Consider the following 72,089-nt stretch of genomic DNA (forward strand, 5'->3'; position numbering starts at 1 on the left):
TTTTTGGGATAGATTTCAAATAGCTCTGATATAGCAGGAACCACTAAATTATGAAATTGCTAAATTGGGAATTGTACTTCAACCCAGAACAAAAAATGTGCTTTGACGGGCACTAAATAACTTTCCCAGCTACAACAGTACAGCGGTAACGAGAGATTTAGAGGGATTTAAATTTGAGGCCTAGTATTTAGGCGCTGGGTGACAGGTATGGGTTTAGTGACAGAATTAGACTTGGAAATACACAGTAGCGGGTGTGTGTGAAGTTATTCTGAATGACCCAATGTGCACCTTCAATATTATATACCCTTTTTGGGATAGATTTCAAATAGCTCTGATATAGCAGGAACCACTAAATTATGAAATTGCTAAATTGGGAATTGTACTTCAACCCAGAACAAAAAATGTGCTTTGACGGACACTAAATATCTTGCCCAGCAACAACAGTACAGCGGTGGGTAACGAGAGATTTAGAGGGATTTAAATTTGAGGCCTAGTATTTAGGCGCTGGGTCACCGGTATGGATTTAGTGACAGAATTAGACTTGGAAATGCACAGAAGCGTGTGTGTGAAGTTATTCTGAATGACCCTATGTGCACCTTCAATATTATATACCCTTTTAGGGATAGATTTCAAATAGCTCTGATATAGCAGAAACCACTAAATTATGAAATTGCTAAATTGGGAATTGTACTTCAACCCAGAACAAAAAATGTGCTTTGACGGACACTAAATATCTTGCCCAGCAACAACAGTACAGCGGTGGGTAACGAGAGATTTAGAGGGATTTAAATTTGAGGCCTAGTATTTAGGCGCTGGGTCACCGGTATGGATTTAGTGACAGAATTAGACTTGGAAATGCACAGAAGCGTGTGTGTGAAGTTATTCTGAATGACCCTATGTGCACCTTCAATATTATATACCCTTTTAGGGATAGATTTCAAATAGCTCTGATATAGCAGAAACCACTAAATTATGAAATTGCTAAATTGGGAATTGTACTTCAACCCAGAACAAAAAATGTGCTTTGACGGACACTAAATATCTTGCCCAGCAACAACAGTACAGTGGTGGGTAACGAGAGATTTAGAGGGATTTAAATTTGAGGCCTAGTATTTAGGCGCTGGGTCACCGGTATGGATTTAGTGACAGAATTAGACTTGGAAATGCACAGAAGCGTGTGTGTGAAGTTATTCTGAATGACCCTATGTGCACCTTCAATATTATATACCCTTTTAGGGATAGATTTCAAATAGCTCTGATATAGCAGAAACCACTAAATTATGAAATTGCTAAATTGGGAATTGTACTTCAACCCAGAACAAAAAATGTGCTTTGACGGACACTAAATATCTTGCCCAGCAACAACAGTACAGCGGTGGGTAACGAGAGATTTAGAGGGATTTAAATTTGAGGCCTAGTATTTAGGCGCTGGGTGACAGGTATGGGTTTAGTGACAGAATTAGACTTGGAAATACACAGTAGCGGGTGTGTGTGAAGTTATTCTGAATGACCCAATGTGCACCTTCAATATTATATACCCTTTTTGGGATAGATTTCAAATAGCTCTGATATAGCAGGAACCACTAAATTATGAAATTGCTAAATTGGGAATTGTATTTCAACCCAGAACAAGAAATGTGCTTGAACGGACACTAAATAACTCGCCCAGCTACAGCACTAGGGACAGATTTAGCTGGATATAAATTTGAGGCCTAGTATTTAGGCGCTGGGTGACCGGTATGGATTTAGTGACAGAATTAGACTGGGATATGGCCAAAAAATGAACAGACTATTGCTGGTTAAATGCACTTGGTGTGACAGCTTCACCCTGATGTAGGCTTTAGCCAAAAAACAACCACACCATTGAGGGTTAAATGCACTTGGTGACAGGCGCAGCTTGCCCCTGATTTTGTATATGGCCAAAAAATGAACAGACTATTGCTGGTTAAATGCACTTGGTGTGACAGCTTCACCCTGATGTAGGCTTTAGCCAAAAAACAACCACACCATTGAGGGTTAAATGCACTTGGTGACAGGCGCAGCTTGCCCCTGATTTTGTATATGGCCAAAAAATGAACAGACTATTGCTGGTTAAATGCACTTGGTGTGACAGCTTCACCCTGATGTAGGCTTTAGCCAAAAAACAACCACACCATTGAGGGTTAAATGCACTTGGTGACAGGCGCAGCTTGCCCCTGATTTTGTATATGGCCAAAAAATGAACAGACTATTGCTGGTTAAATGCACTTGGTGTGACAGCTTCACCCTGATGTAGGCTTTAGCCAAAAAACAACCACACCATTGAGGGTTAAATGCACTTGGTCGCAGCTTGTGCTGGCGCACCACAAGACACAAAATGGCCGCCGATCACCCCAGAAAAATGAGACTGACAAACGGTCTGTGCAGCCTAAAAACAGTGAGCAATTGAGGATCAGCAGCTCAATGATCCACAGCTGCAGATCGATCAGTTAATCAAGTCCTTTGGAGGAGTTAATCTGCCTAATCTCGCCCTACTGTCGCAGCCGCAACCTCTCCCTACGCTAATCAGAGCAGAGTGACGGGCGGCGCTATGTGACTCCAGCTTAAATAGAGGCTGGGTCACATGGTGCTCTGGCCAATCACAGCCATGCCAATAGTAGGCATGGCTGTGATGGCCTCTTGGGGCAAGTAGTATGACGCTTGTTGATTGGCTGCTTTGCAGCCTTTCAAAAAGCGCCAAGAAAGCGTCACAAAAGCGCGAAGAAAGCGACGAACACCGAACCCGAACCCGGACTTTTACGAAAATGTCCGGGTTCGGGTCCGTGTCACGGACACCCCAAAATTCGGTACGAACCCGAACTATACAGTTCGAGTTCGCTCATCCCTAGTGCTGAGCGGTTGATCCCCACTTCTTGATGTTGATGGCCTTTCCAAAATTTCTAGTGACTGCTACAGCTAGAAGACTGTATACAACTCATTTTACTACTTTAGACAACAGTTGTAGCTCAATTATTAAAATCAATAAAAATTTCTCGTTGTAGCCTTAGCCTTGCAGGGTTGTCTGGATTAGAAAACCTGAGTTCCGAGCAATGATCAGCTTACTGCTAAGGAACATTACTAATAAAGAAAAGCAGACAACCTCTTAATGGAAATAGAGAGATTTTGGGACATCATTGTAGCTACTGACTGTTGTGTATGGATGAGCGACTCGATTTTAAATGAATCAGATTCATTATGAATTTCACAAAAATGAATTGCATAAAAATGGCGCTTAGCTCCGTTTTCATGAGAGGAAAAAGACAAGGGACGAAGAAGCTAGAGCATCACATCACACTTGGAATAAGTGGGGAGAGGGAAAGACAGCCTCATCAGCCAATCATGGGGGCAGTAGGCCGGCAGATCCTTATGCTGAACAAGAAGAATCGCCATACTGTGTTCAGCTTCTGACCTGGAAAGATCTGACCGGAAATGTCAAAATGCAATTGCAGACACAAGCTACTAATGTGATGTGCTAGGGACTCTATAGAGAGAGAATAGAGATACTGTATATAATTGTGCAGATTTTAGGGAATTTAATCAAGAAAAGCTTTAAAGCAAACCTTTCACCTCAATTTTACTTAATAAACTAGCAACAGTACCTTATAGATCATCTTCAGTGTGTTCTTATACACTACGTGCAGAATTATTAGGCAAATGAGTATTTTGACCACATCATCCTCTTTATGCATGTTGTCTTACTCCAAGCTGTATAGGCTCGAAAGCCTACTACCAATTAAGCATATTAGGTGATGTGCATCTCTGTAATGAGAAGGGGTGTGGTCTAATGACATCAACACCCTATATCAGGTGTGCATAATTATTAGGCAACTTCCTTTCCTTTGGCAAAATGGGTCAAAAGAAGGACTTGACAGGCTCAGAAAAGTCAAAAATAGTGAGATATCTTGCAGAGGGATGCAGCACTCTTAAAATTGCAAAGCTTCTGAAGCGTGATCATCGAACAATCAAGCGTTTCATTCAAAATAGTTAACAGGGTCGCAAGAAGCGTGTGGAAAACCCAAGGCGCAAAATAACTGCCCATGAACTGAGAAAAGTCAAGCGTGCAGCTGCCAAGATGCCACTTGCCACCAGTTTGGCCATATTTCAGAGCTGCAACATCACTGGAGTGCCCAAAAGCACAAGGTGTGCAATACTCAGAGACATGGCCAAGGTAAGAAAGGCTGAAAGACGACCACCACTGAACAAGACACACAAGCTGAAACGTCAAGACTGGGCCAAGAAATATCTCAAGACTGATTTTTCTAAGGTTTTATGGACTGATGAAATGAGAGTGAGTCTTGATGGGCCAGATGGCTGGATTGGTAAAGGGCAGAGAGCTCCAGTCCGACTCAGACGCCAGCAAGGTGGAGGTGGAGTACTGGTTTGGGCTGGTATCATCAAAGATGAGCTTGTGGGGCCTTTTTGGGTTGAGGATGGAGTCAAGCTCAACTCCCAGTCCTACTGCCAGTTTCTGGAAGACACCTTCTTCAAGCAGTGGTACAGGAAGAAGTCTGCAAGGTAAGAAAAACATGATTTTCATGCAGGACAATGCTCCATCACACGTGTCCAAGTACTCCACAACGTGGCTGGCAAGAAAGGGTATAAAAGAAGAAAATCTAATGACATGGCCTCCTTGTTCACCTGATCTGAACCCCATTGAGAACCTGTGGTCCATCATCAAATGTGAGATTTACAAGGAGGGAAAACAGTACACCTCTCTGAACAGTGTCTGGGAGGCTGTGGTTGCTGCTGCACGCAATGTTGATGGTGAACAGATCAAAACACTGACAGAATCAATGGATGGCAGGCTTTTGAGTGTCCTTGCAAAGAAAGGTGGCTATATTGGTCACTGATTTGTTTTTGTTTTGTTTTTGAATGTCAGAAATGTATATTTGTGAATGTTGAGATGTTATATTGGTTTCACTGGTAAAAATAAATAATTGAAATGGGTATATATTTGTTTTTTGTTAAGTTGCCTAATAATTATGTACAGTAATAGTCACCTGCACACACAGATATACCCCTAAAATAGCTAAAACTAAAAACAAACTAAAAACTACTTCCAAAAATATTCAGCTTTGATATTAATGAGTTTTTTGGGTTCATTGAGAACATGGTTGTTGTTCAATAATAAAATTAATCCTCAAAAATACAACTTGCCTAATAATTCTGCACTCCCTGTACATCCTTGTGCCGCTTTCATGCGCTGTATATGCCTGAAAAAAAAACGTCTTATAAAGTAATCATTTCCTGCTCCAACAGTCACGCTAGAAGTCAAGGGGGTAGCCCTTCCCTCACTTCAGGCTGTATCTCCCCTGCCCTAACCCCACCTCTATGCACTGTAATTGACACCCGGCTCAGTCGCCAGGACCGCGCTTGTACAGGCTGCGCATGCGCCGTCCTCCTCATTTGCCGCGCGATCCCGTCTATCGCGTGGACTCAAGCGCGATCCTGTAATTCAGTTACAGGAGATACAGCCTGAAGTGAGAAGGGCTACCCCCTTGACTTCTAGCGTGACTGTTGGAGCAGGAAATGATTACTTTATAAGACTTTTTTTCAGGCATATACAGCGCATGAAAGCGGCACAAGGATGTACAGTATAAGAACACACTGAAGATGATCTATAAGCAGTGGCGACTCTAGGATCAATATATAGGGGGGGCACAGAAGATACACAGTCAAAAATGGGGGGGCACTAATAATTTTCGCCAGCTAATCATACTACTGAAAAATACTAAAGCAGCCGCTTCCCCTGCAGCTACGCCCCTGATGCCGGGGTAATATAATTAAGGGGTATCAGGGTACATTGGGTATAATATAACTGAGGAGGGCTATCAGACATTATAAAGAGGTAATACAGCTTACATTACCCCTGTATTACGTCCCTGATAGGATAGCACTCCTCAGTTAGGTTACCCCTGTATAATGCACCCTGCTACCCCTTAGTTATATTATATAACTAAGGGATATCAGGGTACATTACACAGGGGTAATATAACTGAGGAGGGCTATCATGGGACATTATACAGAGGTAATGTAAGCTATATTTCCACCGTATAATGCCCGATAGGCCTCCTGAGTTATATTACCCATGTATAATAACGTACCCTGATACCCCTTAGTTATATAACCCCGCTGAGATCATATAACTAAGGCCTCATGCACACGACCGTTGTGTGCATCCGTGGCCGTTGTGCCGTTTTCCGTTTTTTTTCACGGACCCATTGACTTTCAATGGGTCCGTTGAAAAATCTGAAAATGCACCGTTTGGCATCCGCATCCGTGTTTCCTGGCCGTGAAAAAAATATGACCTGTCCTATTTTTTTCACGGCCAACGGTTCACGGACCCATTCAAGTCAATGGGTCCGTGAAAAATCACGGATGCACACAAGATTGCCATCCGTGTCCGTAAACCGTGTCCGTTTTTTCCTATCATTTCTATGGCAAACTTGACTTAGATTTTTTTTTTTTTCATTTTTTCATGTCTGTGGATCCTCCAAAAAACAAGGAAGACCCACGGACGAAAAAATGGTCACGGATCACGGACCTACGGACCCCGTTTTTGCGGACCCTAAAAAAAAAACGGTCGTGTGCATGAGGCCTAAGAGGTATCCTGGTACATAATTTTACAAGGGTAATATAAGTTACTCAGGAGCCCTGTCAGGCATTATACGGTGGTAATATAAGTTATATTACCCCCCTGTATAATGTACCCTGATTACCCTCAGTTATATAACTGAGGGGTATCAGTCAGGGGACATTATGGGTTATATTATAACTAAGGGGTATCAGGGTACATTATACAGGGGTAATATAACTAAGTTATAGGGGTAACCATATCATCAAGGACAGGTTGAGGAGGGGCTGGGCACAAACCAAGCAGGAGGGAGGGCAGGCCATGAGGCGAGGTAGTGGGGGTATAGGGGTACATTTTTTTTTTAAACTTTTTAGCAGGAGCAGAGAGAACTCAGAGTCAGAACATGAAGGCAAGGCAAGGCACTCACTGGCAGCCTGGCAGGCGGCATATTACCCTTGTATAATGTACTACCAATTATACCCTAAGTTATAGGGGTAACCATATCATCAGGGATAGGTTGAGGAGGGTCTGGGCGCAAACCAAGTAGATGGGAGGGCAGGCCATGAGGCGAGGTAGTGGGGGTATAGGGGTACATTTTTTAAAAACTTTTTAGCAGGAGCAGAGAGAACGCAGAACATGAAGGGAAGGCAAGGTACTCACTGGCAGGCGGCAGCAATTTACAAAGTCCGTTTGCGCGGGTGGGCAGGCACGCAGCAGCGCAGCTTTACGTGTTGACGACCGTGACGTCAAGTCGTCAACTCGTCTCTGCGGCTGTCACACTCCCAGCCTGCGCCTTGCACGCTCTGCCTCCGCGAGTCCGCTGGGTCCAAACGCCGCCCCCACCACGGCACCACCCCATCTGTCATGTGACTCCACTCCATAGCCGACGGACTGGCACTGACTGTATGTTACGTATCTGTGTGTGTTCTCTTCTCTGTCAGTGCGGGCGGCCGGCGCAGCAAGCAGCGATTAGCGCTAGAGTCAGCGATATTCAGCGAATCAGCGGGGGGGCACCCGGGGGGGCAAGGAATGACCTGGGGGGGGCAATTGCCCCCCCTCGCCCCCCTGTAGCGACGCCACTGTCTATAAGGTACTGTTGCTAGTTTATTAAGTAAAATTGAGGTGAAAGGTTCGCTTTAAGGAAAGTGAGTGAGGGGGCAGTCACAGTGCATTTAATACAGCAGTTTCGAGCAGCTCAACTGGCAGCTAGTTCTGCATTACAAAACCCCTTGCGAGAAAGGTTATTATAATTTTTTTCTGCATACGAACAGAGATTATTGCCACTAAAGCATCCCAATGGCATTCTGTTTCAAATGCTAAGCAATCACCTTTTTTTTTTTCTAAAAAACATTAAAATTAATTATTAAAAGAAGCATTTTTTTTTGCGCTGCTTCTTTCCTCTCGCTCTGCCACCCCTTCGCCCCCCCCCCTCCCCTGTTTCACAATTTATAATAGGAAATGGATAGTGACCACTTGAATTAGACCCTATGGAAATAATTTCATGGAATATTAGAGGGTTGAGTAAGGGAATAGAGAGTGGCAGTTCTTGACGCAATACATAGGCTCCTCCCTGCTATAGTCTGCCTGCAAGAAACGCATCTGACAAGTGAGACGATAAATGGGGTGACTAGGCCTTGGATGCAGTGTGCTTTTCATTTAGTTTTTTCATCGTATACTAGAGGGGTGAGTATATTAATTCATAGAAACATAGACATTAAAGAGGACCTTTCACCTGTAAAAACAATGTGAACGAAGTATGCTGACATGGAGAGCGGCGCCCGGGGATCTCACTGCACTTACTATTATCCCTGGGCACCGCTCCGTTCTCCTGCTATGCCCTCCAGGTATCTTCCCTCTGTAAGTTATAGTAGGCGGTGTCTGCACTTGTCCTGTGGGCGTCTCCTTCACCTAGGCTGTAGTGCTGGCCAATCGCAGCGCACAGCTCACAGCCTGGGAGAAAAAAAACCTCCAAGGCTGTGAGCTGTGCGCTGCAATTGGCCAGCGCATGCAGCCTAGGAGACGGAGACGCCCACAGGACAAGGGCAGTGTCCTCCTACTATATAGAGGGAAGATACCGGAGGGCATAATGGGAGAACGGAGCGGCGCCCAGAAATAATAATAAGTGCAGTGAGATCCCCGGGCGCCGCTCTCTATGTTAGCATACTTAGTTCACATTGTTTTTACAGGTGAAAGATCCTCTTTAAAATAATAAAAACAGTAATAGACAAGGAAGGTCGATATGTCCTTATGGACTGTATATTGGAAGGTAGAGCCTGGATTATCACAAATGTATATATGCCTCCTCCCTTTAGAGTAGATGTATTATTAAAAATAAACGAGTTTGCAGGCCACAAGTCACTTTTAGTAATGGGAGACTTTAATAATGTAATGGATGGTCAAATGGACAGATGTAGATTAAATAATCTTCAACCAAATAATTTGGGGTCTAAATTAAAATATATTATAACAGAATTGGGCTGGATCGATATCTGGAGGGAAATGTACCCAAAATGAAAAAGATACTTATGTTTTTCCAAAAGTTATAGGTGTTTGTCACAAATTGATTTAGTTTTTACGGATAATAAAGGGGCACAAGACATTGAACAGGTAAAGTATGGACGACGGGGGATTTCAGACCATAATTTACTTATTATAAACACAAAAATACAGAAAATAAAATAAAGGGATGAATATAACTATAGGATGGATTAATATAATGAGTACTCACGATAAGATAATGAAAGAGGAAATGTGGGGAAAGAGGGAATGAAAATTTGGGAATAACTTTTTGGGGCAAGATAACCAAAATAATGGCTGTTTTGGCACAGTTTTATTATTATTTTTTAGCACATTCACCTGGTAAATCATAATATTTTTATAGATCTGATTGTTATGGATGCAGCAATACCTAATACCGTATGTCTAGGTTTGATTTATTTCAGTTTTAACACAATAAAAAGCATTTTTTGTGTTTCCATTTTCTGAAGGCAATTTTTTACAATTTTTTCTCCCAATTGTCTTGTGTATGGACAATTTTTTTGTAGGACGAGTTGAAATTTTTATTGGTACCATTTTTGGGTACATAAGATTTTTTGATCGTTCAGCATTACTCTTTTTGGGACAAGATGACCAAAAAAATGCTGTTTTGGCACAGTTTTTTATTTAAATTTTTTATAGGATTCTACTGAGGTGGTAGATTGTGTAATATTTTTATAGGTCTGGTCGTTATGGATGCAGAGATACCTAATATGTCTATTTTTATAAAATTTTAGCTATTTTTTTTAACCGCCTCCGGACTGCCAAACACAGGATCGCGGTCCGGAGGCGGCTGTCTCAGGCAGAGTCACGCATCTACGCGTCATATTGCGAGACGCGAGACTTGCTGTGAACACGCGCACACAGGCGCACGCGTTCACAGGATTGGCAGGTAAGCGAGTGGATCTTCAGCCTGCCAGCAGCGATCGTTCGCTGGCAGGCTGTAGATGCGATTGTTTTAAACCCTAACAGGTATATTAGACGCTGTTTTGATAACAGCGTCTAATATACCTGCTACCTGGTCCTCTGGTGGTCCCTTTTGCTTGGATCGACAACCAGAGGACACAGGCAGCTCTGTAATAAGTAGCACCAAGCACCACACTACACTACACCCCCCGTCACTTATTAACCCCTGATCACCCCATATAGACTCCCTTATCACCCCCCTGTCATTGATCACCCCCCTGTAAGGCTCCATTTAGACGTACGTATGTGTTTTACGGATCCACGGATCCATGGATCGGATCCGCAAAACACATACGGACGTCTGAATGGAGCCTTACAGGGGGGTGATTAGGGAGTCTACATGGGATGATCACCCCCCTGTAAAGCTTCATTCAGACGTCCGTTTGTGTTTTACGGATCCACGGACCCATGGATCGGATCCGCAAAACAATACGGACGTCTGAATGGAGCCTTACAGGGGGGTGATCAATGACAGGGGGGTGATCACCCATTATAGACTTCCTGATCACTCCCTGTCATTGATCACCCGCCTGTAAGGCTCCATTCAGACGTCCGTATGTGTTTTGCGGATCCTCGGATCCACGGATTGGATCCGCAAAACACATACGGATGTCTGAATGGTGCCTTACAGGGGGGTGATAAGGGTGTCTATATGGGATGATCACCCCCCTGTAAGGCTTCATTCAGACGTCCGTATGTGTTTTACGGATCCACGGATCGGATCCGCAAAACACATACGGACGTCTGAATGGAGCCTTACAGGGGGTGATCAATGACAGGGGGGTGATCACCCCATATACACTCCCTGATCACACCCCTGTCATTGATCACTCTCCTGTAAGGCTTCATTCAGACGTCCGTATTTGTTTTACGGATCCACGCATCCATGGATCGGATCCGCAAAACACATACAGACGTCTGAATGGAGCCTTACAGGGGGTGATCAATGACAGGGGGGTGATCACCCCATATACACTCCCTGATCACCCCCCTGTCATTGATCACCCGCTGTAAGGCTCCATTCAGACGTCCGTATGTGTTTTTTGTGGATCCAATCCGTGGATCAGCAAAACACATACGGACCTCTGAATGGAGCCTTACAGTGAGGTGATCAATGACAGGGGGGTGATCAGGGAGTCTATATGGGGTGATCACCCCCCTGTCTTTGATCACCCCCTTGTAAGGCTCCATTCAGATGTCCGTATGTGTTTTGCGGCTCCACGGATCCGCAAAACACGGACACCGCGGATCCGCGTTTTTTTCTTACAAAGTCTCATATTTCACTAACTTGTGTCAAAAATAAAAATCTCACATGAACTCACCATACCCCTCACGGAATCCAAATGCGTCAAATTTTGTAGACATTTATATTCCAGACTTCTTCTCACGCTTTAGGGCCGCTAAAATGCCAGGGCAGTATAAATACCCCACATGTGACCCCATTTCGGAAAGAAGACACCCCAAGGTATTCGCTGAGGGGCATATTGAGTCCATGAAAGATTGAACTTTTTGTCCCAAGTTAGCGGAAAGGGAGACTTTGAGAAAAAAATTTAAAAAATCATTTTCCGCTAACTTGTGACAAAAGATAAAAAGTTCTATGAACTCACTATGCCCATCAGCGAATACCTTAGGGTGTCTACATTCCGAAATGGGGTCATTTGTTGGGTTTTTCTACTGTCTGGGCATTGTAGAACCTCAGGAAAGATGACAGGTGCTCAGAAAGTTAGAGCTTCTTCAAAAAGCGGAAATTTACATTTTTGTACCCTAGTTTGTAAACGCTATAACTTTTACCCAAACCATTTTTTGTCGAAGACATGTAGAACAATACATTTAGAGAACATTTTATATATAGATGTCGTTTTTTTTTTTTTTAAATGTTACAACTGAAAGTGAAAAATGTAATTTTTTTGCAAAAATTTCTGTAAATTAAGATTAATAACAAAAAAAGTAAAAATGTCAGCAGCAATGAAATATCACCAAATTAAAGCTCTATTAGTGAGAAGAAAAGGAGTTAATTAAAAATCACTTGATAAAGGAAAAGTGGCATTTTTTTAGGCCTCATGCACACGACCGTTGTGTGCATCCGCATCCGTTCCGTCATTTTTGACAGTTTAGAGGAGGTCCCATTCATTTCTATAGAGCTGTGAAAAAAAACTGATAGTCCTCCGTTTTTTCTCCGCGTCAGTGATCCGTGATTCCAGTCCGTCAAAAAAATATAACCTGTCCTATTCTTGTCAGTGTTAAACGGAGGACGGACCCATTCAAGTCAATGGGTCCGTCAAAAAAAAATGATGCACAACTGGTATGTCATCCGTGTCCGCATCCGTGTCTGTTTTTTTCTACAAGACCTTGGTGCAATAAAATTACACTTTTCATTAACCTTCCATTTTTTTCCCCTGTCAGACAAATAAAAAAGGAAGACACAAGGAAACACTACTGAAGCAAAATCGGGAGAGCAACAGCAGTAAAAGCACGGGTGCAGCGTCACAGATATGTGTGTAAAAGGGACGCTTCAAAGCAAACATCTGTAATGATATTGTATGGAATTTCCTATTTTCTGGCTGGCAATGTCATTTACATGCATTCGCCCCTAGGTGGTGCTGGCACCACATATTATATATATATATATACATATATAGTGGGGTGTATCTAGCTAAGAGTAGTGTAGAGAATGTAGTTGGTGAGAGGAGGAAGAAGCAAGCTCATGGAGGAGAGACACAGGCTAAAGTCACCATGTAACTGCTGTACTTTCCTCTGGGCCCTGATGAAGCCTAGAGAAGATATCTACAGAAGACCAGCACCAGACAGTGTGTTTTTTTACACCGAGATGCAAGGAGACTAGTGAGGGTAACAGCTAACTAAGGCTTATGGACCTAATTAGCACCAGTGATCAGGAGTAGCTTTCAGAGTGCCTGAACACAACCAGACAATTTAGGCCAAATTGTCCTTATCACTAACTTAACCTTCCGGGTGGTAGTGAGAAAACATAAAATCCGTTTCTAGATGAGTTTCCTTCCAAATAATGAAGCAGATGTGTTTGCCTGCCGTGAGGGGGACGTCCTTAAAGGAAAAATCCTAGATTAATAATTATTAGCATCTTTAGTGCCAGTGTGCTGTGAAGTAAACATAGGATTTCTACCAAGATCCTTTCCTGCCAAGAGTCTACTCCAAAAAGGACCATTCCTCATAGACATTTGCCACTACCAGACAATAGGAGTATCAGTAAACTTATTACTTATGTCATATAAAAAGATGTACATCGATGCACCTTACCAACTGTCCAGAGACTATTGATCTTCAGTAAATATTCAACTGGTTTATAATTACTGACTCCTCATTCTTGCTACCACTTACTCTCAATATTTGCACCTAACGGTGCTGGCGTCATGGACACAGGGGCCCAGCCGCCATGAGCGCCCTAAACATCACCACCATCAAGGGCATCTCAACTTCCATCTGGCTGGTGTTCCCTGCAACAGAGAGTGCCCCGGAGGATTTCGTGCTGTCTTCCCATCCACTGTACTGCTGACCCAGAGAGGCATCTGCTAACCGTGAGTACATGTACTATTGCACCCATCTGCCCGCCGTGAGCCTCACGTGTTTCCCCTGCGGTCTGGCTTGCTGCACAAGACGGTAGCAGATCACAATAGGGGCAGATTTTAGTAGAGGCAGTAGGTGTGTGGCATCAGGTGGTTGACAGCAGAATAGCGGCAGCAGGACATGGGCAGAAGTTATGTGCCATTTGTCACAGTGTTCTGCTGTGGCAACACACTACAGTCATTACTGCAAGAATGATCTAGTTTGTTGTATCAGCCACCGGTTTCTGGAAATTCAAGTTTGTCTACCCAGTAGTCCTAGGGGGATCTTGGATCTGGAGAGACAGGGAGCAGTATGCCAGCACCTGCTGGTTCAGGTTCTGCTACAGCGGTCTTGTTTCTTCAGTAGGAGGGTAAGGAAAACTACTGATCAGAGACTCAAAACTTAAAGGGGTTGTCCGGGATCACAGTCTTTTTAACTAACATTAGTATTCACCGTTAAATGTATCTGTAAGGTCCCCCTGAAGGTTTGCAGTTTTATTTTTTTTCACTCCTCCGTGTCCTCGAAGCTGCGCTCGGTATTGTTTACATTGCAGCGCGCCCTCTATGTCATTTCCTGCCACACTGTCTTATGGGTCCCGCAAGGCATTGCGACTCTGTAGATTGAAGTCTTAATCCCAACCATGGGAGGCGTGCCTACAGGACATGGGAGGCGTGCCTACAGCACTTGAATATGCAGAATCCATGCGACCCCATTGAGTGTACATGCAGATGAGAGACGTGCACTATGCTAAACAGCATAACCTCTGGGGCGTTACACAACCGTTACTAACGGATCCAGTTGTATTATCTCTAAAATAGCCACGACAAATCCATCTTCAAAACCATTGTAAGTCAATGGGGGACAAATCTGTTTTCTTTTGTGTCAGAGAAAACTAATCTGTCTCCATTGACTTATATTGTGAGTCATGATAGATACGTCTTGCTCCGCATCCCAGGACGCACTCGAAAACGCTGCTTGCATTGCTTTTGTGTACGTCATGGGAATGCAATCAAACGGAACGGAATGCATTCTGGTGCACTGCGTTCCCTTCAGTTCAGTTTTGTCCCCATTGACAATGAATGGAGACAAAGCTGAAGCGTTTTCCCCCGCTATAGAGATCCTATGACTGATCTCAAAAGCGGAAAGGGAAAGTTCAAATGTGAAAGTAGCCTTAGTGTTGAGGGAATCGAACTCCATGAAGTGGGATTCGATCAGAATTTCAGGGAAAATTTGATTTGCTGCAAAGCCAAATTTCCTTGCACTTTGTGGTAGCGAATCGATTTTCCTTGAATGGCGGTGAAAAACAAAAAAATCATACTTACCTCATCCATTTGAGCATGAAGAGCCAGCCGGCACCATCTTGATTGAGGATCTTGCACGAAATCCCATGCGTGGTGACGTGAGACATCACCACTCCGGCCATTATGGCAGTAGCAGTCACAATACTGGGGTGGTGAGTATAGCACTGGGGCAGTATATAATAAGCAGTAGCAGGCAGCAGTAGCAGGCACAGGTCCTGGGAGGGGATTATTGCAGTGGTGCACTATATGAAAGGCTGAGCAGGCACATTTCACGGGGGTATGGCACTATATTATATAATAATATAAGTGACAGCAGTAGTAGACACAGTTCCATGGTGGTATGCCAGTGGCACACTTTATAATACAGCAGACACAGTATGGTGGTGGCGCACTATATAATAAGCAGCAAGCAGTAGTGGGCACAGTTCATTGGGTAAGACTAGGTACACACTTGCGATAAGATTCAGGCATTCTGTTCCAGCATAGGAGCAGAATTACCAGAATCGCCATCAGATCCGGCACATGCTGAACACCGCTGGCAGATAGTCGGAGGGGCCATGCGTGGTAGTGGAAGGGGCTAAAAATAGGGCATGGGGGCCTGATTCAAATTCTTGCTATGGGGCCCAATGATTTCTATGTATGCCCGTGCCTGAGCCACTATGATAAATTTGGTGCAGCTATAGGATAAGTAAATCTGCTACAAATAAATGTGTAGCCTTCATGCAGTATGCACATATTCTACACAGACCTCAAAACATCCTGCCCCTCATAATTCTATCTTAAAACTAATGCACCATATTTTCAGTCCCTCTGCATTATCAGTTAAAGACAATTATCAGTCAGGAGCACATGCATAATTCAGTTCATATAAGATCAGTTCATGTAAGATCTGCATAATATTTGCATTTGTTACTCTTGGAATGTAAAGGTGACCCTTATATGATAAATGCATATAAAATTACAATGATTTGGTCCTATTAGTATGAATATTTTTAGTAAATTCTGGTAGCTCAAATAATGAAAGGAATCATCTTCTGTATTTTTTCAGGCATACTGTATCAGCAATTGAAATAGATTTCCAGGATGTAGGTGTTCAGGTCATGAGTACATGGCGGGTGGCCCTCTTGTGGTTTGACTTTGAGAGTAGTGAAGGTATATAAATTCCATATTTAAATGGGCCTGATTTTCATCCATAGGCAACATTTAGGTGCACCTGTGAGGCCTGGGCCTTATCAGCCAGTCTTGGGTGGGACTCACAGCCTCATCTCTCCTCCCATTGCAAGCATAGCTGTATGCTGGAGGTAACTGGGAGTTTGCTGTGAGTCAGACCTTACGCTTCTGTAATTCTCCCACTGGCTCCTGTTATTGCCCATACGGCTCAGGTAGGTTAGCGTTAGGTCCTTAACTACTTAAGATACCTTGGCATGGTGCTCGGGCTCAGATATGGCCTTCATATAAGGATATATTGTCTAAATTCTCAATTTTAACACCAGTTTGATGGTTTAGTCAGACTTGTTTGTTTGACATCCACAGTAGTGCATCTTCCTTATTAATGTTTATTTCATATAGCTATTTACATCTACACTTATTTTTTATCTTGTGTAGGATGTCTTTTGGGTACTTGTGGTCCGCTGCGGGCATCCTCCACTGTATGGATTTTGCTGGGGATCGTCATTAGCAATGGGCCACAAATGCAGGATCTGCTCCCCTGGGTATAGATGCACAACTGCATAGGGGGTTGAGCACTTCCTGCCTTTTGACACCACACCATTTTTTTGTAGTTTTCCCATCATTGTACCCCTTAGATGCCACGGTCGTAGCTGATCCCCTGACATTGATATTACAGTGTAAAATAAAATAAAAATTAATAAAATCATAGTCACCCTCATCCTTTTAATCGCGAACAGCCAGCTGCTGCTATCTTGATTGTAGATCCATCGTGTCGGCTGACGTCATCACATCGGCTGGCGCTGTGACATCATACATCACTGCGCACGGGATTTCATGCAGGATCTTCAATCAAGATGACGGCGGACGGCTCTTTGCTCTCAAACAGATGTGGTAAGTATGATATTTTTTTCGTTCAAGGAAAATCTATTTGTTACCATTAATTAAGAGGACATTTTCCCTAAAATTCGGATCAAATTCCACTTCATGGAGTTTGATTTGCTCAACACTATTTGGGAGCTCCAACAATCAAATGTTCTTGAGTTTTCTTATTTTCTAGCTTGCTTGAACTCCTAAATTGACTAATAATCAAGGGAAAGATAATTTAATTGGGCATCAATCCTCTTAGAGAAAAGACTGAAGAACCATTGATTTCAGAGAACCACACAATGTCATGCTGGATATCAAGACCCCTTCATTCGATCATTCAGGCAATATTGAGGTGTTTCAGCTCCCCAATTATTCGATGAACACTTTTTCTTATGACTTGAAACATGTACATGAATAAGGTAGCTTTCATCTTGCTGATATCTGTCTACCTGATTCCCCCATTTATATTATTTTAGCATGGTTGAATGCACCTGTTATTTCAGTGGATGAAGGGAGAGACCACTTATCCAATTATCTAGAAGAAACAAAGGGATCAATCAAATACAAATACGACCAGTCAAATCCCTTTTTCTCCTTAGCCTTGCTGTCTTCATAGAACTTTATTGGCAATGCCATTGAAATCAAGAGGAAATCAAGAGGATAAAAAAAAAAAAAAACATTAATGGCCAGCTTGAAATGAAAGATTAGCAAACTTCTTAAAATTCATTTTGTGTCTGATTAGTTGAATAAAAAAAAAATTGATTAGCGTTTGAATTGATTCTACATGAATCAAAGTTGCTATGATTTGCCTGAAAACTGGTATGACACTGAGTGCTCCTAGGATTTTTTAAAATGTATATATATTTTTTTTTGGGGTTGCTTCCATCCAACACGTTTGCATTTCTTGCGCCTGTCATGTCATTGTCAAGGCAAATTATGGGTCACAAGGCATCATTTTTCACTTTCATTAGCTGAGCTAAAGAGCGCTACACTGCAATCTTTAACTGTTCACCATGTGTTACAGACAAAGAAGCCATTTAGACTTAAAGGGGTTGTCTCACTTCAGTAAGTGGCATTCATCATGTAGAGAAAGTTAATACAAGCCACTTACTAATGTATGGTTATTATCTATATTGCCTCCTTTGCTGTCTGGATTCATTTTTCCATCATGGTGGTCATGCTTGCACAGTATAGGAAAAAGCACCAGCCTATGTGAGCTCCCATAATCCTGGCCACCAGAGAGGCTGACACTTTTTCCTATAGTGAGCAAGCAAGACCACAGCTGATGGATTGCAGGGTGATCGTAACCATGGATACAAGCAGTGTATAATGTGATGGAAAAATGAATCCAGGCAGCAAAGGAAGCAATATAGATAATAACAATACATTAGTAAGGGGCTTGTATTAACTCTGTCTACATAATAAAGCTCCTTTGGAAAATGAAAGGTGGTGTAAGATCCTCACCTGCTTTGCACTCCAGGGGAACCAAGAGGGGTCCTCGTGGAGTTGCGGGACAGGTTATGCGTGTCTCTGATGCGCCAGAGCTGACCCCTTTGCGAGCCAGTGCGGAGATGCGTTCGCGTGGACATCGGAGGGGAGGACCGTCGGAGTCCCGGGGACAGAGTGGCCAGGGTTGTCTCCGGTGTCTCCTGCGACTTCCGTTTCCGCATCTGGGTCCACGCGCTCGCATACTCGCGCTGAGTCAATCATGCGTCCGTGCGTACGCACGAGGGCAGGTTTGCAAAGGGATACACGGTCGCGAGTACGCGCTTCTTATGCACTTCGTCGACCAGTGGCGCATATTATACTGACTCACAAGAGCAAAGTGGATTAGGGAGCCAGCCATGGGTTAATCAACTTGTGATTGCCTTAGGCCTTGTACTCAGGTGCAGGGCAATTTGTTCACCTATGGTAGTGGACACTTGGCACCCTGGGATTGGTCAGCAGGCATTTAAAAGGAGGTCTCTCAGGGTGATCAGTGCCCACTGTTATTTTCCCTCAACCAGGTATAGGTCACAACTCCTAGTGACTGAAGACTGCCAGGAACTTTGTCCTTACAGCGGACCCAAGATCTGGAGTGACTCGACTGCCAAGTGCACAGCATCATTCAGCACTGGTTGGGACTATTCCTGGAATCTCCTTGCCTGGTTTTTTGTTATTATTCCTTGTTACCAGCAAGTGTCCTGGACGTTTATGTTTCTGGTGAATAAACACCTTTTTGCTTTCATCACTGGTCTGTTTGTTGGTGCCTTGCATTACAGAACAGTGGGCCCAACTAACAGTTGCCATGGACAAGATCCAGCAGCAGCTGAATGAATTAACGGGAGCCGTTAACCTGCTGTTCCAACGACGCCCAAATATACCAGCAGCCGCTGCAGCGCAAATCCAAGAGCAACTGACAACTGTGATGGAGGAGGTTCAGCAGCTTATCCAGGGAGCCTCAGCACTACCCGTCACTATCGCAAGGCATCAAACAGAACCTAAGATCCCTCTGCCTGACCCCTTCACAGGAGAGCGACAGGAGTTCTTAAACTTCAGGGACTCCTGTCTCCTTCATTTCCAGTTACGACCGATGGCTTCTGGCACACTCAGGCAGAGAATTGGGATTGTAATGTCACTGCTACGTGGAGACCCCCAACGTTGGGCATTTAACTTGCCTCAAGACCATACAGCTTTTTCGTCAGTGGATGCCTTCTTCGAGGCTATGGCTGTGATTTACGATGACCCGGATCGTACTCGCACCGCAGAGACCAATCTTGAGCATATTCAACAAGGCCGCCGCCCAGCTGAAGAATACACAGCAGAATTCAGGCGATGGGCAGCTTTCACCACCTGGGGCAACGCAGCCCTACGCCATCGCTTCCGTTTGGGACTTTCGGATGCGGTCCGGGATCTTCTTTTGGCCTTGCCTACCCCCTTCTCGTTGGAAATGGCTATCTCTCAGGCAATCGATGCCGACAGGCGAATCCGTGAGAGGCGAGTTGAACGGTCGTCTCGGTTTTCATCCTCTCGACCACATCCAGGGCCTCTAAAATCGGCCGAAGAGCCAATGGAGGTTGGATCCTCCCATCTCACACAGGCAGAACGAGCTCGTCGCCAACAGAAAGGCCTGTGCCTATTTTGCGGGAAGTCTGGACACCTCGTTAAAACCTGTCCCCTCCTGCCGGCGAGAAACGAATGAACCTAGGGGGCATAGAGGAGAACCCCCTAGGTGCTATTATCCCTCCTCCAAGCCGGGTGATGGTATCCATATCCTTACGGTGGCAAGACAAGGTCCATGAGTTGTCAGCACTAATCGATTCTGGGGCCGCTGGGAATTTTGTGGACTCAACCTTGGTTTGTCGACTTGGCATCCCGTTGATCCAGCCGAAAACCACCATGTCAGTGACCGCGATTGATGGTTCCCCTCTTCAAGATGGTCGTGCAGTGTGGATGACTCCGGGAATACAGGTAACGGTGGGGGCTGATCATCGGGAGACCTTAAGCCTTTTTGTCCTTGACATGCCATCCACTCCCGTGATTTTGGGTCTCCCTTGGTTAAGGCTCCATAATCTAGTAGTGGACTGGCGCTCGGGTCTTATCTGTCAGTGGAGTACGGAATGCCTTACTAAGTGCATTCGTCCCGACCTGTCACTAGCCTCCATGGAAGTATTAAGTACTTTACCACAGCAGTATCATAATTTCCGAGATGTGTTCAGTCCTCAGGGGGCTGATGTATTACCTCCCCACAGGTCATATGATTGTCCTATAGACCTGTTGCCAGGCACCATGCCACCACGAGGGCATCTTTATAATCTCACTGGGCCTGAGGTTCAGGCTCAGCGGGAGTATATTAAAGAGAACCTTGAGAAGAATTTCATTCGTCCATCCACTTCCCCTGCTGGAGCTGGATTCTTCTTTGTGGAGAAGAAGGATGGAGGCTTGAGACCTTGCATCGATTATCGTGCCCTTAATCGGATTACGGTGAAGAATCGGTATCCACTGCCTCTGATTGATGATCTGTTTTCTCAGGTGGCAGGGGCCCGAGTCTTCACCAAACTCGATTTAAGGGGTGCTTATAATTTAGTTTGCATTAGAGAGGGTGACGAATGGAAGACTGCATTTAATACCAGAGACGGGCATTACGAGTATCTCGTGATGCCTTTTGGTCTCTGTATTGCTCCCGCGGTCTTCCAGGAGTTCATCAACGATGTTCTCAGAGATTTCTTGGATAGATGTGTTGTTGTCTATCTAGATGACATACTAATCTACTCCTCGGATCTGGTCTCTCATCGGAGACACGTGTGTCAGGTTTTCCAGAAGCTGAGGGAGAACCGCCTCTATGCCAAACTTGAGAAGTGTCTGTTTGAGGTGAAGGAGTTGCCTTTCCTGGGGTACATTATCTCAGAAAAGGGATTGGCTATGGACCCATCCAAACTTTCTGCTGTCTTGGATTGGCCTCAACCTAAGGATCTTAAGGGGTTGCAGCGTTTCTTAGACTTTGCCAACTTCTACCGCAAGTTTATTAAGAATTTTTCTGCGATAGTAGTACCTCTCACCAACCTCACTAAGAAGGGAGCTAATCCTTCTAAGTGGACGAGAGAGGCAGTCAGAGCCTTTGAGACGCTGAAACAGGCCTTTTGCACGGCACCAATTCTTACTCATCCAGACACCTCCAGACCTTTTGTTCTCGAGGTCGATGCCTCAGAGGTCGGTGTAGGGGCAGTTCTCTCACAGTATTCTGGGGACCCCGAGAGGTTACATCCCTGTGCCTTCTTCTCTCGGAAGCTCTCTCCAGCCGAGTGTAATTATGATATCGGCAATAGAGAGCTTCTGGGAGTAAGATTGGCTTTTCAAGAGTGGAGACATTGGCTAGAGGGTGCAGAACATCCCATCACGGTTTACACGGACCACAAAAATTTGGAGTATCTAGAGAGTGCCAAAAGACTCAACTCCCGACAAGCCATGTTTTTCACCCGCTTCAATTTCCGCCTCACTTATAAACCAGGTTCCAAAAACGTGAAGGCAGATGCCCTGTCCCGCTGCTTCCCTGAGGCTGCTTCCGTCCTGGACTCTGAGCTAGAAACCATTCTCCCAACTAAATGTTTTCTTGCTGCCCTGGGGGCCGCAGAAGTAATGGAGGACTTGTCCTCTCTTCTTGAGCCCTCACAGGCAGAGAGTCCACCTGACAAACCCGAGGGTCGATGGTTCGTACCCATTAACCTTCGATTGGAGGTCATCCGACAGCTTCATGACTCAAAGTCTGCCGGGCATTTTGGTGTTAAAAAAACACTTGCCCTTGTTAAACGTCACGTGTGGTGGCCCAACATGTCCGTAGATGTTAAGGCCTATATCCAGGCATGTACTGTTTGCGCCAGATGTAAACCGTCCCGGTCTGTCCCTTCTGGGACTTTACTCCCACTGCCTATTCCCCAGGCTCCATGGACTCACATTTCCATGGATTTCATCACAGATTTGCCAAGGTCCACTGGAAGTACGGTAATCTGGGTAGTGGTGGACCGTTTTAGTAAAATGGCCCATTTTATCCCACTCCCTGGATTGCCCTCGGCCAGAGAATTGGCAGATCTGTTCTTGAATCATGTCTTTCGATTACACGGAGCGCCGGATGACATTGTTTCAGACAGAGGAGTGCAATTCATCTCCCGCTTCTGGCGTTCTTTCTGCTCCCGATTGGGTATTAATTTGTCTTTTTCTTCTGTTTTTCACCCAGAGACCAACGGTCAGACGGAAAGGACTAACCAGACCCTGGAGCAATATCTCCGGTGCTTCGTGTCAGACTGCCAGGAGGAATGGGCAGCGTATCTACCCTTTGCGGAGGTGGCTTATAATAACTCTGAGCATGCTTCCACTAAGATGTCTCCGTTCAGGTGCGTGGGGGGCAGGGATCCAAGACTCTCTTCTTTGGCCGGACCCTCCACTGACTCACCGGTGGTGGATCAGTGGTTCAAGGATAGGCGTCCCATTTGGTCGTCGGCCCAGCGGAATCTCCGCAGTGCGGTGGCGCAACAGAAGAAATTTGCTGATCGTCATCGCACCGTAGAGCAAAAGTTTAAGGTGGGAGATCAGGTGTGGGTCTCCACCCAGAACATTCCGCTGCGTCAGCCATCTTCCAAGTTGGGTCCTCGATTCATTGGCCCATACCCAGTGACACAAAAGATCAACCGAGTTACGTACAAGGTTGCTCTTCCACCGTCGATCCGAGGAGTGAACACCTTTCATGTTTCACTTCTCAAATCGGCAGCCGACTCCGTTCCCTTCATTCAGACCCCATCCCCGCTGGAGGTCCAAGGGGTACCGGAGTTCGAAGTGAACAGAATTTTGGACTCTCGTTTTGTCCAAAGGTCTCTTCAATACTTGGTGGACTGGAAGGGTTTTGGTCCAGAGGAGAGATGTTGGATACCTGCTCGCCAGGTGCATGCGGATGAGTTGGTGGCAGCCTTTCACCGGGATAATCCGGGGAAAGCTTGCTTGGAGTCTTCAGAGCCGCCTCCTCGAGGGGGGGGGGGGTAATGTAAGATCCTCACCTGCTTTGCACTCCAGGGGAACCAAGAGGGGTCCTCGTGGAGTTGCGGGACAGGTTATGCGTGTCTCTGATGCGCCAGCGCTGACCCCTTTGCGAGCCAGTGCGGAGATGCGTTTGTGTGGACATCGGAGGGGAGGACCGTCGGAGTCCCGGGGACAGAGTGGCCAGGCGAGTGACAAGACGCCGCGGCCAGGGTTGTCTCCGGTGTCTCCTGCGACTTCCGTTTCCGCATCTGGGTCCACGCGCTCGCATACTCGCGCTGAGTCAATCATGCGTCCGTGCGTACGCACGAGGGCAGGTTCGCAAAGGGATACACGGTCGCGAGTACGCGCTTCTTATGCACTTCGTCGACCAGTGGCGCATATTATACTGACTCACAAGAGCAAAGTGGATTAGGGAGCCACCTATGGTAGTGGACACTTGGCACCCTGGGATTGGTCAGCAGGCATTTAAAAGGAGGTCTCTCAGGGTGATCAGTGCCCACTGTTATTTTCCCTCAACCAGGTATAGGTCACAACTCCTAGTGACTGAAGACTGCCAGGAACTTTGTCCTTACAGCGGACCCAAGATCTGGAGTGACTCGACTGCCAAGTGCACAGCATCATTCAGCACTGGTTGGGACTATTCCTGGAATCTCCTTGCCTGTTTTTTTGTTATTATTCCTTGTTACCAGCAAGTGTCCTGGACGTTTATGTTTCTGGTGAATAAACACCTCTTTGCTTTCATCACTGGTCTGTTTGTTGGTGCCTTGCATTACAGGTGGAATCTAATTTGGTTGCTATGGGCAATTGGGCCAGTCCTACTTTACACCAGTTTGATAAGTCTCCCCTTATGTACCCACTCACAACTGTCTTTTTAGTTGTTTCAATACATCCAATATTTCAAAAAATATGAAGCTTCTTTGAAACAGTCTACATAAAAAACATTCTAAAGGTCTTATTCAGATCTACAGTGTTGCTTGAAAGTTTGTGAATCCTATTCTATATTGCTGCATAAATGTGACCTATAACATATTTTCACCCAAGCCATAATCTCCAGATGCGCAATCTAGTGCATGCACAGTTCCTTCTCTGAAGGCTGATGCTAGCACAGGGAAGGAACACTATGAGGACACTAAACAGTATGAGGACACTGCGCATGCACTAGCTCGCGTATCGCAAGATTACAGCACTCTAGCTTTCTGATGTCGGGGAGCAAAAAGGAGATTCTGAGGATGCGGGGCAGTGCTGGGCTCCTTCACGCTGAACTCATCTCAGGGACAGGACTCATCTCAGTTTAATTTGCATATGTATCAAATCAGTTTTTTTACACAATAAAAGCACACAGAGCTATGAGGACTGGGTATTGCGGATGTGCTAGTGGCCATCTAGCAACCCATGTCCTCAGCTCTATGCACAAAATCCCGGTGACAGGTTCCCTTTAATGTTTTTTGTGGACAGCCACACAGAATCACCCACTCTCAGGTCCGGACCATTCATATGTCTCCTATCAGCCACATGCTTATACCTGTTGCCCATCTTTTTCAGGTTATTTTGAATTTTCCGCCAAATCGAAGACAAAGAAGAGGATAATTGTTCCTCCTCAGGAATACCGGAAGTTTGAGAACCAAAAAATGTGCCAAACTGTGGATTAAATGCATATGCCCCCAAAAACGGCGACTTATCAGTGCGCTCCATCTGTCCGTTCGACTGAGGATGAAAAGCCGAAGACAAGGACAATTGTATCCCCAGTCGAGTACAGAACGCTTTCCAGAATCTGGAAATAAACTAAGTCCCCTGATCATACACCACATCAGAGGGAATGCCATGTCGTTTCACAATGTTATCAACAAACACCTGTGCAAGAGTCTTGGCATTAGGTAGAGCAGGCAATGCTATAAAATGTGCAATTTTGCTAAACCGTTCAACTACCACCAAGATCATGTTTTTTCCCGAAGAATTTGGTAAATCCGTGATAAAGTCCATGGAAAAATATATCCAAGGTCTGGAGAGGATGGGTAACGGAAGAAGAGATCCATAAAGCCGAGTATGTGTCACCTTAGCACGAGCACAGGTACAACAGGCTGACACATAGTCCTCAACACACTTACGCAGCCCAGGCCACCAAAATCTGCACGAGACGAGATCGACAGTGGATCTACTCCCAGGGTGTCCAGCCAAGACAGTACAGTGATGTTCCTCAAATACCTTATGGCATAGGCCTGAAGGAACAAACAATTTCCCTGGAGGACAGGAATCTGGAGCATCCTCTTGGGCCTCCAACACCTTAGCCTCAAGATCGGGCTATAGGGCAGATATGACTACCCCTTCGGACAAAATTGGACTAGGATCTTTAGAATCACCCTCCCCCCAGGAAATCTGTGCGACAAAGCATCCGCCTTGACGTTCTTAACCCAAGGGCTATATATCACAATGAAGTAAAATCTGGTGAAAAACAGCGATCATCTGGCCTGCCTTTGATTCAGTCGTTTAGCCGACTCAAGGTAAGCCAGATTTTTGTGATCAGTAATTACCGTAATAGGATGAATTTCTCCCAATGGCACCATTCTTCAAAAGCCAACTTAATGGCCAGCAATTCCCTATTACCCACGTCATAATTTCTTTCAGCAGTCGAAAGTTTTTTAGAGAAAAAAAATCACATGGGCACCATTTACTAGGTGAAAGACCTTGCAACAAAACTGCTCCCACCCCTACCTCTGATGCATCAACCTCTACAATGAATTTTCATTTTTGGTTGGACTGTGCTGCTTCAGGAGATCACGGAAGAGCGTTACTGTGCCAGAACCATTCAGAAAAATTGGACATGGTAAAGCATTCAAGCCCCAAGAAGCCTCCCTCTCTGTTTCATCCAAGCTTCTGTGAAAAACCAAAGGTTGTGACAATAGTGAAGCACCTTCACATGAGTTGAGTTAAAGAGGACCTTTCACCAGAATTAAACTTCTAAAGTAACTATACAGGCATGTAGAGCGGCGCCCAGGGACCCCCCTGCGCTCACTGTTATACCTGGGCACCGCTCCGTTCTCCCGTAATTGCCTACGGTATCTTTACAGTTAGGCTCCACCCAGGGGAACCTGCCGGCGCCTCCTTCTCCCATGCTGCAGCGCTGGCCAATCACAGCGCTCAGCTCATAGCCTGAGAGGCTTTTTTCTCTCTCAGGCTATGAGCTGAGCGCTGTGATTGGCCAGCGCTACAGCATGGGAGAATGAGCCGACGGCAGGTTCCCCTGGGTGGAGCCTAACTGTAAAGATACCGGAGGCAATTACGGGAGAACGGAGCGGCGCCCAGGTATAACAGTAAGTGCAGGGGGGGGTCCCTGGGCGCCGCTCTACATGCCTGTATAGTTACTTTAGAAGTTTAATTCTGGTGAAAGGTCCTCTTTAAAAGCATTTATTATACTCACAAACTCAGTTCGATAACAAGCAGTGTACAGAAAGATAAAATACTCGACCTGGGTTTCACTCCAAAAAGCTTTGTCAGGGGCATCTAATCCACCCATTCAGGGGAGGTCTATTAAACTCATAAGTAAGTAAAGTATACACCCACCTAAGTACATCATCATTTTACAATATAACTCATTATTCCGTACACAAATACATATACATTCCTTATTTCATATCTAAATACATATATCTAAAACCATAAATAATACCAATTTGCTATTATAAACCTCATTTGTTGCACTTATCTAAAACACACCATATTATCCATTATGATTCCCGTGGTGAAAATTCATTGATAAAATCCTCCTCTCACATCATTTCCCACATGGATGGCACATCTCACATGTTCAGTCTGGGCCAATCCTGAACTTCCTTCCTTTACTATCCAAAGTCCTATCCAAAACTATCATTATGAGGGAGAAAACTATCATAGTAATAATGAAAAGGGGATTTTATATAAATCACCACAGCCATATAATAAACAGAATAGAGAAGAGGGGAGGGAAACATCTGAGATACAGAGAGACCTGGTCCCAGATCAGCAACAACATTTTTTTTCCCCATCAAGGAATGAAGGGGGTGCAAAGTACCGAAAGAGTCAAATAAATAGTAAAATAAATGGGAAAACGTGACCCTGCAAAAAAGAAGTCATATAGGGGAAAAAGAGGAGGAAGCAGGGGGATCTAATGGGAATTTTTAATATAAGTTCATATGTCCTCTCAGAGTCTGAAAAGAATGTTTTGGGGAAAGGCCTGAAATTTGCACCCGCCCATGGGATTAAGTGTTGTTTAACCCAAAGGGCATGACCAGGCTTTTTAAAATGACCCTCAGGGGTATTAAATGCGGTCTTCCACTCATCCCTCTCCCTGATCCTTATCAGATTATATGCCCCGCTCAGATCCAAATTAGAGAACACCTTGGCACCAACAGTCTGACTAAGCAAATCTGGAATCAAAAGAAGGGGGTAAGGATCACGGACGGAAATACGGTTGAGCTCACGGAAGTTCAGACATGGTGCAAGGGTACCATCTTTTTTTTTTTTTTACAAAGAACAACCCAGCAGCCACTGGGGATTTGGATGGTCTGATATGACCCTTAGCCAAGCTCTCGTGATATACTCTCGCATAGCCTTTCTTTCGGGCTCCAAAAGATTAAACAACCGAGATTTGGGCAGTTTAGCTCCCGGAATAACATTGATGGGACAATCATACTCCCGATGCGGGGGTAACTCCTGGTTACCACTCTCGGAAAAAACATCTAAAAATTCAGAATTGAACGAGGGTACAGTTTTAGTGGTGATCACAGAGAAAGACGCTTTAAGAAAGTTGTCCATGCAAAAATCACTCCAATCGAGAATCTGTCTCGCTTGCCAGTCGATGGTAGGGTTATGTTTGCTTAACCATGGTAATCCCATAACCATTGGAGCAGGCAGACCCTCCAACACATAACACGAGACATATTCCTGATGGAAATCACCCCCTCTTAAATAGATGTCAACACTTAACTTCTGTAGAGATGGAAGAACAGGAACACCAGAAAAGATCTCACACCAGCTCAGCCAAACCCAAATGAAGCTATCAACCGCATAGTCAGAAGGGTGGGGTGAGACTATAAAGAGTAGAAGTGATGATCATCTAGCCCTCATCAGATTTGGCCACATCTATACATTTTTTCTTGATCCCAATAAATCGACTTCAAGAACTGACTCTTCACCTGCTGCCATCCCTGGGCAGGTGCCATGGTTATGGGATAATGTCTAGGTGTGACTGTAGGTCTATTGGATAAATCAAATTGACACTATGGTTTCAATAACATATAGTTTGTGTCAAGAAGTACAGAGGGACACATTAGAAACCACACTGTTCAGTTCAATATGTGCATCACTAACAGAACTGTCCAGCAGCCAGGCTCCTGTCTCAAATAAGGTCACAACACTCATCAGAAATAGTCTGTCCTGCCATTCCAGTGAATGAAGGTCAAGGGTTAATTGAAACTGAGAGAAGACTATAGAGGTGTGATTTTCAGTGCAGAAGCAAGGAGTCTTCGCTAAATCCACATTTAATACTGTAAAATTTAGCGACATACTGTAATTATTTAGAAACGCTCGCCTAGAAGCAGATCAGCGTCTAAATTCGTGTATTATATCTTCCTCAGTTTGCTATAGTAAATCACCACCAGGATATCCACAGCAGCACAGAGTATTTAAATGCATGCATTTGATAAAATGTCATCTGTCTCATGCTATTATCACGTAAACTGGGACAGGTTTGATCATTATTAGTGTGAATAGGATCTGTACTTCAGCTCTTTGTAGCCTACTGTAGACAGTAGAAAAGCAATGAGGTATGTCAAATTGCTTTTATTCATATTATTACAATGCCGCTAAAGAGAAAAGATTTAGATTTTTTCAGTCCCTTTATACAATTGCCCTTTATTTATTTAAATAACATCACAGATCCCCAACAAGCAGCTGCTCATTTCCCCTGTAGCCACCAATATAGAGCAAATGTAATATTACTCATAGCCATTCAAAATAATAAATGCATGGCCCAGGAACCCGACCAACAGCCACTGCTTAATAGCTCTTCTCATAGAAAGCTGGGCAGTTCCAACTTGTAGACCCCCTCCATAGATCCATATGCTCTAATAAACATATTGAGATGGGTGGTAAAGGTCAGATGGCACATTTTATTTGGAGTTATAATTTTATTTGGAGTTACAAATTCAACCCTTTCACACGAGCGAGAATTCCGCGGTCGTGCAAGGCGTGATGTGAACGCATTGCGCCCGCACGGAATCCGGACCCATTCATTTAAATTGGTCTGTGTACATGAGCGATGGTTTTCACGTATCAATTTTGCGTTGCGTGAAAATCGCAGCATGTTCTATATTCAGCGATTTTATAGATATTGTGATATTCTGCGCAACTCTGGCCCCATAGAAGTGAATGGGTGTGCGTGAAAATCGCATTGCATCCATTTGCAAGTGCGGATTCAATGCAATTTTTACGGATGGTTGCTTAGAGATGTTGTTTGTAAACATTAAATTTTTTATCACGCGCATGCAAAACGCAGTAAATCGCATTGCACCCACACAATGAAAACTGAACAACTGAACACGATCGCAAACAAAACTGAATGACTGTTTGCAAAATCGCGCAGTTTTCACTGAACGCATCTGGACATAATCCAAACATGCTCGTCTGCAAGGGGCCTTAGAGGACTGAACGGCTTTTTGCTTTTGCATTTTCATTTTTCACTCCCTGTCTTCCCAGAGTCATAACTTTTTTATTTTTCGGTTCACAAAACCTTATGAGCCTTAAGGTACTTTCTAATGGCACCATTTACGGTTTCATACAATGTAATGGGAAGGGGGGAAACATTCTAAATGGGGTGCAATTGGAAGAAAAATGCAATTCTGACACCACTTTTTTTGGAGGGGGGAGCCTACACTATGCGGTAAAATTGACTTATTACCTTTATTCTCCAGGTCAGTATGAATGCATCAGTACCACACTTGTATAGTTTTTCCTGCGTTTTAATACTGAAAAAATAAAATAAAAACCTTATTCTGACCCCAACTTTTTTTGTAGTTATGTGTATAGAGCTGTGTGAGGGCAATTTGAGGACATAACACCACCGATATGGTTCTGTAACAGCATGGGGAGGATGTATGGATGCATCTTGGACTTGCTGGGAACTATGTTGTCCGAATAGTATGCCACTTTTACATAATGACAATAATATGCAAAAAACCAAGGGGAAAATATTTAGAGGAAATTTTTGAGGAAAAATTGATAGAAAACATTCTTTCCTGCATATTTACTTGTATATAAAGTGCAAGTGCTGCCAAAAATTACAAGGAAGAGGTACTCCAATACACCCTTAGTTACACATAAAGGAGGGCATCATACACACCCTTTAAAAATTATGATTGCTGACCCTCAAAAAGATTAGGAGCAAGGGCCTGCTGACCTGACCATCTAAAACAGTATGGGCGGTGGCCTGCTGCAGCTTTGGTGACTCTAGTTAACCTGGGGCGCATGTCCCAGTGACGGCAACGATCCATTCGGATGTCTGGCCTATCAATTTTCGATGTAATTGTCAGCTCAAAGCCATTGTAAACTACGGGTAACGGGGAATCAGTGTTCGATTCTGTAGAGGGAGTCTGAGAAATGACTACCACATCCAAGGAAGGCAAGCTGGTGGCGCGCAAATCACACACTCCCGACTCGTGGAGGTAGGGACGATAAATACAGGACTCTTAAGATGCCCTGTTATTGGAATGAGTAATAAAAAATTGCAGGGTATGTCACTGCAGTATTTTGGATGAGGAAACATTATACAGGAGAGGCCCTGCTGCCGCTTTGATGACTCTAGATAACTTCTGCCTGATCGCATTTCCTTATGACATCCAGAATCCATTTGGATATCTTCCCTATTAACTTTCAATGTTCTTTTATGCGCCTAACATGGTGACCACCGGTAAAGGGGAATCATTGTTCGATTTCGGAGAAGGAGCCTGATAATCGGCTTTGGCTACTACTTCAAAGCAAAGCAGCATGATTTGCGGGCCTGCAGGTGAGCTGGCCCTGTAGAAAATTAGAGTTGCGGGCCTGCAGGTGAGATGACCCTGTAAAAGATTTTAGGTGCGGGACTGCTGGTAAGATGACCATGTAAAACATTATATGTGATTGTCTGCGGGTGAACTGACCCTGTAAAACATTATATGTGAGGGCCTGCAGCTGAGCTGACTCTCTAAAAAATTATATGCAAGGGCCTGCATGTGTGCTGACCCTATAAAAGATTTGAGTTATAGGCCTGCATGTGAGCTGACCCAGTAAAAGATTTGAGTTGCGGGCCTGCAGGTGAGCTCACCCAGTAAAAGATTTTAGTTGTGGGCCTGCTGGTGAGCTGAGGTGGAACCGACAAACCCAACTTGATTTTGATGACTGCATTTATCTGCAGGTGACCATCATACAGCTCTACAGATTTGTTTCCACCTGCATATTTCTCAACAATCTGTGGCCTTAGTCTTTTATCCAGAGTCTGTCATTGTGCCACTATGTGGCATCCTCATGCTGCCATCTCCACACCATGCCACCTTGCAACAAATTTTTATCACCATGCTGCTGCTGATGCAGCTTAAAAGGCCTTAAACTGATCACCAGGCCCACAATTTAATTAAGGTTTTGGAATCGATAAACCCAATTTTCTTTTGTGGGCTGCACAGCAAATATTTGAATGGGGCTCCATCCCACAGTAATTTTTAGTGACCCTTTCCTTTCATGCCGCCCCCATTCCTGTGGCTAGTAAAGATCGCTCTCTCAGACCAGGACCGGCTGCTGTTCCATCCGTTTTATACACTTTATTTACTGTCACTGTATATAATTTAATTGTGTAATACTGTTGAGGGGACCCTGACCAAATCCTTTAGTCCTCCTCCTCCTGAAAGGCCCCTTCTTAGTCAGGGCCCCAAAGCTGCAGCTTCCCCTGTTTCCCCTATAGCAACGCCCCTGGTCTGCATTAATCTGCCGGTGACAGTGATACAGCTCCACAGATTGTTTGTATCTGCATCTTTCTAAGCAATCTGTGGCCTCAGTCTTTTATCCAGACTCAGTCATTGTGCCACTATGTGGCCTCCTCATGCTGCCATCTCCACAGTATGTCACCTTGCCACTCATTTTTATCATCATGCTGATGCTGCTTAAAAAGCCTTAAAGTGAACACCAGGCCTACAATCTAATTAAGGTTTTACGCATAAAACCAATGTAAAAAATCAATTTTATAGGAGAAATTGATTAAAAACATTCTTTCCTGTATATTAATTGTATGTAAAGTGCAAGTGCTGCCAAACATTACAAGGAAGAGGCACTCCGATACAATCTGTATATCACATAAAGGAGGGCCTCGGCCTCATTCACATTGTGGTACAATTGTTCAGGTAGTGGGACTCCTACACTCATAAAGCCTATGCAATAAGTGAAAGGGTTGCCAAAAATTACGAGGAACCGGCACTCCAATACACCCTTTGTTACACATAAAGGAGGGCATCATACAAACCCTTCAAAAACTAGGATTGATGGCCTGCTGGTGACCCATAAAAACATTTGGAGCAAGGGCCTGCTGATCTGACCATCTAAAACATTAGGGGCAAGGGCCTGATGCTGATCTGACCATCTAAAACATTAGGGGTGAGGGCCTACTGCTGAGTTGACCCTCTAAAACAATAAAAAGTACACTAGTTGTCACAGATACATTTTTTCAGTGCACATATTACACTGCATATGTGGCCCTGGTCAGTGGCGTCTCTAGCTTTCAAATTTTTGGGGGGCACTCTGTGGGCCAGGACAAAAGTAGGGGGGGGGGGCAACTATAACAATGATACATTTACACAAGTTTGCTTAGAAATGCTGCAATACTTTACCCAATACCTAAAACCGCAACAGGGAAGAAAAGTCCTGCTGTCTGTGGTTTAAAAAAATAATAATATATCACTCAGATTTCAACATGTCCTAGTTGCCTGTTGATGACACTGTTATAGGGAGGGGGATCTGTGGATGACACTGTTATGGAGGGGGATCTGTGGATGACACTGTTATGGAGGGGGATCTGTGGATGACACATACTGTATATAGCATCTTATGCAATATGTGTCATCCACAGATCCCCTCCATAACAGTGTCATCCACAGATCCCCCTCCCTATAACAGTGTCATCCACAGATCCCCCATGATAGTGTCATCCAAAGATCCCCTCCATAACAGTGTCATCCACAGATCCCCTTCCCTATAACAGTGTCATCCACAGATCCCCCTCCCTATAACAGTGTCATCCACAGATCCCCCCCATGACAGTGTCATCCAAAGATCCCCTCCATAACAGTGTCATCCAAAGATCCCCTCCATAACAGTGTCATCCACAGATCCCCTTCCCCATGACAGTGTCATCCACAGATCCCATCCATAACAGTGTCATCCACAGATCCCCCTCCCAATAACAGTGTCATCCACATATCCCCCTCCCTATAACAGTGTCATCCACAGATCACTCTCCCTATAACAGTGTCATCCACAGATCCCCCTCCCTATAGCAGTGTCATCCACAGATCCCCCTCCCTATAACAGTGTCATCCACAGACCCCCCTCCCTATAACAGTGTCATCCACAGATGTCCCTCCCCGCCTCTCACAGGAGTATACATTTGACATTTCTAAACTGTAATCCATATCCTGCAGTAACTTTAACTTTAAATCAGGATTCAGCGGCCGCTCATCTCTACTAGCACCTTAACCTTACACAACTCAGCTAGCTTCGGTAACAGGGCCAGGCTACAGCCTACAGGCACTGCCTGTTAGTTGTTACCGAGCGAGCGCTGATTTATGCAGGTCAGAGGATACGGATTACAGTTTAGAAGAAATGTTCACTCCTGTGAGCAGTCCAGAACAGTGTCAGATCCAAAGCCTGGTCTCGGAAGGGGCACTTCTAGATTATTTTGTGTCTGCCGCCACAAAACAATGGTGCTTATAGAACAGACTACACAGTGTAGAGGTATACTGTATATTGTGTGGCACAGTGTAGCGGTATACTGTACATTGTGTGGCACAGTGTAGCGGTATACTGTACATTGTGTGGCACAGTGTAGCGATATACTGTACATTGTGTAGCACAGTGTAGGCTATATTTGTATAACATAAACATATTTCACATGAAAACTTACAGTTACTTGGCTTGGCTCTTGGAGATCTCGGACGCCACTTCAACACTTTGGCTGGGGGGCTCGGTGGAGCTGATGTTGTGTTTTACCCTAATGAGAAAGATTTCATAATAAGGATTTGGAGAAGGGGCAGAGGGATAGCAGAGCAGGGAGAGGCTGGTGCTGCTACTAGGCGGTCATACCATGGGGGAGTAATAAAGCCCATCATAATGCCCCCCCAGTAGACATAATTCTCCTTATACACCCATACATGTAATGCCCACAGTTCAGCTAATGCCCCCATAGTGCCCCCATAATGTGCCAGTATAAAATACCCCTATATAGTGCCCCAGTAAATGCCCCCATAGTGCTCCTCTCCCCCCTTCCCCATAGTACCCACCATAATGTGTCCCAGTATAAAATGCTACTGTACAGAGCCCCCCATATAAAATACCCCTTCTTTGTGGCCTCAGTAGATGCCCCTATAGTGCCCACCAATAATGTGCCAGTAATAAGTGCCCCCAATAATGTGCCAGTAATAAGTGCCCCCAATAATTTGCCAGTAAAAAGAGCCCTCCCATCATGTGCCAGTAACAAGAGCCCCCCCCCCCCATCATGTGTGAGTAATAAGAGCCCCCCCTCAAATGCCAGCACAGAGAGCCAGTACATTTAAGGCACAGATGGGCGAAATACAGACGCCGTACATCCGAGCCCTGATGAACCAATCTCCACACCAGAACAGGTAAATATCTAAATGTCCTTTTTAGGTGATGAAAGATCCTGGCATCCGCCATATAGACTCCTGATATTTAGCGAACCTCGGCCTGGGAATTATAATACAATGTGACATCATGTCTGTGGTAATACCGAATGGAGCACTGTCTTTATGTTGATACACCTGGCATATATATATTTTTCAAGTCTGTCTTATATATAGTTAAAAATAGTAGGGCACACCACCATCTGATGTCACATGGATATTTATTATATACTGTTTAGAACATATACTATAAAATACAATGAAATACAATAAAAATATAAATACTAAAATATAGTCATCAATAAGGTTATTAAATTCGGTTAAACTGTAATCTTATAAGTTAAGGGCTTCAATATAATGTCCTGTAGAATACAGTTTGATCCAATTTTGGTATTTGTATAAAAGTCACTTGTAGCTATATAATTTAACGCTGAGGTAGTGCCACAGGTAAAACGCTGCCCAATTTCAAGACTGATACCGGAGTGGTTTTACTCACTGTTTTAAATATTGCCGGTTTCCATATCACTCGTGGCGTCCCACGTGCAGTGACAGTCTTTTATGGGCTGCGGTGATGAGTAGATAAATGAAGTATGAACTTGCGGGATCCTCGGTGATTGTAAGTTAGCTGAGCCGTCTCAGAGGCCACCTGGAAGTATATGCCTTCTGCCTCGTTTACTCGCAGTGTGCAGGGTTAGCTTTCACCAGGAAACTGAAGACTCAGCATGAAGACGGATATTCAGTTTTTCTTCACAGCAAAGTACAATATATATTCACATCAGCAAACTTTGGTTTTGGCACCATTATGCAATGTGGCTTTGAGCCTGTTATACCCAATGTCCTTTTGCTGATATACCCGGCGTGTATATATATATATATATATAATTTTCAGATATCTTCAGAGCATGTACCTGGCAAATATTGTACATTACATTCAGATGCATCTAGAAAGTGCACAGCTATTAACTTACCTTAACCTTGTTGTATGTTGCCGTCCTTGGAGGCAATATATACCATTCCGGTACAGCCATTTGCATATAAGCTATATTTAAAGTGAATCTCTTGAATGTACGCAGAGTGGGATACTTTGTGATGCACATATGTCTACACAGCCATCTATTGATATAATGCGACAATATTCTCCTATGTGTCCAGCAGATCCCGTCCAGATGCTATTACCTACCCATACATGACAAACTTTATATAGGATACACGGATAGATGTGGTCAGTAACCCACTATGTACACAATTGCGCAAAGTGTATACACTTATGACCAAGATGGATGTCACTAACACACCCTATTGAGATACACCATGTGGGATTTTCTGACCACATTTATCTGGCCGTATTCTGTATAGAAATGCCTCCGTGAACTTTCTGTTCTATATATCCTGACTCTCATCAACTCTGCATGAACTCCTCTCCATGACATCTGTGGTTATTCTATTATGTGTCAATTTACCTATGTATCCAGCAATTAATTGGATTATCACATATATGTATTTAAAAAAAAAAATCTGTTTTTTCATCCCAACTTATTTTGTACTATATATTGTTTATCACCTAAAATGCTCAAAAACCCCAAGCGGAAGCGTGAAGCGAAACAATCGTCGGGCGGTTGCTTCAGACCAGGGTCAGTAAGAAAGTTGATTTGTTGCACTTGTTTTTTCATCCCAACTTATTTTGTACTATATATTGTTTATCACCTAAAATGCTCAAAAACCCCAAGAGGAAGCGTGAAGCGAAACAATCGTCGGGCGGTTGCTTCAGACCAGGGTCAGTAAGGAAGTTGATTTGTTGCACTTTAATAATATTTTTTTACCCCTGCAGTCTCTGCTTTGTGGGGCTGCACGCAGGCTCACACTTCCTTAATTGGTTGTAGTGTTTGCCATGTATGCTCTGGGTGCATTTTGCTATATGTGCCCCACTAAGTTGACACTGCCCCAAGTGTGTATGGGGGGATACTAGTCCCTTTTTGGTCTGGAGCTCTCTCTGTTTTTATACATTTGTTTGTAACACCGTTGTGTTCCCATGATTGCTGTTTTTGCGTATGTTTTTAATGATATACCGTTGATGGATGTCTAATAAAGGAATTTATTATAATAATTCTTTGTGTGGATGCTTTTTTGAGCATTTTAGGTGATATACGATTAACTCCATGCAAGATATTCATGGTAATAACTTTTTGGGTGTTTTACTATATATTGCTACAGATAAAAAAATTTGACCACTGATGAAGGTCTGAAATGACTAAAACGTCTGGTCAAGATACTCTGTACACTGAGGAAAAATATTGGGCAATTTGATGAAACTACTGCAAAACTTAAAAAAATAAAAAGTTTGATTGCAACACTTAAAATCTGTGCGGCTCAATTTTCGCTATATGTACATTGGCTGTTCTCAGCCCTTGATTGGCACCAGAATCTATTGAATTGAGTGCGGTTCTCCATTCTACTACTTCATGCCAGTAATAAGAGCCCCCCCATCACGTGCCAGTAATAACAACCCCATCATGTGCCAGTAACAAGAGCCCGAATCATGTGCCAGTAATAAGAGCCCCCCAATGTGCCAGTAACAAGCGCCCCCCATGTGCCAGTAATAAGAGCCCCCCATCATGTGCCAGTAACAAGAGCCCCCCCCATCATGTGCCAGTAATAAGAGCCCCCCCAATGTGCCAGTAACAAGAGCCCCATCACGTGCCAGTAACAAGAGCCTCCATTGCGTGCCAGTAATAAGAGCCCCCCTCAATGTGCCAGTAACAAGAGACCCCCATGTGCCAGTAAGAAGATCCCCATCATGTGGCAGTAATAAGAGCCCCCATCACGTGCCAGTAATAAGAGCCCCCCATCATGTGCCAGTAACAAGAGCCCCCCATCATGTGCCAGTTACAAGAGACCCCCATGTGCCAGTAGGAGCTCCCCATCATGTGCTAGTAATAAGAGCCCAAAAATGTGCCAGTAATAAGAGCCTCCCATCATGTGCCAGTAATAAGAGCCCCCATCATGTGCCAGTAATAAGCCCCCATCATGTGCCAGTAATAAGAGCCCCCCCATCATGTGCCAGTAACAAGAGACCCCATCATGCGCCAGTAACAAGAGTCCCCCATCATGTGCCAGTAACAAGAGCACCCCCATCATGTGCCAGTAATAAGCCCCCCATCATGTGCCAGTAAGAGACCCCCATCATATGCCAGCCCAGTAACAAGAGCTTATAGCCCCCCCAATGTGCCAGTAACAAGAGCCTACCTAATGTGCCTGTAAAACTATTGTACATATAACAAAAACAAAAACACTTATACTTACCTCCATGTCAGCGATGCGATGCAGGCCTCTTCTGGCCTGTGTCCCGCCCTGTACGGCACAAGCGGCCTAGTGCCTGCAGCCTATCAGAGGAAGGGGAAGGGACACGCTTCTCCCCTTCCCCGCCATACTAGCACAGGCATCTGTATCGCTGTCCTGAGGACGGCGATACAGATGACTATGGAGATGAGCGCAATGGAAGCGCTCATCTCGAGCTGCTCAGTTGGGGGGGCATTTCAGTTGGGGGGCACAGTGTGATGAAGGGGGGGCTGTGGCCCCCTCTGGCCCCCCCCTTGGCGACGCCACTGGCCACTTCTCGTCATACAGACAGATGATAATATCACTGCACCAACAAAGCATGTATACCACAGCTGCTGTTATAGGTAATGGTGCCTTGAGGGTTCCTTGGCTATGGGACCTGGTTGCGGTTACAGTACTCCAAGGGCTATGCTAAACGATTTAATATTTGGCATCTAACAAATTGGCAGAGGGTCTTACAGGCTCTGTAAACATGTGGTCTGTTAAGAATTGCAACCTTTTTGTGACCCATTTAGTTGTGGTAATTCACAATTTTAAACCATATAAAAAAGATCTGTCCTGTTTGAAATAAGCATATTAGCTGAAGTCAAGGCTGTCTCTGTGGCCACCAGAGAGTTAAGTCTCTGTTCATCATGACACCGCCCGTAGGAGTCTCACGCTCCGCTCTCCCTTTTGTTTAAATCCCCACAGGAGAACATGATCTTAAAAATCAGATCAATCAGAATTACAGATCACCGCAGTACTGACAGTGAACTCCCTTATTCTGGGATGGCATTTAACAACTAATTAGGGAATACTTTGTTACTGTCTGACTATTACCAATCAATACGTCTCATGTCAGTCTCCTCTCTCTCTGCCTGTTTTTTTTTTCGTTCTGCTTTTCCTTTCATCTGCTTTGGTCTAGATGAGCTTTTTCCTTTCGCTTACTGCCGAGCGTCTTTTCTCATTCTTCTCACACAGTCAGATGTCAAGTCTCACTCATTTAGAGTAATACTCATCCCTCTTATCCCTGACGCTCTTACTTTGGATCACAATAATCTCAAAATCCACTGCCAGATAGACTTCTGTGGCTTTTCAGGGTAAGAGACCCTCACTCTATATCCACGAGAACTGACGGCGGCATTGTTGCATGCAGCCAGAAAGCAATTAGTACCTACTGTATTATTCAACAATACATCAGAAATGCTGATACATAATATATAAAGACATTAGAGGACAACCGGTGACATCAAACCATGTCTAATCTGTAGCAAATATTTGCCCTCTACTTCTCTGCACGCTATTGTCAATTATACAGTAGTTATTGCATGGGTTTAAACCATCATTATTATAAATGATGTGTGAAGATTATTCTGTAACAAATACATATGATAGTATATAATATATACTATATACTACCGGTAGGTTAAACATCTTATAATATATAATGTATGGTATGAGAAGATTTGCCCTAACAGATGGGTCCCCACCAAGCCAAACACCAAAATGGTTTCGGCTTCCATAAGCTGGTTAGAAATGCGTCCACCTTGACAAGTCCATATTGGTGTTCTGAACTGCCGAAAATGGACCTGGTGGCCAGGGCCCTAAATCAGTTGTTATACCACTGTTTATATTTACACAATGCATAGGGGTTTTGGTGTAGAACTGAGATACATAAGAGCTTAGTTTACTGATGGGCTGTACAGGTCACAACAGCTATTCAAAGTGTAAGAAGTTCTTACTTTTCTTACTCTACCCAGCAGTAACAGAAACAGAGCTTGACTATAAGGTCCAACCCGACTGGATTTCCTAGTAGTTCTGAGGACCACCCTCTGTCTATATGCAGTGTCTTGAAACACACTGCTTAATGTTGGGATTGTGTTTCATGTAAACTTTCCTTGTGAACAGGTTCTCATAAAGTTGCATAGGTGTGAGATGTTCTAACAAGCCTCCCAGGGCTAAATCCGCCCTACACTAACTGTGTGTTCAGAGAGCAGGAAAGAAGAAGATCTGTGTGTGATGCCTGAAGGAGAACCTGCACCTCAGCAGCCATTCTTGTGAGTTATTCAAACTCCAGTAAGGCCAGAAGAAGCGCAGGTGCGCAAAACGGCCGTCACCAGCTGATCACTCAGTGTTTTTGACGCTCCATGTCTGCCCCAGCACGTGTTACCAGTTTGTCAAGTTTAATAAAGAAGTGATTTTACTGCAATGGTGAATGCCGCTATTACTTCTTATCTCCGGATCGTATCTTGATTTATTCAAACTCCAGACTTAGTTCTATGTACCAGCCCATAGAAAGGAAAAGAACACAGTATCTCCAGACAACCCAGCGAGGTAATGAAGATATTGACAAAGGAAGGTAACTGTCGTGTATGTGACTCCAGCCTCCTTTGTATTAGGTGGAGAGATCTCAAGCTATCAGCTACCCACCATACTTAAAGACAAAATACCAGGAGTTTACTTGAAACTCTCTAGTCTCTTTATTCCATATTATTCTTACAACTACTACTCTCAACCTTTGCACCTAACGATGCTGGTGTCACGGACACAGGGGCCCAGCCACAAGCACCCTAAACATCACCACCATCAAGTGAACCTCTACCAACATCTGGCTGGCGTTCCCTGCAACGGAGAGTGCCCCTGAAGATCTCGTGCTGTCTTCCCATTCACTGCACTGCAGACCCAGGGAGGCATCTGCTACCCCCATCGGCCCACCGTGAGCCTCACGTGTTGTCCCCTGCGGTCTGGCACGCTACATATAAAAAGCATGTTCATGTCACTTGTGATCCTCAGTGTTATCATGCACACCTATGGTAGATCATCAATAAGATCAAATATATTATTTGTGAATTAAGCTATAAAAATAGATCCTAGTGGTAAAAGATGGTCTTTAAAAACAGCTCCAAATGGGGTTGTCTCCTGCTGAACCTTTGTGGCTCATTGTGACAAATCCTTTTGGTTAGTCCTGGAGAGATACCCCAATGACTAAAATTCATCAATAATGGAAGTTAAATAATTTAAAAATCTTTAAAAAAATTCTTCCCATTCCCTCATGATATGAATATGTGGACCCTCATCCAAGCGCCGGCTGAGGCAGGTCACTGTGTGTTAAGAGAGATCAGGGAGTAGAGAACAAGTGATTATCTCTTCTTTTGTTATTAAGAGGGTTATCCGATAATTAATATTGATGAACTATGCTCAGGATAGGTTCTCAATATCAGATCAGCATAGGTCCGACATCACAGACCCCCGCCGATCAGCTGTTATAGGAGGCCGGCACTCTGTGATCGCTGTGCCCTCTTACTAGGCCATGTGACGTGACCATACATCAGTCACTTGGCCTAGTTGCAGCTAAGCCCTTTTGAAGTGAATGTGGCTCTGCTAAGAAAGCTGCTGAGAGCTTGCAGCACTCACCGGAGCTACGGAGCGCGGTGACTCCCTGAAACAGCTAAATGTTTTTTTCTCAGCTGGACAACCCCTTTAATTATTATTGGAAAAACACCAAAGAAAATGTAGCGATAGGGACTCAGCCATTGGTTGGAGTAAAGGAAGAGAGATGTGATGGATGCATCCTAGGTCTTATTAAATAATAAAGTACAGTATCATTTACGGTGCACACCGTTTTATTAGTTTGTTAAAAAAAATAAAGATATGAAAAAAGTGGTGAATTTAATATGTTTTAAACCTTATTCACACGTCAGTGTTTTGGTCAGTAATTTCCATCAGTGATTGTGAGCCAAAACCAGGAGTGTAGACTACACAGACATAAGGTATAAGGAAAAGATCTGCATGTGTTTTGTGTTTAGAGCCGCATCTGGTTTTGGCTCAAAGTCACTGATAGAAATCACTGACCAAAACACTAATGCGTGAATGAGGCCTTAAAATGAGAATTTTCACCCTTTGGGAAGGGGCAGGTTACTGTATATGCTGGATTTTAATTAAAGAATGAACAATTTGAAATGAAATTTAATGTGGATTTTCAGGATCACTGGTTTGAGGGTAAGACCCCAATTGCATCAGGTCATCAGGTTTCAGTTTTTATACAGAGGATATTTCTTGAATAGATATTTCAGATGACTCATGAGGGAAAAAGATGGATTGCTTGGTAATTACTGCAAATTCTGATAGCTAAGATACTGTATATAATAATTTTAGGGATGGGGTAAACATTTCCTATAGATTTTGAATGAGATGTTACACTGTAACATAACTAATTCAATTTCCAATGGTTAGGACTAGTGTTGAGCGAATCGAAGCATACGAATACCACGAATCAGAATTTTCTGGCAATTCGTTACATTGAATCATTTGTTTTCTAAAATGGCCGCTGCACATGTTACAAAGTGAAAGTAAGAAGCCTGATAATCAGCCAATCAGCAGATAGCCAGCCCCTGTGATGTCATAGCCCAATAAAAAGTCTTCTCCTGACCGGTCGCTGCCATTTTACTGTGAACTTAGGGCAGTGAGAGATGTTACAGGCACTAGGTACAGTGGTTAGGAAAGACTTTATTCACAAAAAAAATACTTTTGAGCAGTTCAGGGACAGCATAGATATAGTATAGGGATATAATAGGGATACTGTATCCACACTACTTGGAGAGAGCAGCGGCCGATAGAATAGAAAACCTATTCTATTGCACCTTGCTGCATTAATTGGGGTTAAAATCGTAGATCTGTTAATTCTACATTCTGTAATTGAGGTGAAATAGCGGCCTGATTCTACAGATTTTTCGGGCTGCACGTTCTTTTATACATAAGTAAATCCGTTAATGCTAGACTCATTAATTGGGGTAAAATAGCAACCTGATAATATAGATTTTTGGGGGTTCATGTTCTTTTATACATCAGTAAATCTGTTAATCGTTGATTCTGTAGTTGGGGTGAAATAGCGGCCTAATACTATAGATTTTGTAAGGTTCACACTCATATATACATTAGTAAATCCGTTTATCCTAGACTCATTATTTGGGATGAAATAGCGTCCTGATACTACAGATTTTTGGAAGTTTGTGTTCTTTTATATATCAGTAAATCTGTTAATCATTGATTCTGTACAGAATTGGGGTGAAATAGCGGCCTGATACTACAGATTTTGTAAGGTTCACACTCTTATATACATTAGTAAATCCGTTTATCCTAGACTCATTATTTGGGATGAAATAGCGGCCTGATACTACAGATTTTTGGGAGTTCATGTTATTTTATACATCAGGAAATCTGTTAATCATTGATTCTGTAGTTGGGGTGAAATAGCGGCCTGATACTACTGATTTTGTGTGGGGTTCACACTCTTTTATACATGTCTGTGAAGGTTCTCATTTATCCAGGTCATGGTATATATCTGTAAAGAATAAATCAAGGCAACTGGACGTACTGTAGATTTCTTCAAAACGTTTCACTCGTTCTTCCAACGAGCTTTCTCAGTTCTAAGTGATTGTACAAAAATTATGGTAATAAATATGTAACTGAATCCACATCTGGTAATTATACCTAGCATTGGGTCAAAGGTGTTGATTCCATTATCCTAATTGGAGTCAGTAGGTGATAAAGACTTCCCAGAAAAAGGTGTCAAGACAGCATTGTATGTGGCAGACAATAGATGTCTAACACCCCCACCCAACAAAACAACAACTACATCAGCGTATGGCTCAGCATAGAAGAGCCAAAACCTCTGGTCAAGATTCAGCCGTGTACTTACATCTAAAAGGAAAAGGTCACACCTTTGAAGACAGTCAAGTACGTGTTTTGGATAAGGAGGCCGATTGGTACAAACGAGGCGTGAAGGAGGCCATCTACGTAAAAATGGAGAAGCCAAGCTTGAATAGAGGTGGGGGGGGGTTAGACATCTATTGTCTGCCACATACAATGCTGTCTTGACACCTTTTTCTGGGAAGTCTTTATCACCTACTGACTCCAATTAGGATAATGGAATCAACACCTTTGACCCAATGCTAGGTATAATTACCAGATGTGGATTCAGTTACATATTTATTACCATAATTTTTGTACAATCACTCAGAACTGAGAAAGCTCGTTGGAAGAACGAGTGAAACGTTTTGAAGAAATCTACAGTACGTCCAGTTGCCTTGATTTATTCTTTACAGATATACTCTTTTATACAGTACATAAGTAAATCTGTTAATGCTTCATTCTGTAATTGGGAAGAAATTATGTTCTACCAATGTAACATGGTTAGCATTCCTTTTTTCAGAGATTTCTGAGTTTGGTTATCTAATCTAAGCAAACACCTTCAACTGCTTTTCAATGGCTTTTATCTCAAGATAATGAAATGAGTTAAGAAATTTGAGTTAACAGCGGGAGTGCTAACCATGGTACATCTGTAGTACACTCAGTTATGCTATTTTACACTCAGTTACTGTTACAGTCCAGTATGCCTCGTAGACGGGTGCCTGGTAGAGTTGAGCGAACACCTGGATGTTCGGGTTCGAGAAGTTCGGCCGAACATCCCGGAAATGTTCGGGTTCGGGATCCGAACCCGATCCGAACTTCGTCCCGAACCCGAACCCCATTGAAGTCAATGGGGACCCGAACTTTTCGGCACTAAAACGGCTGTAAAACAGCCCAGGAAAGGGCTAGAGGGCTGCAAAAGGCAGCAACATGTAGGTAAATCCCCTGCAAACAAATGTGGATAGGGAAATTAATTAAAATAAAAATTAAATAAATAAAAATTAACCAAAATCAATTGGAGAGAGGTTCCATAGCAGAGAATCTGGCTTCCCGTCACCCACCACTGGAACAGTCCATTCTCAGATATTTAGGCCCCGGCACCCAGGCAGAGGAGAGAGGTCCCGTAACAGAGAATCTGTCTTCATGTCAGCAGAGAATTAGTCTGCATGTCATAGCAGAGAATGAGGCTTCACGTCAGCCACCACTGCAACAGTCCATTGGCATATATTTAGGCCTAGCACACAGGCAGAGGAGAGAGGTCCCGTAACAGAGAATCTGGCTTCATGTCAGCAGAGAATCAGTCTGCATGTCATAGCAGAGAATGAGGCTTCACGTCAGCCACCACTGCAACAGTCCATTGGCATATATTTAGGCCCAGCACACACACAGGCAGAGGAGAGAGGTCCCGTAACAGAGAATCTGTCTTCATGTCAGCAGAGAATTAGTCTGCATGTCATAGCAGAGAATGAGGCTTCACGTCACCCACCACTGCAACAGTCCATTGGCATATATTTAGGCCTAGCACACAGGCAGAGCAGAGAGGTCCCGTAACAGACAATCTGGCTTCATGACAGCAGAGAATCAGTCTGCATGTCATAGCAGAGAATGAGGCTTCACGTCACCCACCACTGCAACAGTCCATTGGCATATATTTAGGCCTAGCACACAGGCAGAGCAGAGAGGTCCCGTAACAGACAATCTGGCTTCATGTCAGCAGAGAATCAGTCTGCATGTCATAGCAGAGAATGAGGCTTCACGTCACCCACCACTGCAACAGTCCATTGGCATATATTTAGGCCTAGCACACAGGCAGAGCAGAGAGGTCCCGTAACAGACAATCTGGCTTCATGACAGCAGAGAATCAGTCTGCATGTCATAGCAGAGAATGAGGCTTCACGTCACCCACCACTGCAACAGTCCATTGGCATATATTTAGGCCTAGCACACAGGCAGAGCAGAGAGGTCCCGTAACAGACAATCTGGCTTCATGTCAGCAGAGAATCAGTCTGCATGTCATAGCAGAGAATGAGGCTTCACGTCACCCACCACTGCAACAGTCCATTGGCATATATTTAGGCCTAGCACACAGGCAGAGCAGAGAGGTCCCGTAACAGACGATCTGGCTTCATGTCAGCAGAGAATCAGTCTGCATGTCATAGCAGAGAATCAGGCTTCACGTCAGCCACCACTGCAACAGTCCATTGTCATAAATTTAGGCCCAGCACCCAGGCAGAGGAGAGAGGTCCCGTAACAGACAATCTGGCTTCATGTCAGCAGAGAATTAGTCTGCATGTCATAGCAGAGAATCAGGCTTCATGTCAGCCACCACTGCAACAGTCCATTGGCATATATTTAGGCCTAGCACACAGGCAGAGGAGAGGTTCATTCAACTTTGGGTAGCATCGCAATATAATGGTAAAATGAAAATAAAAATAGGATTGAATGAGGAAGTGCCCTGGAGTCCAATAATATATGGTTATGGGGAGGTAGTTAATGTCTAATCTGGACAAGGGACGGACAGGTCCTGTGGGATCCATGCCTGGTTCATTTTTATGAACGTCAGCTTGTCCACATTGGCTGTAGACAGGCGGCTGCGTTTGTCTGTAATGACGCCCCCTGCCGTGCTGAATACACGTTCAGACAAAACGCTGGCTGCCGGGCAGGCCAGCACCTCCAAGGCATAAAAGGCTAGCTCTGGCCACGTGGACAATTTAGAGACCCAGAAGTTGAATGGGGCCGAACCATCAGTCAGTACGTGGAGGGGTGTGCACACGTACTGTTCCACCATGTTAGTGAAATGTTGCCTCCTGCTAACACGTTGCGTATCAGGTGGTGGTGCAGTTAGCTGTGGCGTGTTGACAAAAGTTTTCCACATCTCTGCCATGCTAACCCTGCCCTCAGAGGAGCTGGCCGTGACACAGCTGCCTTGGCGACCTCTTGCTCCTCCTCTGCCTTGGCCTTGGGCTTCCACTTGTTCCCCTGTGACATTTGGGAATGCTCTCAGTAGCGCGTCTACCAACGTGCGCTTGTACTCGCGCATCTTCCTATCACGCTCCAGTGCAGGAAGTAAGGTGGGCACATTGTCTTTGTAGCGTGGATCCAGCAGGGTGGCAACCCAGTAGTCCGCACAGGTTAAAATGTGGGCAACTCTGCTGTCGTTGCGCAGGCACTGCAGCATGTAGTCGCTCATGTGTGCCAGGCTGCCCAGGGGTAAGGACAAGCTGTCCTCTGTGGGAGGCGTATCGTCATCGTCCTGCCTTTCCCCCCAGCCACGCACCAGTGATGGACCCGAGCTGCGTTGGGTGCCACCCCGCTGTGACCATGCTTCATCCTCATCCTCCTCCACCTCCTCCTCATCCTCGTCCTCCTCGTCCTCCAGTAGTGGGCCCTGGCTGGCCACATTTGTACCTGGCCTCTGCTGTTGCAAAAAACCTCCCTCTGAGTCACTTCGAAGAGACTGGCCTGAAAGTGCTAAAAATGACCCCTCTTCCTCCTCCTCCTCCTCCTCCTGGGCCACCTCCTGTTCCATCATCGCCCTAAGTGTTTTCTCAAGGAGACATAGAAGTGGTATTGTAACGCTGATAACGGTGTCATCGCCACTGGCCATGTTGGTGGAGTACTCGAAACAGCGCAACAGGGCACACAGGTCTCGCATGGAGGCCCAGTCATTGGTGGTGAAGTGGTGCTGTTCTGTAGTGCGACTGACCCGTGCGTGCTGCAGCTGAAACTCCACTATGGCCTGCTGCTGCTCGCACAGTCTGTCCAGCATGTGCAAGGTGGAGTTCCACCTGGTGGGCACGTCGCATATGAGGCGGTGAGCGGGAAGGCCGAAGTTACGCTGTAGCGCAGACAGGCGAGCAGCGGCAGGATGTGAACGCCGGAAGCGCGAACAGACGGCCCGCACTTTATGCAGCAGCTCTGACATGTCGGGGTAGTTGTGAATGAACTTCTGCACCACCAAATTCAGCACATGCGCCAAGCAAGGGATGTGCGTCAAATTGGCTAGTCCCAGAGCTGCAACGAGATTTCGCCCATTATCACACACCACCAGGCCGGGCTTGAGGCTCACCGGCAGCAACCACTCGTCGGTCTGTTGTTCAATACCCCGCCACAACTCCTGTGCGGTGTGGGGCCTGTCCCCCAAACATATGAGTTTCAGAATGGCCTGCTGACGTTTACCCCGGGCTGTGCTGAAGTTGGTGGTGAAGGTGTGTGGCTGACTGGATGAGCAGGTGGAAGAAGAGGAGGAGGAAGCCGAGAAGGAGGAGGTGGCAACAGGAGGCAAAGAATGTTGCCCTGCGATCCTTGGCGGCGGCAGGACGTGCGCCAAACAGCTCTCCGCCTGGGGCCCAGCTGCCACTACATTTACCCAGTGTGCAGTTAGGGAGATATAGCGTCCCTGGCCGTGCTTACTGGTCCACGTATCTGTGGTTAGGTGGACCTTGCTACAGATGGCGTTGCGCAGTGCACACTTGATTTTATCGGATACTTGGTTGTGCAGGGAAGGCACGGCTCTCTTGGAGAAGTAGTGCCGGCTGGGAACAACATACTGTGGGACAGCAAGCGACATGAGCTGTTTGAAGCTGTCTGTGTCCACCAGCCTAAATGACAGCATTTCATAGGCCAGTAGTTTAGAAATGCTGGCATTCAGGGCCAGGGATCGAGGGTGGCTAGGTGGGAATTTACGCTTTCTATCAAATGTTTGTGAGATGGAGAGCTGAACGCTGGCGTGTGACATGGTTGAGACGCTTGGTGACGGAGGTGGTGGTGGTGGTGTTGGTGGTACATCCCCTGTTTGCTGGGCGGCAGGTGCCAACGTTCCTCCAGAGGCGGAGGAAGAGGCCGAGGCGGCAGCAGCAGAATAGGCCGAGGCGGCAGCAGCAGAAGAGGTAGCAGGGGGAGCCTGAGTGACTTCCTTGGTTTTAAGGTGTTTACTCCACTGCAGTTCATGCTTTGCATGCAGGTGCCTGGTCATGCAGGTTGTGCTCAGGTTCAGAACGTTAATGCCTCGCTTCAGGCTCTGATGGCACAGCGTGCAAACCACTCGGGTCTTGTCGTCAGCACATTGTTTGAAGAAGTGCCATGCCAGGGAACTCCTTGAAGCTGCCTTTGGGGTGCTCGGTCCCAGATGGCGGCGGTCAGTAGCAGGCGGAGTCTCTTGGCGGCGGGTGTTCTGCTTTTGCCCACTGCTCCCTCTTTTGCTACGCTGTTGGCTCGGTCTCACCACTGCCTCTTCCTCCGAACTGTGAAAGTCAGTGGCACGACCTTCATTCCATGTGGGGTCTAGGACCTCATCGTCCCCTGCATCGTCTTCCACCCAGTCTTGATCCCTGACCTCCTGTTCAGTCTGCACACTGCAGAAAGACGCAGCAGTTGGCACCTGTGTTTCGTCATCATCAGAGACATGCTGAGGTGGTATTCCCATGTCCTCATCATCAGGAAACATAAGTGGTTGTGCGTCAGTGCATTCTATGTCTTTCACCGCTGGGGAAGGGCTAGGTGGATGCCCTTGGGAAACCCTGCCAGCGGAGTCTTCAAACAGCATAAGAGACTGCTGCATAACTTGAGGCTGAGACAGTTTCCCTGGTATGCATGGGGGTGATGTGACAGACTGATGGGGTTGGTTTTCAGGCGCCATCTGTGCGCTTTCTGCAGAAGACTGGGTGGGAGATAATGTGAACGTGCTGGATCCACTGTCGGCCACCCAATTGACTAATGCCTGTACCTGCTCAGGCCTTACCATCCTTAGAACGGCATTGGGCCCCACCATATATCGCTGTAAATTCTGGCGGCTACTGGGACCTGAGGTAGTTGGTACACTAGGACGTGTGGATGTGGCAGAACGGCCACGTCCTCTCCCAGCACCAGAGGGTCCACTAACACCACCACGACCATGTCCACGTCCGCGTCCCTTACTAGATGTTTTTCTCATTGTTATGGTTCACCACAACAACAAATATATTATTTGGCCCAATGTATTGTATTCAAATTCAGCGGGATATAAATTTGAGGCCTAGTATTTAGGCGCTGGGTGACCGGTATGGATTTAGTGACAGAATTAGACTTGGAAATGCACAGAAGCGTGTGTGTGAAGTTATTCTGAATGACCCTATGTGCACCTTCAATATTATATACCCTTTTAGGGATAGATTTCAAATAGCTCTGATATAGCAGAAACCACTAAATTATGAAATTGCTAAATTGGGAATTGTACTTCAACCCAGAACAAAAAATGTGCTTTGACGGACACTAAATATCTTGCCCAGCAACAACAGTACAGCGGTGGGTAACGAGAGATTTAGAGGGATTTAAATTTGAGGCCTAGTATTTAGGCGCTGGGTGACAGGTATGGGTTTAGTGACAGAATTAGACTTGGAAATACACAGTAGCGGGTGTGTGTGAAGTTATTCTGAATGACCCAATGTGCACCTTCAATATTATATACCCTTTTTGGGATAGATTTCAAATAGCTCTGATATAGCAGGAACCACTAAATTATGAAATTGCTAAATTGGGAATTGTACTTCAACCCAGAACAAAAAATGTGCTTTGACGGACACTAAATATCTTGCCCAGCAACAACAGTACAGCGGTGGGTAACGAGAGATTTAGAGGGATTTAAATTTGAGGCCTAGTATTTAGGCGCTGGGTCACCGGTATGGATTTAGTGACAGAATTAGACTTGGAAATGCACAGAAGCGTGTGTGTGAAGTTATTCTGAATGACCCTATGTGCACCTTCAATATTATATACCCTTTTAGGGATAGATTTCAAATAGCTCTGATATAGCAGAAACCACTAAATTATGAAATTGCTAAATTGGGAATTGTACTTCAACCCAGAACAAAAAATGTGCTTTGACGGACACTAAATATCTTGCCCAGCAACAACAGTACAGCGGTGGGTAACGAGAGATTTAGAGGGATTTAAATTTGAGGCCTAGTATTTAGGCGCTGGGTGACAGGTATGGGTTTAGTGACAGAATTAGACTTGGAAATACACAGTAGCGGGTGTGTGTGAAGTTATTCTGAATGACCCAATGTGCACCTTCAATATTATATACCCTTTTTGGGATAGATTTCAAATAGCTCTGATATAGCAGGAACCACTAAATTATGAAATTGCTAAATTGGGAATTGTACTTCAACCCAGAACAAAAAATGTGCTTTGACGGACACTAAATATCTTGCCCAGCAACAACAGTACAGCGGTGGGTAACGAGAGATTTAGAGGGATTTAAATTTGAGGCCTAGTATTTAGGCGCTGGGTCACCGGTATGGATTTAGTGACAGAATTAGACTTGGAAATGCACAGAAGCGTGTGTGTGAAGTTATTCTGAATGACCCTATGTGCACCTTCAATATTATATACCCTTTTAGGGATAGATTTCAAATAGCTCTGATATAGCAGAAACCACTAAATTATGAAATTGCTAAATTGGGAATTGTACTTCAACCCAGAACAAAAAATGTGCTTTGACGGACACTAAATATCTTGCCCAGCAACAACAGTACAGTGGTGGGTAACGAGAGATTTAGAGGGATTTAAATTTGAGGCCTAGTATTTAGGCGCTGGGTCACCGGTATGGATTTAGTGACAGAATTAGACTTGGAAATGCACAGAAGCGTGTGTGTGAAGTTATTCTGAATGACCCTATGTGCACCTTCAATATTATATACCCTTTTAGGGATAGATTTCAAATAGCTCTGATATAGCAGAAACCACTAAATTATGAAATTGCTAAATTGGGAATTGTACTTCAACCCAGAACAAAAAATGTGCTTTGACGGACACTAAATATCTTGCCCAGCAACAACAGTACAGCGGTGGGTAACGAGAGATTTAGAGGGATTTAAATTTGAGGCCTAGTATTTAGGCGCTGGGTGACAGGTATGGGTTTAGTGACAGAATTAGACTTGGAAATACACAGTAGCGGGTGTGTGTGAAGTTATTCTGAATGACCCAATGTGCACCTTCAATATTATATACCCTTTTTGGGATAGATTTCAAATAGCTCTGATATAGCAGGAACCACTAAATTATGAAATTGCTAAATTGGGAATTGTATTTCAACCCAGAACAAGAAATGTGCTTGAACGGACACTAAATAACTCGCCCAGCTACAGCACTAGGGACAGATTTAGCTGGATATAAATTTGAGGCCTAGTATTTAGGCGCTGGGTGACCGGTATGGATTTAGTGACAGAATTAGACTGGGATATGGCCAAAAAATGAACAGACTATTGCTGGTTAAATGCACTTGGTGTGACAGCTTCACCCTGATGTAGGCTTTAGCCAAAAAACAACCACACCATTGAGGGTTAAATGCACTTGGTGACAGGCGCAGCTTGCCCCTGATTTTGTATATGGCCAAAAAATGAACAGACTATTGCTGGTTAAATGCACTTGGTGTGACAGCTTCACCCTGATGTAGGCTTTAGCCAAAAAACAACCACACCATTGAGGGTTAAATGCACTTGGTGACAGGCGCAGCTTGCCCCTGATTTTGTATATGGCCAAAAAATGAACAGACTATTGCTGGTTAAATGCACTTGGTGTGACAGCTTCACCCTGATGTAGGCTTTAGCCAAAAAACAACCACACCATTGAGGGTTAAATGCACTTGGTGACAGGCGCAGCTTGCCCCTGATTTTGTATATGGCCAAAAAATGAACAGACTATTGCTGGTTAAATGCACTTGGTGTGACAGCTTCACCCTGATGTAGGCTTTAGCCAAAAAACAACCACACCATTGAGGGTTAAATGCACTTGGTCGCAGCTTGTGCTGGCGCACCACAAGACACAAAATGGCCGCCGATCACCCCAGAAAAATGAGACTGACAAACGGTCTGTGCAGCCTAAAAACAGTGAGCAATTGAGGATCAGCAGCTCAATGATCCACAGCTGCAGATCGATCAGTTAATCAAGTCCTTTGGAGGAGTTAATCTGCCTAATCTCGCCCTACTGTCGCAGCCGCAACCTCTCCCTACGCTAATCAGAGCAGAGTGACGGGCGGCGCTATGTGACTCCAGCTTAAATAGAGGCTGGGTCACATGGTGCTCTGGCCAATCACAGCCATGCCAATAGTAGGCATGGCTGTGATGGCCTCTTGGGGCAAGTAGTATGACGCTTGTTGATTGGCTGCTTTGCAGCCTTTCAAAAAGCGCCAAGAAAGCGTCACAAAAGCGCGAAGAAAGCGACGAACACCGAACCCGAACCCGGACTTTTACGAAAATGTCCGGGTTCGGGTCCGTGTCACGGACACCCCAAAATTCGGTACGAACCCGAACTATACAGTTCGAGTTCGCTCATCCCTAGTGCCTGGGCCTTTCAATGGAATGGGCAGTGGCAATAATGTAGCAGCAGAAGAAGGGTGGGGGGTAGTAGCAGTCACAGTGCCTGCCAGAGCTGCCAGCGTTTATCCAGAAGTCAATTTTTGACCAGCAACCCAGCTGTCCTTGAATGGCTGACTCGGTCTTCAACATCATCTCAACTGACATCAGACGAGGAGTCGGTGGGTTTCTCTGACACCACGCTTAGTTGGTATGGCCCGAGAACAAGCTCTGTGCCCTTACTTGTGCTAAACCTGTTCCTTTCATTTTTTGTTCCTTCTGCTCGAGAAGTATTGTATGCTGTCGGCTCTGCTCAGCTTTTCAGTGAGGATGAGCTTATTGAGGATAGTGAGCAGCTACTGCCCAGCCAAGATCTGGAGGAGAGATAATGTAGTAATGATAAGAGTTGTGTGGGAGCTAGTGTTGTTAATGGTCAGGCATGTGGCCCTGAGACTGGTGAGGGTGACATCAGTGACGTGCAGACAGTAGTGAGCGATGATGTGGCTGATCGCATGTGGGAGCCGAGTGAAGAGGGGGCAACATCATCATCAGGAGAAGAGGGTGGCAGCTTGCATGTGAGGCAGTGTCCGAGCCAGCAGGGTGGTAGCGTGGCCGTGAGTCAGCAGGGTGACAGCAGTGGGAGGTCGGGAGCCAAACGTGCCTGAGGTAGACCGCCCACTAAGCAGGAGCCTACCTGTTAAGAAAGAAGTAGTGGTGCAGGGGTTCAAAGAGGCAGTGGTAACAGACAGTCATCACGTAGTGGTAGGGGGAAAATGCCATACTTTGCAGTGTGGCAATATTTCATCAAGCCGCCGGAGGACCTCAGCATGGCCATGTGTAGAATCTGTGGGCAGAAGGTGAATCATGGCCAGCGTGCCAATGTTGGCACCATGACCCTGCGTCGACACATGCAGAGTCATCATAAAGTGACCTGGGAAAACCATGGCGCTAATGTGTTGGTACAACCTGGGGCATCTCCTAGCAGCTAACAAGTCTTTCCCAGCAGTCAAGGCTCCATCACCTGAGCAGAAGGTAGCTGTGCTTCCTTCCCATCATCAATGGTCCTGATGCTCCTCCTCCTAATCTTCATCACTCATTCCGCCAGCAAATCACCGTGGCGATTGCCAAAAGACAACAGTATGCGTGCACTCAAGTGCGCAGATATTAAATGTGCTCCTGGCCAAATTGCTGGTACTACAGTCCCTCCCTTTCCATGTGGTTGACTCTGCACCTTTCAGAAAACTGATGGCTTGTGCCAAGGTGGAGAGTCCCAAGCCATCATTACTTCTCCAAAATGGCAGTACCAGCCCTGCACATGTATGTTGAGCAGAAGGGGAGCCTAATGGTGTCTGCTAAAGTTCATGGCAGTGCAGCTGTAACTACGGTCAAGGACACTATATGTGCCACGATTCCTCCCGTGACAGAGGTTAGAAGATCTGAGAGACTTGTATCACATGAGGTTATCTGACAGCCTCTCGGTTTTCACTTTGCATTGTTGTTGTTGGTATGACCACATCTCTTGTTTCAGGTGTATCTAAGGTCATTACTGTTCTTCTATTTAATCTGGACTGACACTTCTTACCATGAGGTTGATATTAGCTGCCTGATTTCCTGCTCATCCATTTTCTATTGAAGATAAGTGTACTCCCCTATGTATTTTGTTTTCCCCTTTTGCTCATTGTTCCCTAGGCCTCAGGGAGACGCTGGTTCATTCATCTGGGAAGGTACTATTGGTCTCAGACCCTGTCACTACGCCTAGGGATTTTCAGGGTTTCTAGGTCCTAGGTATACAGTGTATGAATATTCCCACCTACATACTGACAGGAGTCAGGGCTGAGTTTAGAGTTTCCTAGGTGGTGACCATCTCCTTTCCCTAGCTGTGAGGCCTAGTTTTGGGTCATTTTCCTTCTGTTGTCATTCTGGTGTTCATCCCCTCCCCCTACATTGTGATAATATGTCCTTTAAGGCTCACTGGGTAAATGTGGCTCCTGCCTAGCCACATCAGCAACTTGGCCAGGTGACGGCACTGTAGTCTCCGCGTTCTCAAGCTGTGAGTCCCACCCCAATGTCCTCCTCTGCCTCCTCATCCTCAACCTTGTACTCAGCCTCCAATGTTAGGCACAGTTCTGAGTGGTCCTCCAGCATGCCACCTATGCAGAGCACGGCGGTATCACACTGTTCTGTTCCTGGTTTTTCTGGGCGAATGGAGTCACACTGGGGAGGAACAGCTCTGCTTCCTTCAGAAGGAAATTGTCAAGGAGGGTTGAACCATGTGCCCTGCATGGGGCATGTCTTTAATCTGGTTGTAAAGCAGTTCCTGCCTTATATGCAATGTTTCCACCCATTGGAACTCCACCCTCCACATGACGGACCAACTATATGACCAGAGCAAAGCTATGAGTGATTTCTTGATGATGCAGACGGACAGGAGTACTCCGCTGTGTAAGTTCGACATTAGCCAGTGGCAGCTCATGCATGACACCTGCCGTTTGCTCAGGCCCTTTGAGGAGGCCACTTTATTTGTCAGTAACCAGGAATACAGGATGAATGTTATCATCCCACTGCTTCAGCTTGACAGGGGACAGGAGACGTGGTGCCTACATATCATGGCCCCCTGAGCCCTGTAGGAGCTGAACTGACAGAGGAGGAGGAGCACATTCACTCACAAGCAATGTATAAATGTAGAATGGGTGGTTTATCTGTCCAAGTGACAGGAAAGGAACAGGAGAAACATGAGTAGCTGGAGGGCTGTGAGGAAGATCAGGCAGATGACCCTGACACACCATGGCAGTATGCAGTGGAGATGGAGGCAGGGAGTCCCTTGGCACATGGCCAGATGCATGCTGAGTTAGTTGCGTGGTGACGGCCGTATTATCACCATTCAGCAGAGGGATGACTATTGGCTCTCCGCAATGTTAGACCCTCGCTACCGCTCAAAAATTGGGACCTTTTTTCCACCTGCTGAGAGGGAGGATAAACTCAACTACTAAATACCATGTACTCAGTTGGCTGCTGCCTATATGCGCCATCACCCATCCTCCCGAAGGTTTGACCAGGCAGGCCCTTTGCGTTTAAAGGGACACTGACAGGGCTAATAAGCATATTAAGGTATATATATGTCACTACAGGTCTTATACAGGGTATTACAATCATATAAGTATCCCCCCTGTCCACATTATACAAACAGTAAACTTTAAGTTTTATAACCTGCTCCAAGGTCTGCAATCTGCCCAAGGGGCGGCGTTTCACTTCTCTTGTGCCCAGCCAGCCTCCCCAACTGCCGGTTTGAAGCGCCGCCCAGCTCATGAATATTCAGTTTGCTGGGAGGCTTCTGCGGTCCCCGCTCTGAAGCGCTTCGCTTAACAGTGCCCTGCGCATGTGCCGGATCTTGTGAAGTCGGGGACAGTAAGCGCCACCCAGCGAAGTGAATATTGATGAGCTGGGTGGCGCTTACTGTACCGGACTTCACAAGATCCGGCGCATGCGCCGGGCACTGTTAAGCGAAGCGCTTCAGAGCGGGGACCGCAGAAGCCGCCCAGCAAACTGAATATTCATGAGCTGGGCGGCGCTTCAAATCGGCAGTTGGGGAGGCTGGCTGGGCGCAAGAGAAGTGAAACGCCGCCCCTTGGGCAGATTGCAGACCTTGGAGCAGGTTATAAAACTTAAAGTTTACTGTTTGTATAATGTGGACAGGAGGGATACTTAAATGATTGTAATACCCTGTATAAGACCTGTAGTGACATATATATACCTTAATATGCTTATTGGCCCTGTCAGTGTCCCTTTAAGCTCTACAGCATGACTGCTGGAGGAGAAGGGAGGGCAGTAGCAGCACCAGCTCCATCAACAGCAACTTAAGTCTGGAGTCTCTAATGAGCACTTTTCTTCACCCGCCTACTGATGAAACCACCCAGCACCAGCAGGACATGGAGCAGTGACGGGGCCACTATGTTGTCTCTTCAATGCGGTTGTCATCTTCCCCACTCTGTGTTTGGGCCACTATGTTGACTCCTCATGTTGCCACCCTCACCACTCTGTGACTGGGCCACTAGTGTCCCTGTTTGGCCTTGTTGACATCATTGTTTATTTTGCCCTTCTTATGGTCTGTCAAAAGAACCTAAAGTTGAATAACACAACAGATCCTGTCTTTGGAGCATCCTTGAGGCCTCTATCACACGGTCAATATTTTGCATCAGGATTTGCTCATGATTTGGAAGCCAAAAGCAGGAGTGAGTTCAAAACACAGAAGACATGAAAATATTTCCATCACATGTTATTACTGTTTTGGACCCACTCCTGTTTTTTAGCAATACTGATGAAAAACTGATGCAAAAAACTGACCAAATAATGGCCGTGTGAAGGCGAATGCTTAAAACACAGGATTCGTTTTTTGGGTGCTGTTCTTGTGACAGATCAGAAGAAGAGAAAAATAAACAGTGACATGAACACAAACACAGACATCTTAGCTTCTTCACATTTCTATCATCATCCCCCAACCTGGAGTCCCCACAGTGTTATCCTGCCGCTCGCTGTGCTCCCCAATACCTCAAAATATGATCCTTAAAAAAAAATTGTGCCCCCCATAGTAATAGTTCTTCTTATAGTCCCAGCAATAGTAATTCCCCTCTAGAATGCCCCCATTAGTAATGCTGCCCCTAATGTGCCCCCAACAGTGATAATGCGCCCCAAGAATGCCTCCATTAGTAGAACAGTCCACAGTATTTATAATGCCCTCACAGAGCCCCCAGTAGTAATAAGAACGCCTATAGTGTCCCCTGGATTTAAAATGCCCTATAGTGCCCCCAGTATTTATAATGCCCCCTACTGTTACAATGCCTACCCGGAATCGCCCCCAGTATTTATAATGCCCACTGCAGTGCCCCCTGTAGTTATATTCCTCCTTTTACTGTCCTCAGAAATTATAATTCCTCAGCCCCTCCACCATACAGTCCCATGTAAATAACATTATTTCCCTCCCGCCACAGAGTCCGATGTAAATACCAAAACACAATCTCTCCAGCCCCCTCCAATATACAGTCTCACGTAAATAACATCACCCCCTACCTAGCCACCTTCAACATACATTCCCATGTAAATAACATCACTTCCTCAATATTCAGTCCCATGTAAATAACATCACTCCCTCCCCAGCCACCTCCAACATGCAGTCCAATGTAAATAACATAACCCTGCCCCAGCCACCTCCAACATGCATTGCCATCTCAATATCATCACTCCACCCCACCGTCCCATGTAAATAACTTCCCTCCCTTCAGCCCTAACATACAGTCCCAGTTAAATAACTCCCAACCTTGCTCTGCCTCTCCCTTCATTTACCTCTCCTCATGTAGCAGACCTCACCACAGCTTCTTCCCAGGACTTCTCTTCACTGCTGAGCTATCCTCTCCTGCACTGGTCACATGATGGTGACATAATCACAGGTCCTTTTCAGCTACTGCATTTAGAACTGATCACAGGGACTCTGATGTCATGACAGGTCTGTCAGCTGTTGCAGGGCATCAGATTCAATTGTATCGCGTCCTGAGGACAGCAATACAGTTGTGTCTAGCTGGCAAGAAGGGCATTTGGGACCTGGGACAAAACATCAGGGGCCCAGGCCCCAAATGTTTTAATCTAGCAACGCCCCTGATAGGGTGGAAAAGAAAGTCCTTCCTTTTTCAAACAGCTGATCACAAGGAAGTGCCAGGTCATCAGTATAAAAATATCTGAAAATCCCTTAATATTGCATTAGATGTAGACTGGGAATCTGTAAAAAAAAAATCCAAATGAGGTGGAATTGGAAAAAAAAAACACAACTGCACCATAGATTTTGGTTTTATTTTTATGCTGGTCCCTACATGAAAAAAAGATCTGTTCCCTTCATTCTCTGGGTCAGTAAGATTACAGCGATACAAAATTTATGCTCAGATCACACTTCTGTTATTTGGTCTGTTATTTCCATCAATTATTGTGAGTGAAAACTAGGTGCGGGTCAAAAGCACAGAACAGGTGAATATCTTTCCATAATACCTGATCTCTGTGAAGGCTTCACTAGTGGTTTTGGCTCACAATAACTGAAGAAAATAACTGACAAAATAATTGAAGTGTGAACTCAGCCTAAGGCCTCATGTACATGAACGTGTGCCGGCCGGGCCAGTGCTGCGGACCGCAAATTGTGGTCCGCAAAGCACGGGCGCTGACCGTGGGGCCGCCACATGTGGATCACGGACCCATTCACTTGAATGGGGTCCGCGGTCCACATCCGACTGTCCACACCAGAAAAAAGTAGAGCATGCACTACTTTTTTGCGGTGCAGAGGCACGTACAGAAAACCTGAGTTCATGCACGTTAACGTGTGTCAGTCAGATCTATATAGCAGCCCGCAGACAGCGAGTTTGCAATATACAGGCGCCAGCCATGTGCGCTCTATTTCACAGATGTGTAATGTGCCCGCCATCCGGAAAATACAATGCAGAGGCACCGAGTGGAAGACCACAGAAGCACTACAGACTGCTTCCATGGGGTTTCTCTCTTTGCTTCCGTGCCTCAAAAAAATGGAGCCTTCTATACTTTTTTGTACTGAGGACGTATCACAGACCCATTCAAGTTGAATGGGTCTGCATCCATCAGCACCAGCCACACGAACTGTGCATGTGCATTGGGGACTGCAATTTGCATGCGCACATGGGCCCTTATATAGTTTTTCTGGTGCTTTGTTACTGAAAAAAACAAAAAAAAACATAGTAACATAGTCCATAAGGCCAAAGAAAGACATCTGTCCACCCAGTTCGGCCTGTTATCCTGCAAGTTGATCCAGAGGAAGGCAAAAAACCCATGTGAGGTAGAAGCAAATTTTCCCCACTTAAGGGGAAACAATTCCTTCCTGACTCCAATCAGGCAATCAGAATAAGGGTCCATTCACACGTCCGTAAGTGTTTTGCGGATCCGCAAGACACATACACCTGAAATGTGTGATCTGCAATTTGCGGACCGCACATCACAGACACTATAATAGAAAATGCCTTTTCTGGTCCGCAATTGTGAACAAGAATAGGAGATGCGGATCCCGGAAATGTGGATTTGCATCTGTTTCAGCCCCATTGAAAGTGAATGGGTCTGCAAATTGCGGAACGAATGCGGACCCAAATTACGGACGTGTGAATGGACCCTAACTCCCTGGATCTACGACCCCTCTCTAGTAGCTATAGCCTGTAATATTATTACGCTCCAGAAATACATCCAGGCCCCTCTTGAACTCTTTTAGTGAACTCACCATCACCACCTCCTCAGGCAGAGAGTTCCATAGTCTCACTGCTCTTACCGTAAAGAATCCTCTTCTATGTTTGTGTAGAAACCTTCTTTCCTCCAGACGCAGAGGATGTCCCTTCGTCACAGTCACAGTCCTGGGGATAAATAGATGATGAAGAGATCTCTGTACTGACCCCCGATATATTTATACGTTAAAACTAGGGATGAGCGAACTCGAACTGTATAGTTCGGGTTCGTACCGAATTTTGGGGTGTCCGTGACACGGACCCGAACCCGGACATTTTCGTAAAAGTCCGGGTTCGGGTTCGGTGTTCGTCGCTTTCTTGGCGCTTTTGTGACGCTTTCTTGGCGCTTTTTGAAAGGCTGCAAAGCAGCCAATCAACAAGCGTCATACTACTTGCCCCAAGAGGCCATCACAGCCATGCCTACTATTGGCATGGCTGTGATTGGCCAGAGCACCATGTGACCCAGCCTCTATTTAAGCTGGAGTCACATAGCGCCGCCCGTCACTCTGCTCTGATTAGCGTAGGGAGAGGTTGCGGCTGCGACAGTAGGGCGAGATTAGGCAGATTAACTCCTCCAAAGGACTTGATTAACTGATCGATCTGCAGCTGTGGATCATTGAGCTGCTGATCCTCAATTGCTCACTGTTTTTAGGCTGCCCAGACCGTTTGTCAGTCACATTTTTCTGGGGTGATCGGCGGCCATTTTGTGTCTTGTGGTGCGCCAGCACAAGCTGCGACCAAGTGCATTTAACCCTCAATGGTGTGGTTGTTTTTTGGCTAAAGCCTACATCAGGGTGAAGCTGTCACACCAAGTGCATTTAACCAGCAATAGTCTGTTCATTTTTTGGCCATATACAAAATCAGGGGCAAGCTGCGCCTGTCACCAAGTGCATTTAACCCTCAATGGTGTGGTTGTTTTTTGGCTAAAGCCTACATCAGGGTGAAGCTGTCACACCAAGTGCATTTAACCAGCAATAGTCTGTTCATTTTTTGGCCATATACAAAATCAGGGGCAAGCTGCGCCTGTCACCAAGTGCATTTAACCCTCAATGGTGTGGTTGTTTTTTGGCTAAAGCCTACATCAGGGTGAAGCTGTCACACCAAGTGCATTTAACCAGCAATAGTCTGTTCATTTTTTGGCCATATACAAAATCAGGGGCAAGCTGCGCCTGTCACCAAGTGCATTTAACCCTCAATGGTGTGGTTGTTTTTTGGCTAAAGCCTACATCAGGGTGAAGCTGTCACACCAAGTGCATTTAACCAGCAATAGTCTGTTCATTTTTTGGCCATATACAAAATCAGGGGCAAGCTGCGCCTGTCACCAAGTGCATTTAACCCTCAATGGTGTGGTTGTTTTCTGGCTAAAGCCTACATCAGGGTGAAGCTGTCACACCAAGTGCATTTAACCAGCAATAGTCTGTTTATTTTTTGGCCATATACTACATCAGGGGCAAGCTGCGCCCGTCACCAAGTGCATTTAACCCTCAGTAGTGTGGTTGGTCAAGCTGTGACACCAAGTGCATTTAACCAGCAATAGTCTGTTCATTTTTTGGCCATATACTACATCAGGGGCAAGCTGCGCCCGTCAACAAGTGCATTTAACCAGCAATAGTGTGGTTATTTTTTGGCCATATCCCAGTCTAATTCTGTCACTAAATCCATACCGGTCACCCAGCGCCTAAATACTAGGCCTCAAATTTATATCCCGCTAAATCTCTCGTTACCGCTGTCCTGTTGTAGCTGGGAAAGTTATTTAGTGTCCGTCAAAGCACATTTTTTGTTCTGGGTTGAAGTACAATTCCCAATTTAGCAATTTCATAATTTAGTGGTTTCTGCTATATCAGAGCTATTTGAAATCTATCCCTAAAAGGGTATATAATATTCAAGGTGCACATTGGGTCATTCAGAATAACTTCACACACACCCGCTACTGTGTATTTTCAAGTCTAATTCTGTCACTAAACCCATACCTGTCACCCAGCGCCTAAATACTAGGCCTCAAATTTATATCCTGCTAAATCTCTCGTTACCGCTGTCCTGTTGTAGCTGGGAAAGTTATTTAGTGTCCGTCAAAGCACATTTTTTGTTCTGGGTTGAAGTACAATTCCCAATTTAGCAATTTCATAATTTAGTGGTTTCTGCTATATCAGAGCTATTTGAAATCTATCCCTAAAAGGGTATATAATATTCAAGGTGCACATTGGGTCATTCAGAATAACTTCACACACACCCGCTACTGTGTATTTTCAAGTCTAATTCTGTCACTAAACCCATACCTGTCACCCAGCGCCTAAATACTAGGCCTCAAATTTATATCCTGCTAAATCTCTCGTTACCGCTGTCCTGTTGTAGCTGGGAAAGTTATTTAGTGTCCGTCAAAGCACATTTTTTGTTCTGGGTTGAAATACAATTCCCAATTTAGCAATTTCATAATTTAGTGGTTTCTGCTATATCAGAGCTATTTGAAATCTATCCCTAAAAGGGTAGATCATATTGAAGGTGCACATAGGGTCATTCAGAATAACTTCACACACACCCGCTACTGTGTATTTCCAAGTCTAATTCTGTCACTAAACCCATACCTGTCACCCAGCGCCTAAATACTAGGCCTCAAATTTATATCCCGCTAAATCTCTCGTTACCGCTGTCCTGTTGTAGCTGGGAAAGTTATTTAGTGTCCGTCAAAGCACATTTTTTGTTCTGGGTTGAAGTACAATTCCCAATTTAGCAATTTCATAATTTAGTGGTTTCTGCTATATCAGAGCTATTTGAAATCTATCCCTAAAAGGGTATATAATATTCAAGGTGCACATTGGGTCATTCAGAATAACTTCACACACACCCGCTACTGTGTATTTCCAAGTCTAATTCTGTCACTAAACCCATACCTGTCACCCAGCGCCTAAATACTAGGCCTCAAATTTATATCCTGCTAAATCTCTCGTTACCGCTGTACTGTTGTTGCTTGGAAAGATATTTAGTGTCCGTCAAAGCACATTTTTTGTTCTGGGTTGAAGTACAATTCCCAATTTAGCAATTTCATAATTTAGTGGTTTCTGCTATATCAGAGCTATTTGAAATCTATCCCTAAAAGGGTATATAATATTCAAGGTGCACATTGGGTCATTCAGAATAACTTCACACACACCCGCTACTGTGTATTTTCAAGTCTAATTCTGTCACTAAACCCATACCTGTCACCCAGCGCCTAAATACTAGGCCTCAAATTTATATCCTGCTAAATCTCTCGTTACCGCTGTCCTGTTGTAGCTGGGAAAGTTATTTAGTGTCCGTCAAAGCACATTTTTTGTTCTGGGTTGAAGTACAATTCCCAATTTAGCAATTTCATAATTTAGTGGTTTCTGCTATATCAGAGCTATTTGAAATCTATCCCTAAAAGGGTATATAATATTCAAGGTGCACATTGGGTCATTCAGAATAACTTCACACACACCCGCTACTGTGTATTTTCAAGTCTAATTCTGTCACTAAACCCATACCTGTCACCCAGCGCCTAAATACTAGGCCTCAAATTTATATCCTGCTAAATCTCTCGTTACCGCTGTACTGTTGTTGCTTGGAAAGATATTTAGTGTCCGTCAAAGCACATTTTTTGTTCTGGGTTGAAGTACAATTCCCAATTTAGCAATTTCATAATTTAGTGGTTTCTGCTATATCAGAGCTATTTGAAATCTATCCCTAAAAGGGTATATAATATTCAAGGTGCACATTGGGTCATTCAGAATAACTTCACACACACCCGCTACTGTGTATTTTCAAGTCTAATTCTGTCACTAAACCCATACCTGTCACCCAGCGCCTAAATACTAGGCCTCAAATTTATATCCCGCTAAATCTCTCGTTACCGCTGTCCTGTTGTAGCTGGGAAAGTTATTTAGTGTCCGTCAAAGCACATTTTTTGTTCTGGGTTGAAGTACAATTCCCAATTTAGCAATTTCATAATTTAGTGGTTTCTGCTATATCAGAGCTATTTGAAATCTATCCCTAAAAGGGTATATAATATTCAAGGTGCACATTGGGTCATTCAGAATAACTTCACACACACCCGCTACTGTGTATTTCCAAGTCTAATTCTGTCACTAAACCCATACCTGTCACCCAGCGCCTAAATACTAGGCCTCAAATTTATATCCTGCTAAATCTCTCGTTACCGCTGTACTGTTGTTGCTTGGAAAGATATTTAGTGTCCGTCAAAGCACATTTTTTGTTCTGGGTTGAAGTACAATTCCCAATTTAGCAATTTCATAATTTAGTGGTTTCTGCTATATCAGAGCTATTTGAAATCTATCCCTAAAAGGGTATATAATATTCAAGGTGCACATTGGGTCATTCAGAATAACTTCACACACACCCGCTACTGTGTATTTTCAAGTCTAATTCTGTCACTAAACCCATACCTGTCACCCAGCGCCTAAATACTAGGCCTCAAATTTATATCCTGCTAAATCTCTCGTTACCGCTGTACTGTTGTTGCTGGGCAAGATATTTAGTGTCCGTCAAAGCACATTTTTTGTTCTGGGTTGAAATACAATTCCCAATTTAGCAATTTCATAATTTAGTGGTTTCTGCTATATCAGAGCTATTTGAAATCTATCCCTAAAAGGGTATATAATATTCAAGGTGCACATTGGGTCATTCAGAATAACTTCACACACACCCGCTACTGTGTATTTCCAAGTCTAATTCTGTCACTAAACCCATACCTGTCACCCAGCGCCTAAATACTAGGCCTCAAATTTATATCCTGCTAAATCTCTCGTTACCGCTGTACTGTTGTTGCTGGGCAAGATATTTAGTGTCCGTCAAAGCACATTTTTTGTTCTGGGTTGAAATACAATTCCCAATTTAGCAATTTCATAATTTAGTGGTTCCTGCTATATCAGAGCTATTTGAAATCTATCCCAAAAAGGGTATATAATATTCAAGGTGCACATAGGGTCATTCAGAATAACTTCACACACACGCTTCTGTGCATTTCCAAGTCTAATTCTGTCACTAAATCCATACCGGTCACCCAGCGCCTAAATACTAGGCCTCAAATTTATATCCCGCTGAATTTGAATACAATACATTGGGCCAAATAATATATTTGTTGTTGTGGTGAACCATAACAATGAGAAAAACATCTAGTAAGGGACGCGGACGTGGACATGGTCGTGGTGGTGTTAGTGGACCCTCTGGTGCTGGGAGAGGACGTGGCCGTTCTGCCACATCCACACGTCCTAGTGTACCAACTACCTCAGGTCCCAGTAGCCGCCAGAATTTACAGCGATATATGGTGGGGCCCAATGCCGTTCTAAGGATGGTAAGGCCTGAGCAGGTACAGGCATTAGTCAATTGGGTGGCCGACAGTGGATCCAGCACGTTCACATTATCTCCCACCCAGTCTTCTGCAGAAAGCGCACAGATGGCGCCTGAAAACCAACCCCATCAGTCTGTCACATCACCCCCATGCATACCAGGGAAACTGTCTCAGCCTCAAGTTATGCAGCAGTCTCTTATGCTGTTTGAAGACTCCGCTGGCAGGGTTTCCCAAGGGCATCCACCTAGCCCTTCCCCAGCGGTGAAAGACATAGAATGCACTGACGCACAACCACTTATGTTTCCTGATGATGAGGACATGGGAATACCACCTCAGCATGTCTCTGATGATGACGAAACACAGGTGCCAACTGCTGCGTCTTTCTGCAGTGTGCAGACTGAACAGGAGGTCAGGGATCAAGACTGGGTGGAAGACGATGCAGGGGACGATGAGGTCCTAGACCCCACATGGAATGAAGGTCGTGCCACTGACTTTCACAGTTCGGAGGAAGAGGCAGTGGTGAGACCGAGCCAACAGCGTAGCAAAAGAGGGAGCAGTGGGCAAAAGCAGAACACCCGCCGCCAAGAGACTCCGCCTGCTACTGACCGCCGCCATCTGGGACCGAGCACCCCAAAGGCAGCTTCAAGGAGTTCCCTGGCATGGCACTTCTTCAAACAATGTGCTGACGACAAGACCCGAGTGGTTTGCACGCTGTGCCATCAGAGCCTGAAGCGAGGCATTAACGTTCTGAACCTGAGCACAACCTGCATGACCAGGCACCTGCATGCAAAGCATGAACTGCAGTGGAGTAAACACCTTAAAACCAAGGAAGTCACTCAGGCTCCCCCTGCTACCTCTTCTGCTGCTGCCGCCTCGGCCTATTCTGCTGCTGCCGCCTCGGCCTCTTCCTCCGCCTCTGGAGGAACGTTGGCACCTGCCGCCCAGCAAACAGGGGATGTACCACCAACACCACCACCACCACCTCCGTCACCAAGCGTCTCAACCATGTCACACGCCAGCGTTCAGCTCTCCATCTCACAAACATTTGATAGAAAGCGTAAATTCCCACCTAGCCACCCTCGATCCCTGGCCCTGAATGCCAGCATTTCTAAACTACTGGCCTATGAAATGCTGTCATTTAGGCTGGTGGACACAGACAGCTTCAAACAGCTCATGTCGCTTGCTGTCCCACAGTATGTTGTTCCCAGCCGGCACTACTTCTCCAAGAGAGCCGTGCCTTCCCTGCACAACCAAGTATCCGATAAAATCAAGTGTGCACTGCGCAACGCCATCTGTAGCAAGGTCCACCTAACCACAGATACGTGGACCAGTAAGCACGGCCAGGGACGCTATATCTCCCTAACTGCACACTGGGTAAATGTAGTGGCAGCTGGGCCCCAGGCGGAGAGCTGTTTGGCGCACGTCCTGCCGCCGCCAAGGATCGCAGGGCAACATTCTTTGCCTCCTGTTGCCACCTCCTCCTTCTCGGCTTCCTCCTCCTCTTCTTCCACCTGCTCATCCAGTCAGCCACACACCTTCACCACCAACTTCAGCACAGCCCGGGGTAAACGTCAGCAGGCCATTCTGAAACTCATATGTTTGGGGGACAGGCCCCACACCGCACAGGAGTTGTGGCGGGGTATTGAACAACAGACCGACGAGTGGTTGCTGCCGGTGAGCCTCAAGCCCGGCCTGGTGGTGTGTGATAATGGGCGAAATCTCGTTGCAGCTCTGGGACTAGCCAATTTGACGCACATCCCTTGCTTGGCGCATGTGCTGAATTTGGTGGTGCAGAAGTTCATTCACAACTACCCCGACATGTCAGAGCTGCTGCATAAAGTGCGGGCCGTCTGTTCGCGCTTCCGGCGTTCACATCCTGCCGCTGCTCGCCTGTCTGCGCTACAGCGTAACTTCGGCCTTCCCGCTCACCGCCTCATATGCGACGTGCCCACCAGGTGGAACTCCACCTTGCACATGCTGGACAGACTGTGCGAGCAGCAGCAGGCCATAGTGGAGTTTCAGCTGCAGCACGCACGGGTCAGTCGCACTACAGAACAGCACCACTTCACCACCAATGACTGGGCCTCCATGCGAGACCTGTGTGCCCTGTTGCGCTGTTTCGAGTACTCCACCAACATGGCCAGTGGCGATGACACCGTTATCAGCGTTACAATACCACTTCTATGTCTCCTTGAGAAAACACTTAGGGCGATGATGGAAGAGGAGGTGGCCCAGGAGGAGGAGGAGGAGGAGGAGGAAGAGGGGTCATTTTTAGCACTTTCAGGCCAGTCTCTTCGAAGTGACTCAGAGGGAGGTTTTTGGCAACAGCAGAGGCCAGGTACAAATGTGGCCAGCCAGGGCCCACTACTGGAGGACGAGGAGGACGAGGATGAGGAGGAGGTGGAGGAGGATGAGGATGAAGCATGGTCACAGCGGGGTGGCACCCAACGCAGCTCGGGTCCATCACTGGTGCGTGGCTGGGGGGAAAGGCAGGACGATGACGATACGCCTCCCACAGAGGACAGCTTGTCCTTACCCCTGGGCAGCCTGGCACACATGAGCGACTACATGCTGCAGTGCCTGCGCAACGACAGCAGAGTTGCCCACATTTTAACCTGTGCGGACTACTGGGTTGCCACCCTGCTGGATCCACGCTACAAAGACAATGTGCCCACCTTACTTCCTGCACTGGAGCATGATAGGAAGATGCGCGAGTACAAGCGCACGTTGGTAGACGCGCTACTGAGAGCATTCCCAAATGTCACAGGGGAACAAGTGGAAGCCCAAGGCCAAGGCAGAGGAGGAGCAAGAGGTCGCCAAGGCAGCTGTGTCACGGCCAGCTCCTCTGAGGGCAGGGTTAGCATGGCAGAGATGTGGAAAACTTTTGTCAACACGCCACAGCTAACTGCACCACCACCTGATACGCAACGTGTTAGCAGGAGGCAACATTTCACTAACATGGTGGAACAGTACGTGTGCACACCCCTCCACGTACTGACTGATGGTTCGGCCCCATTCAACTTCTGGGTCTCTAAATTGTCCACGTGGCCAGAGCTAGCCTTTTATGCCTTGGAGGTGCTGGCCTGCCCGGCAGCCAGCGTTTTGTCTGAACGTGTATTCAGCACGGCAGGGGGCGTCATTACAGACAAACGCAGCCGCCTGTCTACAGCCAATGTGGACAAGCTGACGTTCATAAAAATGAACCAGGCATGGATCCCACAGGACCTGTCCGTCCCTTGTCCAGATTAGACATTAACTACCTCCCCATAACCATATATTATTGGACTCCAGGGCACTTCCTCATTCAATCCTATTTTTATTTTCATTTTACCATTATATTGCAAGGCTACCCAAAGTTGAATGAACCTCTCCTCTGCCTGTGTGCTAGGCCTAAATATATGCCAATAGATTGTTGCAGTGGTGGCTGACGTGAAGCCTCATTCTCTGCTATGACATGCAGACTGATTCTCTGGTGACATGAAGCCAGATTGTCTGTTACGGGACCTCTCTCCTCTGCCTGGGTGCTGGGCCTGAATTTATGACAATGGACTGTTGCAGTGGTGGCTGACGTGAAGCCTGATTCTCTGCTATGACATGCAGACTGATTCTCTGCTGACATGAAGCCAGATCCTCTGTTGCGGGACCTCTCTCCTCTGCCTGGGTGCTGGGCCTAAATTTATGAAAATGGACTGTTGCAGTGGTGGGTGACGTGAAGCCTCATTCTCTGCTATGACATGCAGACTGATTCTCTGCTGACATGAAGCCAGATTGTCTGTTACGGGACCTCTCTCCTCTGCCTGGGTGCTGGGCCTAAATATCTGACAATGGACTGTTGCATTGGTGGCTGACGTGAAGCCTGATTCTCTGCTATGATATGAAGACTGATTCTCTGCTGACATGAAGCCAGATTGTCTGTTACGGGACCTCTCTCCTCTGCCTGTGTGCTAGGCCTAAATATATGCCAATGGATTGTTGCAGTGGTGGCTGACGTGAAGCCTGATTCTCTGCTATGACATGCAGACTAATTCTCTGCTGACATGAAGCCAGATTGTCTGTTACGGGACCTCTCTCCTCTGCCTGGGTGCTGGGCCTAAATTTATGACAATGGACTGTTGCAGTGGTGGCTGACGTGAAGCCTGATTCTCTGCTATGACATGCAGACTGATTCTCTGCTGACATGAAGCCAGATCCTCTGTTACGGGACCTCTCTCCTCTGCCTGGGTGCTGGGCCTAAATTTATGAAAATGGACTCTTACAGTGGTGGGTGACGTGAAGCCTGATTCTCTGCTATGACATGAAGACTGATTCTCTGCTGACATGAAGCCAGATCCTCTGTTACGGGACCTCTCTCCTCTGCCTGGGTGCTGGGCCTAAATATCTGACAATGGACTGTTGCATTGGTGGCTGACGTGAAGCCTGATTCTCTGCTATGATATGAAGACTGATTCTCTGCTGACATGAAGCCAGATTGTCTGTTACGGGACCTCTCTCCTCTGCCTGTGTGCTAGGCCTAAATATATGCCAATGGATTGTTGCAGTGGTGGCTGACGTGAAGCCTGATTCTCTGCTATGACATGCAGACTGATTCTCTGGTGACATGAAGCCAGATCCTCTGTTACGGGACCTCTCTCCTCTGCCTGGGTGCTGGGCCTAAATTTATGAAAATGGACTGTTGCAGTGGTGGGTGACGTGAAGCCTGATTCTCTGCTATGACATGCAGACTGATTCTCTGGTGACATGAAGCCAGATCCTCTGTTACGGGACCTCTCTCCTCTGCCTGGGTGCTGGGCCTAAATTTATGAAAATGGACTGTTGCAGTGGTGGGTGACGTGAAGCCTCATTCTCTGCTATGACATGCAGACTGATTCTCTGCTGACATGAAGCCAGATCGTCTGTTACGGGACCTCTCTCCTCTGCCTGGGTGCTGGGCCTAAATTTATGAAAATGGACTCTTACAGTGGTGGGTGACGTGAAGCCTGATTCTCTGCTATGACATGAAGACTGATTCTCTGCTGACATGAAGCCAGATCCTCTGTTACGGGACCTCTCTCCTCTGCCTGGGTGCTGGGCCTAAATATCTGACAATGGACTGTTGCATTGGTGGCTGACGTGAAGCCTGATTCTCTGCTATGATATGAAGACTGATTCTCTGCTGACATGAAGCCAGATTGTCTGTTACGGGACCTCTCTCCTCTGCCTGTGTGCTAGGCCTAAATATATGCCAATGGATTGTTGCAGTGGTGGCTGACGTGAAGCCTGATTCTCTGCTATGACATGCAGACTGATTCTCTGGTGACATGAAGCCAGATCCTCTGTTACGGGACCTCTCTCCTCTGCCTGGGTGCTGGGCCTAAATTTATGAAAATGGACTGTTGCAGTGGTGGGTGACGTGAAGCCTGATTCTCTGCTATGACATGCAGACTGATTCTCTGGTGACATGAAGCCAGATCCTCTGTTACGGGACCTCTCTCCTCTGCCTGGGTGCTGGGCCTAAATTTATGAAAATGGACTGTTGCAGTGGTGGGTGACGTGAAGCCTCATTCTCTGCTATGACATGCAGACTGATTCTCTGCTGACATGAAGCCAGATTGTCTGTTACGGGACCTCTCTCCTCTGCCTGGGTGCTGGGCCTGAATTTATGACAATGGACTGTTGCAGTGGTGGCTGACGTGAAGCCTGATTCTCTGCTATGATATGAAGACTGATTCTCTGCTGACATGAAGCCAGATTG

Source organism: Bufo gargarizans, chromosome 2 (assembly GCF_014858855.1).
Source record: "Bufo gargarizans isolate SCDJY-AF-19 chromosome 2, ASM1485885v1, whole genome shotgun sequence".
Lineage (NCBI taxonomy): Eukaryota > Metazoa > Chordata > Amphibia > Anura > Bufonidae > Bufo > Bufo gargarizans.